General features: G+C 42.0%; 6 protein-coding genes and 3 pseudogenes across 6 annotated transcripts; all 9 read left to right on the top strand.

Annotated features, from left to right (window-relative positions):
- The first annotated feature begins 1,403 nt into the window (after nucleotides 1-1,403).
- Nucleotides 1,404-2,984, top strand: LOC117271139 (leukotriene B4 receptor 1-like). The gene has a single exon (XM_033649245.2). It carries the CDS (start codon nucleotides 1,460-1,462, stop codon nucleotides 2,366-2,368), a length of 909 nt encoding a protein of 302 aa, XP_033505136.2. The 5' UTR covers nucleotides 1,404-1,459; the 3' UTR covers nucleotides 2,369-2,984.
- A 2,772-nt stretch (nucleotides 2,985-5,756) lies between these two features.
- LOC144466471 (leukotriene B4 receptor 1-like) lies at nucleotides 5,757-7,058 on the top strand. The gene has a single exon (XM_078173532.1). It carries the CDS (start codon nucleotides 5,790-5,792, stop codon nucleotides 6,696-6,698), a length of 909 nt encoding a protein of 302 aa, XP_078029658.1. The 5' UTR covers nucleotides 5,757-5,789; the 3' UTR covers nucleotides 6,699-7,058.
- An 893-nt stretch (nucleotides 7,059-7,951) lies between these two features.
- Nucleotides 7,952-11,362, top strand: LOC117271140 (leukotriene B4 receptor 1-like). Its single transcript, XM_078173531.1, has 2 exons — nucleotides 7,952-8,078; nucleotides 10,246-11,362. The coding sequence occupies exon 2, from the start codon at nucleotides 10,305-10,307 to the stop codon at nucleotides 11,082-11,084; it is 780 nt and encodes a 259-aa protein (XP_078029657.1). The 5' UTR covers nucleotides 7,952-8,078; nucleotides 10,246-10,304; the 3' UTR covers nucleotides 11,085-11,362.
- Nucleotides 11,363-12,821: 1,459 nt separating this feature from the next.
- Nucleotides 12,822-13,827, top strand: LOC144466470 (C3a anaphylatoxin chemotactic receptor-like; annotated as a pseudogene).
- Nucleotides 13,828-15,851: 2,024 nt separating this feature from the next.
- On the top strand, nucleotides 15,852-17,784 carry LOC144466469 (C3a anaphylatoxin chemotactic receptor-like). The gene is made up of 2 exons (XM_078173530.1): nucleotides 15,852-16,147; nucleotides 16,489-17,784. Exon 2 carries the CDS (start codon nucleotides 16,548-16,550, stop codon nucleotides 17,454-17,456), a length of 909 nt encoding a protein of 302 aa, XP_078029656.1. The 5' UTR covers nucleotides 15,852-16,147; nucleotides 16,489-16,547; the 3' UTR covers nucleotides 17,457-17,784.
- Nucleotides 17,785-21,707: 3,923 nt separating this feature from the next.
- On the top strand, nucleotides 21,708-26,634 carry LOC144466587 (leukotriene B4 receptor 1-like; annotated as a pseudogene).
- A 4,029-nt stretch (nucleotides 26,635-30,663) lies between these two features.
- On the top strand, nucleotides 30,664-31,884 carry LOC117271138 (leukotriene B4 receptor 1-like). The gene has a single exon (XM_033649244.2). It carries the CDS (start codon nucleotides 30,718-30,720, stop codon nucleotides 31,624-31,626), a length of 909 nt encoding a protein of 302 aa, XP_033505135.2. The 5' UTR covers nucleotides 30,664-30,717; the 3' UTR covers nucleotides 31,627-31,884.
- Nucleotides 31,885-34,429: 2,545 nt separating this feature from the next.
- Nucleotides 34,430-36,840, top strand: LOC144466468 (uncharacterized; annotated as a pseudogene).
- Nucleotides 36,841-37,482: 642 nt separating this feature from the next.
- Nucleotides 37,483-44,881, top strand: LOC117271135 (leukotriene B4 receptor 1-like). Its single transcript, XM_078173733.1, has 3 exons — nucleotides 37,483-37,583; nucleotides 37,914-38,057; nucleotides 40,907-44,881. The coding sequence occupies exons 2-3, from the start codon at nucleotides 37,973-37,975 to the stop codon at nucleotides 41,728-41,730; spliced, it is 909 nt and encodes a 302-aa protein (XP_078029859.1). The 5' UTR covers nucleotides 37,483-37,583; nucleotides 37,914-37,972; the 3' UTR covers nucleotides 41,731-44,881.
- The last annotated feature ends 26,398 nt before the right edge of the window (nucleotides 44,882-71,279 follow it).

The raw sequence follows: 71,279 nt of genomic DNA, 5'->3' as shown, positions 1-71,279 counted from the left end.
GAGGCTGCACGCCAACATTTTCAGAACAAAACAATATTGAACGAACCCCAGGGCTACATTCTCCAAGACCGCAGTATTGATAAGCTCTGACCTTAACGGTTCTGCTATCGGTACTGGAGCAGTTGCGTTTTTTTTTTTTGTTTTTTTTTTTGCGAGATAAACCTTATCTTGCACATTTATCTCACCAACTCCGTCAATTATCCGTCATTGTATCATAATTTTCGCTATTCTCCCTGAAGACGAGAGATCTGTCTCGCTCACCCTGGCTGCCTGCTGTGTGTGAGTGGAGAGCAGGGGGGCGGGGCTGTTGTTACAGTGACACACACACACACACACACACACACACACACACAAGACAGCGCATACACCAACTCAAGCTCGTAGCCTACCTTTAGATAGATAACGATGGCGGAGAGAGCCAAAAGGTCAAAAGTGTACGTATTCCTGTCAAATATGGCGGCCATAGTGCTCCGCGGCGCAAGATAACGGCTTACCGGCGATGGAGAAGCCTGGCTCCAGGTCCAATAATTTCCTCTTTGTTGGTGTCATGACTGTCCAGCAGTACCTGAACAGCCTAGTCATGGCAGCACACAGGTATATGACGTGTCAGAGGGGAAACGAGCTGTTCATATTTCTCTCTCGCCGGTAACGGTCCACAAACCTCACCGCACTTTAAGGACTGTTCTTTACTTATGGAGGGACTTGTCAGGGGAGGAGGGTGTCTGGTTGATTTCTATTTTATTTATTTATTTATTTCATTTTGATCCCCCCTATGTTAATCACTTACAGATGCTGTTTTTGAAGTATGAATAGGTCAGTAAGTAATTTATTCCGTTGAAATATCATTGATGTATTATAGAAAAGTGATTTATCTTTTTATAAATGACAAAAGGCACATCTGCCTCATTTTTGCTGTGGTATCCTGATACTACTCAGAACCGTGATACTTTCACTGGTATCGTACCGTGGGTCCCAATTTTGGTACCCTGACAACACTATTATTTTATGTATTTTACATTTCAAGTTGTAAAAAGTAAAATGTTTTGTTAAAAAACTATTTTGTTGCATAATGAGAATTGAGAAAATAAAGCAATTTATGTTCTTGATTTGTTTTTTTTCTTTCTCAAAGTATCAATAAGAGTACCGTTAAAATACCGGATCGATAAGCAGTACCGATAAGAGTAGTAGTACCGTTAAAATCTTAACGATACCCATCTCTATTCTGTTGAAAGCTGTTCCCTGTGCAGGAAACAGAATGTGGAAACATGCGTAAGATTCTAAAGCCATGCAAACTATTCATGGAACATAATTTGCATATTTGAAATACTGTTTCTTTTTTATTTCCTCCTCTTTGAATGCATCGTGGGAAATCATCTTGCTCCTCTGACTGATTGACACAGTTGTCATCCTCACTGGCTCAGTGCACAACGTTCAGCTTCTCTGTCAGCAAGTTTGCAGCATGGAACAACTCAACTCCTCTGTGGTCACTTCTAACATCTCCTCCTCTCCTGGACATCCACCTCCTGCCTCCTGGGACTCCAGAGGTCTGGTCCCTGTGGTGGTGCTGTCTGTCTGCTTCCTGCTGGGAGTTCCTGGAAACATCGCTGTGATCATCCTCAGACCAAACTGGGAGAACATGTCCAGTCTGAGCCAGATTCTGATGCTGAATTTGGCCATATCAGACCTGCTCTGTCTGATCACCCTGCCTCTGTGGATTTACACTTTACTGTTCAGCTGGAAACTTGGCCTGGTGGCCTGTAAGCTCCTGATGTATCTCATGTACTGCAGCATTTATAGTAGCACGCTGACTGTGATGGTCCTGAGTGTCCAGCGCTACCTCCAGGTGGTGCGCCTACAGACGTTCTTAGATCAGCGAGGAAGGAGGAGGCTGGTGGTTCTGCTCTGGCTGGTTGCAATGATCCTGTCCATTTCTCGTTTAGTGGTTCTGCAGCTGACCACAGATAAGCACTGGACAAACTGTCAATCTAGCTTCTCTTCTGAGGCCCAGCAGGTGGCCGTGCAGCTGACAGAGACCCTGATAGGATTTATTTCAATTTCTGTTGTGGCATTTTCATACATCAGCCTTTACAGAACAGTGGACCAGGCAGCTTTCTTCAACAACCCACAGACGACCCGGCTGGTCACAAGTATCATCGTGACCTTTTTTGTCCTCTGGATGCCATATATTATCATAAATGTGCTCGGTGTGGCAGGTGTTTTACTCAAAAATGAGAGACTGATGAAGTTTTTTGTGGATAGCAGGGACATTGCTGCAGCACTGACATTTGTGAATAGCTGCCTGAATCCACTCCTTTATGCATTTGCTTCTAGAAACATGTGCACAGTGTGCCAACAAAGAGAACATTAATGCTGGTTTTAAAGCAGAAGCTCACCTTTCCTGGAAGTCTGATCATTTGATGTAGGATGACTGATGAAAAGCCAAAGAAAGACACCTGAAGGAGCTGAGGATGAGACTTTTCAGGAAACTTTGAACAGTTAACTGGAGCACTACATTGGAGGTGATTCACTGGACTGGAAAAAGATTTGGTCCTCGATTGTCTATGCCTCTAAAAACCCAGATCATCAACAGATCCATTTCAATTATGTCCACAGGACTTACATCACTCCAAGAAGAAACTTTCTCATGAAATGTTTAACATCTCTAAACTGCACCCTGTGCTCAGATGGACTTATAGGCTCATATATGCATATGTACTGGGAATGCAAAGACGTGAGGCTTTTTTGGAGTGAGGTCTGTACTACTCTATCTAATGTACTGGATGTCACTGTACCATGTTCTCCCACTGTGCTACTCTTGAATGATACCACCTCACTAAAGTTGACATGTTGGCAAAGACGTATCCACCTAACGGGCATCACTGCTGCCAAAAAGATGTTGGCTTTACGCTGGAAACCTCCACATACAGTTACTAAGCCCCAATGGATTAATACATACATTGACATAATGTATGGTCGGGGGGGGGGGGGGGGGGGGGGGTTGCCACTAAGTTTCTTTTTTTTTTTTTCTTCTCCTTCTTTCTTTTTCTATATTTTTGATTGCAATGTACCTGTAATGTTGTCTGACCACTGTACTTGTTTACATTTAAAAGCAATAAAACGTTGTTCACAAAAAAAAAGAAAAAAATGTGAACAGTTGTAGAAGTGAAGGTTCAGGTGAAAGAGGACAAAGTGAAGGAAACAAGATGCTGTGGGGAAAATTGATATCCTACATTACGTGTGAAAGCCTGTGTGTACATATGTACGGGCTATGTTGTTTTATTACCGACATAAACAAACATTATGAGTGAGGTCGAATGTGAAACAAATCATCATTGTGTGAAAAATGCTTTAACTTTGACATCATGTTTAATAAATACTGTTATTGAATGGAATTGACTGTATTTGAACATGTGGAGTCTTTATTGTTAGGTGTAAAAAAAAGTAGTGCTCAAGTTTTAAAGATTGTTTGATACGCATCAATGTTTCAGATGTGTCCCTTTGTATTTCCTGTTGGGGGAAATTTGCAGTGTATGTGAATGACATCAGCTAACAGGAAGTTAACATGGACGCAAGCTGTTCCCGAGCAAGTCAGTTCCAGTGAAATGGTCCCCAGCTTACATTAAGTATTTTTGGCTGGACCACCTCAAAGCAGGTTTTGTTGTTGCTGTTGTGCAAGAGTTTGTAATTCTACCCGCAAAGCTTCACACAGTTTGATGCAAATATGCTGTTTGTAATATGGTGTGATCACAGTGTGTGTGTGGTTGAGTGAGAGAGAAACAGTGATGGTAGATGTATAAATAGATTAGCAGGAAAGTTGTCATGTGGGACACAGTGTAGGTTTCAGCTTGTCTATGAAAAAATGTTGCAGCTCACCACAGTGAGCATCAACTTCGGCCCTGGAGACAAAACAAAGTCCTGAAGAAAGTTATCTTGCTCTGTTTTTGGTAAGAACAACACATGATGCTGTGTCAACGCTCATAACTGTCATGGGATGTAACCTAGATCTGGTATGACCTCTCATTTAATCAGTAGTGGTAATAGCAGTTGTATCAACATTTGCTTTTTTTTACTGGTAAAGCTGCGTTCACACCAAACGCGAATTCGCAAATTCGCACGTCAAGATTACATACAAAGTCAATGCAACGACGCGATTAGACACGAATTCGCGCTGGGCGACGCGATGGACACAATAGAGGCATCCAGCGCGGCGCGATAGATGCGAAATTCGCATCCAACTCCTCATTGCTCAAGTTGAAAATATTGAACTTTTGAGGCGAATTCGCGTGACGCTGTGCCGCGAAAGCCAATCAGCGTTGAGATTCTCCCGACGTCACTGGCGTGTGTCAACAACAATAAACTGCTACTCACTGGAGACAGATGGACAGACGCTCCGCAGCTAAAATGGAGCGGCTGTAGTTGGTGTCCTGCCTGGAGATCCTGGCGCCAACCCTTGCCAACAGGTCCTCAAACTGGGCCCCAGTCAGCCTGAAGTACTGCTGAAAGCGGCTATCATCCAGACGGAGTTCCTGGAGGAGTTGGTGAAACTCGCCAAGTTGGATGCACTTCTGCAGGATAAGGTGAACCCAAAAACGACGGCGTTTGGCCCACTGACGCATTTGTGACTTCCAGAGCAGGTAAACAACAAAGCAGCGATGGTGGTTATCTCAGCCATGGTCGTCAGTGACGTCTTGACGCCCCGACGTCCAGTTGTTGATGCTGAGATGGAGGAGAAACTTATCATTGCGGTGTGCGGCTACCTGGAGCTATATGATACTACCTGTCTACTCTGCAGAGACCGCAACAAAAAGGAGCAGGCTTGGGTGAAAGTTGCAGAGGAGACTGGTCTACTTGGTAAGTTCTGTAAATATGTGTCTTTTATTAGTTTGCAGAATGGTTGTACTATGAACGTTAGCACTAGCTTAGCTCCGGGTTAGCACAGCCGGCTTCCCCGCTTCTCGCGCGAATGACGCGATAGCGCGAATAAACAAAATGGTCCAGCGTCCAAACCCGCACGTTACGGGCGGCGCGTTACTCGCGTCACGTGCATGTAATTCGCTTCACTCGTGCCCGGTGTGAACGCAGCTTTAGAATTCCAAGCCAACATTTCCATGATGCAGCACATTTAAACCCCGTTTCCACCAAATACCTTCGTATGGTACCTTTGGAACCAACAGTAACCCTTCAGACATGGTACCTAGACCCTAGTGTTTCCACTGCAAACAGTCCTCTTAAATGAGGGCGGGGTTGTTGTCACTCACTGTTCTGTCCAGCACTCACTGTATTTCCTCATCACCGGTGACACAGATGGAAGTCTGCACCTTGTTTATCGTCCACAGAACGAGGCTGCACGCCAACATTTTCAGAACAAAATCAAACAGGCTGCAGTGAGAGTCTCTCTCCATGGGATATTTAAAAATAGCAGGTTTGTGCATTTAGTCCTTCTCAGGCAAGCTCAGGGGTTGAGTGTTGTCGTAGCCCAAAGCTACGTGACCGTTTTTTTTCTCTGAGTGAGGATTAGAATATATGCAGTTCGCATAACCCGGCGGAAATTAAAGTACTTCTGTTGTGATGAAAGCTGTTCCCTGTGCAGGAAACATGCATGAGATTCTAAAGCCATGCAAACTATTCATGGAATATAATTTGCATATGAAAAATACCTTTTGTTTTTTATTTGTTCCTCTTTGAATGCATCGTGGGAAATCACCTTGCTCCTCTGACTGACTGACACAGTTGCCATCCTCACTGGCTCAGTGCACAACGTTCAGCTTCTCTGTCAGCAAGTTTGCAGCATGGAACAACTCAACTCCTCTGCGGTCACTTCTAACATCTCCTCCTCTCCTGGACATCCACCTCCTGCCTCCTGGGACTCCAGAGGTCTGGTCCCTGCGGTGGTGCTGTCTGTCTGCTTCCTGCTGGGAGTTCCTGGAAACATTGCTGTGATCATCCTCAGACCAAACTGGGAGAACATGTCCAGTCTGAGCCAGATTCTGATGCTGAATTTGGCCATATCAGACCTGCTCTGCCTGATCACCCTGCCTCTGTGGATTTACACTCTACTGTACGACTGGAAACTTGGCCTGGTGGCCTGTAAGCTCCTGGTGCATCTCATGTACTGCAGTATTTATGGAAGCATGCTGACTGTGAGTGTGCTGAGTGTCCAGCGCTACCTCCAGGTGGTGCGCCTACAGACGTTCTTAGATCAGCGAGGAAGGAGGAGGCTGCTGGTTCTGCTCTGGCTGGTTGCGATGATCCTGTCCATCCCTGCTTTAGTGGTCCGGCAGCTGAAGACAGATCAGCACTGGACAAACTGCCAACCTCATTACTCTTCCGAGGCCCAGCAGGTGGCCGTGCAGCTGACAGAGACCCTGATAGGATTTATTTCAATTTCTGTTGTGGCATTTTCATACATCGGCCTTCACAGAACAGTGGACCAGGCAGCTTTCTTCAACAACCCACAGACGACCCGGCTGGTCACAATTATCATCGTGACCTTTTTTGTCCTCTGGATGCCATATTATATCATAAATGTGCTTGGTGTGGCAGGTGTTTTACTCAAAAGTGAGGGGCTGTTGAAGTTTTTTGGGGACAGCAGAAACATTGCTGCAGCACTGACATTTGTGAATAGCTGCCTGAATCCACTCCTTTATGCGTTTGCTTCTAGAAACATGTGCACAGTGTGCCAACAAAGAGAACATTAATGCTGGTTTTAAAGTAGAAGCTCACCTTTCCTGGAAGTCTGATCATTTGATGTAGTATGACTGATGAAAAGTCAAAGAAAGACACCTGAAGGAGCTGAGGATGAGACTTTACAGAAAACTTTGAACAGTTGTAGAAGTGAAGGTTCAGGTGAAAGAGGACAAAGTGAAGGAAACAAGATGCTGTGGGGAAAATTGATATCCTACATTACGTGTGAAAGCATGTGTGCACATATATACAGGCTATGTTGTTTTATTACCGACATAAACAAACATTATGAGTGAGGTCGAATGTGAAACAAATCATCATTGTGTGAAAAATGCTTTAACTTTGACATCATGTTTAATAAATACTGTTATTGAATGGAATTGACTGTATTTGAATATGTGGAGTCTTCATTGTTAGGTTTAAAAAAAAGTAGTGCTCTGGTTTTAAAGATTGTTTGATACGCATCAACGTTTCAGATGTGTCCCTTTGTATTTCCTGTTGGGGGCAATTTGCAGTGTATGTGAATGACATCAGCTAACAGGAAGTTAACATCAACGCAAGTTGTTTCTGAGCAAGTCAGTTCCAGTGAAATGGTCCCCAGCTTACATTAAGTATTTTTGGCTGGACCACCTCAAAGCAGTTTTTGTTGTTGCTGCTGTGCAAAGAGTTTGTTGTTCTACCTGCAAAGCTTCACACAGTTTGATGCAAATATGCTGTTTGTAATATGGTGTGATCACAGTGTGTGTGTGGTTGAGTGAGAGAGAAACCGTGATGATAGATGTATAAAAAGATTAGCAGGAAAGTTGTCATGTGGGACACAGTGTAGGTTTCAGCTTGTCTATGAAAAAATGTTGCAGCTCACCACAGTGAGCATCAACTTTGGCCCTGGAGACAAAACAAAGTCCTGAAGAAAGTTATCTTGCTCTGTTTTTGGAAAGAACAACACATGATGCTGTGTCAACGCTCATAACTGTCATGGGATGTAACCTAGGTCTGGTATGACCTCTTCACATTTAGGGCCCTATTTAGATGGTCTAAAACGTGAAGTGCCAGGCGTGCGGCGCATGGGTGTGTCCCAGTCACTTGCTAGTTAGACAGCACGTTTTTAGACTGTGTGCCATGGCGGAGAGTCTAAAAGGGTTGGACTTACTTTGTGAATTAGTCATGGGTGTGTTTTGGGTGAATCATTCAGTAAGCCAATCAGAGTGTCACCTCTTTCCCTTTAAAAGAGGCATGACTGGAGCGCATGGCAGAGAGCTAGTTAGATGGCGGACCTACCAACTGGAAAGAGTGAGCGTTTTACAGCTGAGGAGACAGATCTCCTTGTGCGGCAGGTGAAGGCCCGTCAGAACCAGATCTACGGGGACAGCAGACAGGCACCCAAGCTCCCCGAGGTAAAGCAGGTGTGGGATCACTAATACAAGAAAGATCTTACTAAATATCTGTGGAATATTATTCAAACCTGTTTTCATCATATAACAAAGCACAGCTGTCAGGACTGCCGCAGAGCTCCCCAAGGTGCTGATCCTGCAGCTAGGACCTGTTGAGCGTTTTCTCGCCCACCCACGTTTGTGAATTGTTTTCACATGTTTCCTAGAGCTGTGTTCTGCCTCTTATTTGCATGTGTGTCCTCTCTACACTCAGATAACAATATAATAATATAATATAATGTAGCCTAGTATAACATGTTAAAATAAATGCAATGTGTGGGCTTTGGTTTTCAATCAAAAAAATGATTGATTGGTCAGATAATTTCACAATTTTATTTGTCATTATTACAGATTATGATGATCATTATTACTGCGATTAGATCATTCTGATTAATGACTGACCATTAAGACATGTTTCTGATAAATATTTTAATGTGCACAATAATAACCTTTCACATTGCAATCATATTTTTATTTGTTAGCTTTTGCATATGTGTGGCTGCTCCGTGTGTGTCTGAGCAGAGTGCACGCGTGTTGTGCACCCGCCTAGAGACGCATATTACTAACTTGTTTAACAGCGAAATACTGCATCGTTGACTTTAGACCAGGTTTTTGTTGGTCACTGGCGCGTTTGCTTTTTACGTCATCTAACTAGCAACGTGCCATGACTGCGCCTGACCACTCCTCATTTTTAGACCACCACACCCAGAGAAGTGCAAGTTCATTTGCTAGTTAGACGACGAGGGTGCAGGGCGTGAAAATGACAACTGCGCCTGCATCTAAATAGCAATGACACTTGCGACATGGATTATGCGCCCTCCGTCGTCCGCTTTAGACCATCTAAATAGGACCCCATATCAGTAGTGGTAATAGCAGTTGTATCAACATTCGCTTTTTTACTGGTAAGAATTCCAAGCCAACATTTCCATGATGCAGCACATATAAACCCCGTTTCCACCAAATACCTTCGTATGGTACCTTTGGAACCAACAGTAACCCTTCAGACATGGTAGCTAGACCCTAGTGTTTCCACTGCAAACAGTACTCTTAAATGAGGACGGGGTTGTTGTCACTCACTGCTCCGTCCAGCACTCACTGTATTTCCTCATCACCGGTGACACAGATGAAAGTCTGCACCTTGTTTATCGTCGACAGAACGAGGCTGCACGCCGACATTTTCAGAACAAAATCAAACAGGCTGCAGTGAGAGTCTCTCTCCATGGGATATTTAAAAATAGCAGGTTTGTGCATTTAGTCCTTCTCAGGCAAGCTCAGGGGTTTAGTGTTGCTGTAGCCTGAAGCTACGTGACCGTTTTTTTTTCTTGGAGTGAGGATTAGAATATATGCAGTTCACATAACCCGGCCGAACTTAATATATAGTAACACTTGAAGATCCACTCATTAATAAAAGTGTATGTCATATAGAAACTAAAGGAATGGTCAGTGTTGTCATTTGGAATATTTAAGGTGTGCTGATGGATTCACGTCTTCATCTCATGCATTGTGTAACATTACAAGTTAACATTCCACCTTAAAAGTCACCGGCAGTCGGCCCAGTGAATTAAGTTATTTTCTCTCTGACTCCAGCTGCTGTGAGAGGCAACAAAACATGCTGTAATTTTATAGTTACCGTTTACTAATAAAACTCTCCACAGTATGAACAGTGGTTACATGAGCCTCAAAACCAGCCACAACTCAGCCCTGAGCAGAGTGACCGTCCTCTATTGATCAATCAACAGACTGCAGTGTTCACAGCTCCACCTTTTAGTACCAGATCTGTGTGCTAGGTACCCCAACAGAGGGGGGGCCAAAAATGGGGATGGCACGGAACAGTTCCATTGGTACCATCCACAACTTTTCACAGTGGAAACGGAAAAAAATGCGTACTGAACTGAACTGAACTGAACTGAACTACTCGGTGGAAACAGGGCTCTATTCTTGTTACTTCTGTTGTGATGAAAACTGTTCCCTGTGCAGGAAACAGAATGAGGGAACATGTGTAAGATACTGAAGCCATGCAAAGTATTCATGGAATATAGTTTGCATATTTTAAATACAGTTTCTTTTTTTACTTCCTTCTCTTTGAATGCATCGTGGGAAATCATCTTGCTCCTCTGACTGACTGACACAGTTGCCATCCTCACTGGCTCAGTGCACAACGTTCAGCTTCTCTGTCAGCAAGTTTGCAGCATGGAACAACTCAACTCCTCTGCGGTCACTTCTAACATCTCCTCCTCTCCTGGACATCCACCTCCTGCCTCCTGGGACTCCAGAGGTCTGGTCCCTGCGGTGGTGCTGTCTGTCTGCTTCCTGCTGGGAGTTCCTGGAAACATTGCTGTGATCATCCTCAGACCAAACTGGGAGAACATGGCGTATGTTGTGTTGTGCAGCATTTATTGTAGCATGCAGACTGTGACTGTGCTGAGCATTCAGCGCTACCTCCAGGTGGTGCGCCTACAGAAGTTCTTAGATCAGCGAGGAAGGAGGAGGCTGCTGGTTCTGCTCTGGCTGGTTGCAATAAGCCTGTCCATTTCTCGTTTAGTGGTTTTGCAGCTGACCACAGATAAGCACTGGACACACTGCCAATCTAGCTTCTCTTCTGAGGCCCAGCAGGTGGCCGTGCAGCTGACAGAGACCCTGATAGGATTTATTTCAATTTCTGTTGTGGCATTTTCATACATCGGCCTTCACAGAACAGTGGACCAGGCAGCTTTCTTCAACAACCCACAGACGACCCGGCTGGTCACAATTATCATCGTGACCTTTTTTGTCCTCTGGATGCCCTATCATATCATAAATGTGCTTGGTGTGGCAGGTGTTTTACTCAAAAGTGAGGGGCTGTTGAAGTTTTTTGGGGACAGCAGAAGCATTGCTGCAGCACTGACATTTGTGAATAGCTGCCTGAATCCACTCCTTTATGCGTTTGCTTCTAGAAACATGTGCACAGTGTGCCAACAAAGAGAACATTAATGCTGGTTTTAAAGTAGAAGCTCACCTTTCCTGGAAGTCTGATCATTTGATGTAGGATGACTGATGAAAAGTCAAAGAAAGACACCTGAAGAAGCTGAGGATGAGACTTTACAGAAAACTTTGAACAGTTGTAGAAGTGAAGGTTCAGGTGAAAGAGGACAAAGTGAAGGAAACAAGATGCTGTGGGGAAAATTGATATCCTACATTACGTGTGAAAGCATGTGTGCACATATATACAGGCTATGTTGTTTTATTACCGACATAAACAAACATTATGAGTGAGGTCAGATGTGAAACAAATTATTGTGTGAAAAATGCTTTAACTTTGACATCATGTTTAATAAATACTGTTATTGAATGGAATTGACTGTATTTGAATATGTGGAGTCTTTATTGTTAGGTGTAAAAAAAAGTAGCGCTCAGGTTTTAAAGATTGTTTGATACGCATCAACGTTTCAGATGTGTCCCTTTGTATTTCCTGTTGGGGGCAATTTGCAGTGTATGTGAATGACATCAGCTAACAGGAAGTTAACATGGACGCAAGTTGTTTCCGAGCAAGTCAGTTCCAGTGAAATGGTCCCCAACCTACATTAAGTATTTTTGGCTGGACCACCTCAAAGCAGTTTTTGTTGTTGCTGCTGCGCAAAGAGTTTGTTATTCTACCTGCAAAGCTTCACACAGTTTGATGCAAATATGCTGTTTGTAATATGGTGTGATCACAGTGTGTGTGTGTGGTTGAGTGAGAGAGAAACAGTGATGGTAGATGTATGAAGAGATTAGCAGGAAAGTTGTCATGTGGGACACAGTGTAGGTTTCAGCTTGTCTATGAAAAAATGTTGCAGCTCACCACAGTGAGCATCAACTTTGGCCCTGGAGACAAAACAAAGTCCTGAAGAAAGTTATCTTGCTCTGTTTTTGGTAAGAACAACACATGATGCTGTGTCAATGCTCATAACTGTCATGGGATGTAACCTAGGTCTGGTATGACCTCTTCACATTTAATCAGTAGTGGTAATAGTAGTTGTATCAACATTTGCTTTTTTATTGGTAAGAATTCCAAGCCAACATTTCCATGATGCAGCAAATATAAGCCCCGTTTTTTCCACCCAACACTTTCGTATGGTACCTTTGGAACCAACAGTAACCCTGCAGACATGGTACCTAGACCCTAGTGTTTCCACTGCAAACAGTCCTCTTAAATGAGGACGGGGTTGTTGTCACTCACTGTTCTGTCCAGCACTCACTGTATTTCCTCATCACCAGTGACACAGATGAAAGTCTGCACCTCATTTATCGTCCACAGAACGAGGCCGCACGTCAACATTTTCAGAACAAAATCAAACAGGCTGCAGTAAGAGTCTCTCTCCATGGGATATTTAAAAATAGCAAATTTGTGCATTTAGTCCTTCTCAGGCAAGCTCAGGGGTTTAGTGTTGCTGTAGCCCAAAGCTACGTGACCGTTTTTTTCTCTGAGTGAGGATTAGAATATATGCAGTTCACATAACCTGGCGGAAATTAAAGTATTTCTGTTGTGATGAAAGCTGTTCCCTGTGCAGGAAACAGAATGTGGAAAAGTGCATCAGATTCTAAAGCCATGCAAACTATTCATTGAATATAATTTGCATATGAAAATATCGTTTCTATTTTATTTCCTCCTCTTTGAATGCATTATGGGAAATCATCTTGTTCCTCTGACTGACTGACACAGTTGCCATCCTCACTGGCTCAGTGCACAACGTTCAGCTTCTCTGTCAGCAAGTTTGCAGCATGGAACAACTCAACTCCTCTGCGGTCACTTCTAACATCTCCTCCTCTCCTGATCATCCATCTCCTGCCTCCTGGGACTCCAGAGGTCTGGTCCCTGCGGTGGTGCTGTCTGTCTACTTCCTGCTGGGAGTTCCTGGAAACATTGCTGTGATCATTCTCAGACCAAACTGGGAGAACATGTCCAGTCTGAGCCAGATTCTGATGCTGAATTTGGCCATATCAGACCTGCTCTGTCTGATCACCCTGCCTCTGTGGATTTACTCTTTACTGTTCAGCTGGAACCTCGGCCTGGTGACCTGCAAGCTTCTGACCTATCTTGTATTGTGCAGTATTTATTGTAGCATGCTGACTGTGATGGTCCTAAGCCTTCAACGCTACCTACAGGTGGTGCGCCAGAGGCCCTTTGATCAGGTACTGGACACACTGCGATTGGAGCTTCTCTTCTGAGTCCCAACAGGTAGCCGTGCAACTTATGGAGACCCTGATAGGATTCATTTCAATTTCTGTTGTGACATTTTCATACATCAGCCTTTACAGAACAGTGGACCAGGCAGCTTTCTTCAACAACCCACAGACGACCCGGCTGGTCACAAGTATCATCGTGACCTTTTTTGTCCTCTGGATGCCCTATCATATCATAAATGTGCTTGGTGTGGCAGCTGTTTTACTCAAAAACGAGGGCCTGTTGAAGTTTTTTGTGGACAGCAGGGGCATTGCCTTATCGCTGACGTATGCAAATAGCTGCCTGAATCCACTCCTTTATGCTTTTGCTTCTAGAAACGTGCACAGTGTGCCAACAAAGGGAACATTAATGCTGGTTTTAAAGCAGAAGCTCACCTTTCCTGGAAGTCTGATCATTTGATGTAGTATGACTGATGAAAAGCCAAAGACAGACACCTGAAGGAGCTGAGGATGAGACTTTTCAGAAAACTTTGAACAGTTGTAGAAGTGAAGGTTCAGGTGAAAGAGGACAAAGTGAAGGAAAAAAGATGCTGTGGGGAAAATTGATATCCTTCTGTTGGGATTCACTGGACCACAGATGATTTGTCATTTGTTAAAATCTAAACTAGACATGTGAAAGCTCTTCTCTGGGTCTTGCCATCTGAAATGGTAAGAGACCGCATGTTCTTTGTTCTTCAAACAAAGGACAGTCATTTGGGATTCATCTCCACAGGGTGTCTCGTTGTGACACCTAAGTGAGAGACCAGTCGTCAAACTTGATTGGACAGTTCTTTCACAGTGACATATGACTCTGTGATGTCACCAAACAAAGTTTAGGAGAAGTTCTGCTCTCTTCACTCTCTCTGCCCTCTTTCTCCTGAGCTGCTGACAGGCTCTTGCTCCCAAGACTCTCTTGTTCTCTTTCTCCTGGACCACAACCCATTCATGCTCACAGCAGGAGCGGAACCTGGAGACCAATTAAGTTAATATGCCAGACACAAGTTTTGCAAATAACTTTCCAGCAACAAGGAGAACCAAGTTGAGTTAGCACCTCAGCATCTAGCCCTGCAAGGACACTGAGCTACCGGCCTCCTCAGATCTGCACCTTTGGAACAAGGACACAGCAAAGACTGCTTCTGGAACCGCAGCTCTTTCCAGCCTTCATCTGCCAGCTAACAAAAGCAGCACACCACCAAGTGACTCTTTCTTCCATCCATTCCAGGATCGGTATTGTAACGACTGGGCATAGCATCATTGCAGTTGTACAAGCTAAGCAAGACTTACTTTTTCAGTTGTAATCTATTGCTGTTATTAGGTTGGTGCTGTGATTGTTTGCAGTTATGTTATTGGGTAGTTGGCTCTACCAAAGCTAGGTGATGTTAGTTTGCTGTCAAAGACAGAGTTTTGCATGCAACTTAACAGCCTAACCAAGACCCTTTGCAACATGTTTTGCATACACATACTCACTCACAAGTTGGCTTTCAACAGAGCTACACCCAAAGAGGCAACACAAAGTTCCTGCTTCTTTTCCTTTGTCTTTGTCCAAAACCTCCCCCAATCTGAAGCCATCTTTGATTCCGCCATCTTGAAGTCCTCTGTTGTCAGCCATTTTGTTTTGTTGGCCAGACGGCCCTTTGTTTCACACACTCATCCTTTTGTCTCTTTCTCTCACACATACAGACACACACAGACACACAGACACACACACACACACACACACACACACACATATTTGTATATAGTTAGTTAGAATTTGTGTGTTTTGTTGCTTTGCTTTCTTTATGAATGAATATGTTTGGAAGTCATACCTGCTGCCTTTTCAGCGTTGCACAAAAGTGAATGAATAGTCAATCTCTGCTTTGTCAGGAACTCCGAAATCCTTCAACCAATATTATTAATATGGCAATTTTGGTGATAGTTATTAATTTAATTATTAATCAAATTTTCAAATTGATAGTTTAGTGAATTTATGAGACCTGTTTTATTTACCAGCTATTGATTTTCCCTCATGGTGCCCCATGAGGTGATTTAATGTAAATTAAGTCACACTATTAAACATAATTAATAATTGTTATTAATAATTATTAACTATTTCCGATAGCCATTTTGATACTCAAATTGAAGATCTGTTACGAGGTCAGGCTCGTGTTAAGGCTTAGATCCAAACTCTTCATTACGAGTGAAAGCATGTGTGCACATATGTACAGGCTATGTTGTTTTATTACCGACATAAACAAACATTATGAGTGAGGTCGAATGTGAAACAAATGATGATTGTGTGAAAAATGCTTTAAATTTGACATCATGTATAATAAATACTGTTATTTAATGGAATTGACTGTATTTGAATATGTGGAGTCTCCATTGTTAGGTGTAAAAAAAAGTAGTGCTCTGGTTTTAAAGATTGTTTGATACGCATTAACATTTCAGATGTGTCCCTTTGTATTTCCTGTTGGGGGCAATTTGCAGTGTATGTGAATGACATCAGCTAACAGGAAGTTAACATGAACGCAAGTTGGTCCCCAGCCTATATTATATATTTTTGGCTGGACCACCTCAAAGCAGTTTTTGTTGTTGCTGCTGCGCAATGAGTTTGTTATTCTACCTGCAAAGCTTCACACAGTTTGATGCATATATGCTGTTTGTAATATGGTGTGATCACAGTGTGTGTGTGGTTGAGTGAGAGAGAAAGAGTGATGGTAGATGTATGAAGAGATTAGCAGGAAAGTTGTGATGTGGGACACAGTGTAGGTTTCAGCTTGTTGAGTAAATGCTTCGGCTCATCACAGTGAGCATCAACTTTGGCCCTGGAGACAAAACAAAGTCCTGAAGAAAGTTATCTTGCTCTGTTTTTGGTAAGAACAACACATGATGCTGTGTCAATGCTCATAACTGTCATGGGATGTAACCTAGGTCTGGTATGACCTCTCATTTAATCAGTAGTGGTAGTAGCAGTTGTATCAACATTTGCTTTTTTGACGCATTTCCATGATGCAGCACATCTATTCTTGTTACTTCTATTGTGATGAAAGTTGCTCACTGTGTAGGAAATGTGGGAAAATGCATCAGATTCTAAAGCCATGCAATCTGTGCATGGAACATAATTTAGAATTTAATTCAGTTTCTTTTTTTTTTACTTCCTCCTCTTTGAATGCATCGTGGGAAATCATCTTGCTCCTCTGACTGATTGACACAGTTGCCATCCTCACTGGCTCAGTGCACAACGTTCAGCTTCTCTGTCAGCAAGTTTGCAGCATGGAACAACTCAACTCCTCTGCGGTCACTTCTAACATCTCCTCTTCTCCTGGACATCCACCTCCTGCCTCCTGGGACTCCAGCGATCTGGTCTCTGCGGTGGTGCTGTCTGTCTGCTTCCTGCTGGGAGTTCCTGGAAACATTGCTGTGATCATTCTCAGACCAAACTGGGAGAACATGTCCAGTCTGAGCCAGATTCTGATGCTGAATTTGGCCATATCAGACCTGCTCTGCCTGATCACCCTGCCTCTGTGGATTTACTCTCTACTGAATGGCTGGAAACTTGGCCTGGTGGCCTGTAAGCTCCTCACCTATCTTGTGTTGTGCAGCATTTATTGTAGCATGCTGACTGTGATGGTCCTGAGTGTCCAGCGCTACCTCCAGGTGGTGCGCCTACAGAGGTCCTTAGATCAGTTAGGAAAGAGGAGGCTGGTGGTTCTGCTCTGGCTGGTTGCCATGATCCTGTCCATCTCTCGTTTAGTGGTTCGGCAGCTGACCACAAGTCAGCACTGGACACACTGCGATTATAGCTTCTCTTCTGAGGCCCAGCAGGTGGCCGTGCAGCTGACAGAGACCCTGATAGGATTTGTTTCAATTTCTGTTGTGGTTTTTTCATACATCGGCCTTTGCAGAACAGTGGACCAGGCAGCTTTCTTCAACAACCCACAGACGACCCGGCTGGTCACAAGTATCATCGTGACCTTTTTTGTCCTCTGGATGCCATATATTATCATAAATGTGCTTGGTGTGGCAGGTGTTTTACTCAAAAGTGAGAGACTGATGAAGATTTTTGGGGACAGCAGGGACATTGCTACAGCACTGACATTTGTGAATAGCTGCCTGAATCCACTCCTTTATGCGTTTGCTTCTAGAAACATGTGCACAGTGTGCCAAAAAAGAGAACATTAATGCTGGTTTTAAAGCAGAAGCTCACCTTTCCTGGAAGTCTGATCATTTGATGTAGTATGACTGATGAAAAGTCAAAGAAAGACACCTGAAGAAGCTGAGGATGAGACTTTTCAGAAAACTTTGAACAGTTGTAGAAGTGAAGGTTCAGGTGAAAGAGGACAAAGTGAAGGAAACAAGATGCTGCAGGGAAAATTGATATCCTACATTACATGTGAAAGTATGTGTGCACATATATACAGGCTATGTTGTTTTATTACCGACATAAACAAACATTATGAGTGAGGTCGAATGTGACAAATCATCATTGTGTGAAAAATGCTTTAACTTTGACGTCATGTTTAATAAATACTGTTATTGAATGGAATTGACTGTATTTGAATATGTGGAGTCTTCATTGTTAGGTGTAAAAAAGTAGTGCTCTGGTTTTAAAGATTGTTTGATATGCATCAACGTTTCAGATGTGTCCCTTTGTATTTCCTGTTGGGGGCAATTTGCAGTGTATGTGAATGACATCAGCTAACAGGAAGTTAACATGGACGCAAGTTGTTTCCGAGCAATTCAGTTCCAGTGAAATGGTCCCCAGCCTACATTATACAGTCAGGTCCATAATTATTTGGACAGTGATACAGTTGTCGTCATTTTGGCTCTGTACACCACCACAATGGGTTTTAAATGAAACAATGAATACCTGCTTAAAGTGCAGACTCTCAGCTTTCATTTAAGGCTTTTTTCAAAAACGTAGTATGAACCGTGTAGGAATGACAACCATTTCTTCACACAGTCCCCCGACTTTAAGGGCTCATAAGTATTTGGACAAACTAACATAATCATCAATTAAACAGTCAGTTTTAATACTTGGTTGCAAATCCTTTACAGTCAATGACTGCCTGAAGTGTTGGACACATAGACATCATCAGATGCTGGGTTTCTTCCCTGGTGATGCTCTGCCAGCCCTTTACTGTAGCCGTCTGCACTTCCTGCTTGTGTTTTGGGTGTTTTGCCCTCAGTTTTGGCCTCAGCAAGAGAAACGCATGCTCAATTGGATTCAGGTCAGATGATATGACTTGGCCATTGCAGAACATTCCACTTCTTTGCCTTAAAAATGTCTTTGGTCGCTTTTGCAATATGCTTCAGGTCAATGTCCAACTGCACTGTGAAGCATCGTCCAATGAGTTTTGAAGCATTTTGTTGAATCTGAGCAGATAATGGTGCCCTAAACACTTCAGCTTTCACTAGACTTCACTAGAATAAATACAGAGGGTTTATCACAAGATGCAAACCATTGGTTAGCCTTAAAAATGGAAGGCCAGATTAGAGTTTGTCAAAAACCATCTAAAAAGCCTGTACAGTTGTGGAACAGCATACTATGGACAGATAAAACAAAGATCAACTACCAGAATGATGGGAAGACAAGAGAAGGAAGAAGGGAAGGAACTGCTCATGATCCAAAGCACACCACCTCATCAGTGAAGCATGGTGGAGGTACTGTTATGTCATGGCCATGTATGGCTGCCAGTGGAACTGGTTCTCTTGTATTTATTGATGATGTGACTGCTGACAAGAGCAGCAGGATGAAAGCTGAAGTGTTTGGGGCACCATTATCTGCTCAGATTCAACCAAATGCTTCAAAACTCATTGGACGATGCTTCACAGTGCAGTTGGACAATGACCTGAAGCATACTGCAAAAGCAACCAAAGACATTTTTAAGGCAAAGAAGTGGAATGTTCTGCAATGGCCAAGTCATATCATCTGACCTGAATCCAATTGAACATGCGTTTCTCTTGCTGAGGCCAAAACTGAGGGCAAAACACCCAAAACACAAGCAGGAAGTGCAGACGGCTGCAGTAAAGGGCTGGCAGAGCATCACCAGGGAAGAAACCCAGCATCTGATGATGTCTATGTGTCCAACACTTCAGGCAGTCATTGACTGTAAAGGATTTGCAACCAAGTATTAAAACTGACTGTTTAATTGATGATTATGTTAGTTTGTCCAAATACTTATGAGCCCTTAAAGTTGGGGGACTGTGTGAAGAAATGGTTGTAATTCCTACACGGTTCATACTACATTTTTGAAAAAAGCCTTAAATGAAAGCTGAGAGTCTGCACTTTAAGCAGGTATTCATTGTTTAATTTAAAACCCATTGTGGTGGTGTACAGAGCCAAAATGATGACAACTGTATCATTGTCCAAATAATTATGGACCTGACTGTATATTTTGGCTGGACCACCTCAAAGCAGTTTTTGTTGTTGCTGCTGCGCAAAGAGGTTGTTATTCTACCTGGAAAGCTTCACACAGTTTGATGCATATATGCTGTTTGTAATATGGTGGCACACAGTGTAGGTTTCAGCTTGTTGAGTAAATGCTTTGGCTCATCACAGTGAGCATTAACTTCGATCCTCGAGACAAAACAAAGTCCTGAAGAAAGTTATCTTGCTCTGTTTTTGTAAGAACAACACATGATGCTGTGTCAATGCTCATAACTGTCATGGGATGTAACCTAGGTCTGGTATGACCTCTTCACATTTAATCAGTAGTGGTAATAGCAGTTGTATCAACATTCGCTTTTTTACTGATAAGAATTCCAAGGCAACATTTCCACAATACAGCAATTATAAGCCTTGCTTTTTCCACCCAACACTTTTGGTATGGTACCTTTGGAACCAACAGTAACCCTTCAGACATGGTAGCTAGACCCTAGTGTTTCCACTGCAAACAGTCCTCTTAAATGAGGGCGGAGTTGTTGTCACTCACTGCTCTGTCCAGCACTCACTGTATTTCCTCATCACCGGTGACACAGATGGAAGTCTGCGCCTCTTTTATCGTCCACAGAACGAGGCTGCACGTCAACATTTTCAGAACAAAATCAAACAGGCTGCAGTGAGAGTCTCTCTCCATGGGATATTTAAAAATAGCAGGTTTGTGCATTTAGTCCTTCTAAGGCAAGCTCAGGGGTTGAGTGTTGTCGTAGCCCGAACCTACGTGACGGTTTTTTTCTCTGAGTGAGGATTAGAATATATTCAGTTAACAACATTAACAACGGAAATTAAAGTGCTTCTGTTGTGATGAAAGCTGTTCACAGTGCAGGAAACAGAATGTGGAAAAATCATAGACTGTATAAATAATGGACATAGTCACCGTGACGTCACCCATCCGTTTCTGAAGAGTGGATTTGAAGCTCAAAATACTTGGCTATGGATGTCGCCGTCTTGGCAGTGCCTGACTCCGCCCAACTCCCGGACAATCAAAAATGGGCAAAGAGGCGGGCCAAAGGAAGCCTGGTTGCCTAAACACGCCCACCTCGCTCGACGCTGCTAAGTTAGCTAAGGCTAACAAGCTAGGCTAAGAAGCTACGAGGCTAACAAGCTACGCTACTTGGCAAGCCCTGTGGTGTCAGCTTGGTGCCGCTTGGTGCCAGCTCCTTCACGAAACTTGAGGTAAGAGAGTCTACCTGAAACTAACATTATACAACAAATCTTGAAACAATGATTCAGCTGTTATTCAGATTACACAATCTTAAAAAACGCTTCAACATTTTTAAATATAGAACGCTAACGTTAATTATGGTAACGTGACATTGATAAAAGTCGAAGGGGACTGAAATGTATCTGTAACGTTAACGTTACTGTTATCAAAAGCGCATTGCGAGATTATCATCTAGAACGTGATAAAGAAATGTAGAAATTGTGAAAGAAAGGCAGTGTTATAGTCGTTACAAGATTCAGTACATCACCGGTGTTGAGGTCATGGCCACTTGTTAACGTTACGTCTCCACCACGCCTGCTACACACAGCAGAAACTCTAAGTACCAGTTTTGGCTACTTGACTTTAGACAGCTAATATTACATTGTCTTCCAAGGACAAAAAGAAAGCATTTAAAAGACTGTCATTTACATTTTGAGGTGTTGCTCCCTGTTTTATTTTATCCTACAGATGTGACATAATAGTATTGTCAACAAAAAGAAGTGATTCACCCTTTATAGTTTACTTTCTGTTTTTAATTACCTAAAGCATTTATTACACTCATTTTACTTTCATATGCACAGTGTGGATCATTGGTGACAACTATGTCCGGCGTGGTGTCCAGAGAGCTGCAGAGACCTTGGGAAGCACCCTCAGCATGCCGGGCGTCCGTGTCTGCTGGTTTGGCTGGGGTGGACTGCAGTGGAGAGGCCTTTTCTCCTTCTTTTCCCACTCCCTGCGAGGAAGAGCAGCACCAGATGTCCTCTTCATCCACTGTGGCGGCAATGACATGGGGAAGGTCAGCAGTGTCAAGCTGGTCAGCATGATGAAGGAGGACCTGCACCAGCTTCACCTCCAGCATCCTGGCATTAAGATAATATTTTATTCATTGGCCCAAAGGTGCAGGTGGGAGGCTGGTGGCAATCCAGCAAAGATTGATAAGGCCAGGAAATGTGTTTACAGTGTTATGGCTACATTTGTTCATAGCTTAAATGGTGCCATAATTGAGCACCCTCACATCAAACATATTCATCTCACACCTAGGAGAATTTATATGTTTTTAAGTAAATTAGTTAATTGTCTTAAAGACCACCTCCAAACGCCGTGAACTGCTTACAGTTGGCAGTGTCACTGCTTTTGAATTTGGCCTTTAGGACACATTTTGTTAGGCCTGAACATAGCCCAGGCTGTCATGGCTAATGTTGAGTTTTTGATATTCATCTATAACTTGTTTAAAGTTTCAATAAATTCTATTTATATTTGAACTCCTTTTGTCTTTGTTACTGCCTGAATGTTGTATTTCACAATCAAATCTGACTGTCAGTTGAAAGGACAAACAAATCATACACTACAGATAAAACATTAAGCATTAATGTTTAACATTGTCACTGACAAAAACTTAAGCAGTTCATTTCTGTGTGGGCCTGATTATTTTAACTTTGTACTTGAAGATAACTAAGCACCTTACACCCAGCAGCAGAGCCTGAGAAGATTTTGAAGAGTAACCTTTGTTTGCTGCTCTGTTAGAAGTCTAGTTTTAACACAGAAGAATGTGACTGGATAAAAGGGCTCAAAGTGAAAAACAAAGAATTAGCTGGACACAATAGTTTTGAAGCCCCCAAGGAGGTATCACTTGTTGCTATGTTGCCAACTCTGAGAGGGTCTTCCTCAGGCAAAGGTATTGTGACGTTTTTATAGTGAGGCAAACAGAAAGATAATCAGCCAATTATGTGTTACGTTTTTTTAGCCTCACTATATAAGCCTCAATACCGAGCAATACCCACAGAACCTTCTCATATGTCACAACATCACAAATAAATAATACCTCCTACAGGACTTAATTAATAACTATTATATTTTGTTAATGGTTTAAATCATCACTATATTTCCAATCATCACAGGAAACTGATGAATGACAGCTTTCAAAAAATTAGCTTTTACTCTAAAGTAAATTTTGTCTGATCCATTTTATATAGTAAAATTTATAAAAATTACACAAACAGTTTAACAAAATTAAGTCAAAGCTTCCATTTATGAAAACATCCATATTAAAAGGTTACAAAAAGTACACATGAAATAAATGAAAAGATTTATAACAGTAATTATAAAACCTATGAATTAGGACCCAGTGTCATAATTTGCAAAATCTTAATTTCTTGTGAAACAACCTCTTTACTGTGGAGTAAACATCACATTGGTTGAGGCGTTGTAACTTTCCTCAAGTGTCCTACATGAGGGAAAGATGACAGGTTAAAAACAAAGGTAGAAAACATAGACTGCAGCCTGTCTTGGTTAAAAGCCCATTCACCACCAAAATGATCTTAATGCTGAGTAAGTGGCTGTCATTCATAAAATAGTTTTGTGTTTAAGTTCTGTAGATATTTGACTTTATATCTGAATGTGATTTTAAATTTAACAGTGTACTACCAAGACAACTGGAGTATGAATGTACAGTATGCAATTCATCCATATTAAAATAACTGTTGCTATCAAAAGGAAACTGAACTGTTCTCAAAGCTCACTGCCACTGTGGAATCATGCTATGTTCGGCTGTCTCATTATGAGAATATTTTATTCCATTGGTTCTTCACAGACTGTGTGTGGGGAAAAAGGTAGTAGTTCTCACTTTGATAAAGGGTCTTTGCATAAAAGGCACTAAAATGTTGAAGTTGGTAAATACATGTCATGTTCCTTGAGTGATAAAATCTTCATTTGGCCTTTTGCATCAGGGGAACACTAAACTGCACTGGTGTGTCAGTAATTTCACCTTATCAGTAATGGTACAGAGCAAGCTGTGCCCTAATCAAGTACTTAGTAATGTATGACAATTAGTAATTTATGTAATGCATTTAAATGTATTATGGACAATAATTCATCATTTTAAACTAATAAGTTTCCTGACTCTTTGTGAGGTACTGTATAAAAAAAGGTGTCTTTATCCTGGAGTCAGTGCTGAAGTGATGACTCTCAAAGTGTTCACTGCACAGATGGGAAGTCTTGTTTGGAGTCCAGTTCTGTCTTCTCGTGTTGAGTGTCCACTGGTCCAGTCTGTCTGGGTCACCTAGAGGAAAACTTTACACAGACAAATAGATATTAAAAGTAATATATGTGTTAGGTTACCTACTTCACAGACACCTTTACATGCAAACAATACAACTTAAATTACTTCAATGTTCAACAGATCATAATCAATTTATTTTAGCAAAATAAAAAGGTGGTGGCCATCAGTCCTCATATTCTGTCTGTGCATTATCTATTGTTGTGTAACTACAGGCCTATATCATACACTAATCTTCTTAATATTTTATATGTGACAGTCAAATGTCACATTCGTTTTTTTTAATTACGTTACACACCTTATTGTAATTTCACACAGTTCGCCACTTTTTAATTTACTTACACAAGTATAGCCTTAATGTTACGTTAACGTTACACTGCTCATATGACAACGTTAACATTGCATCACGTTAGCTAACTAACGTGGTGGACCTTTATTTTCAAACCTCACACAGCCTCAGCCTTTTGTTCAAAATATTCTCTCCCTAAGTGCCTACATCCTAACACTTCTCTGTCAGGCTCTGACTTCGATGCATCCCCGGACTGGCGTCTTGCTCGAAGGCTAACCGTAAGCTAGCTGGTTAGCTAGTTAACAAGCTAAGCTTGTGTTGTATCGTATTGTCTGTGGCTCTGTAACTTGATGTGGATGTTGCTGCTGTGATACAGGTCGCACTTGAAAATGAGACCTCCGGTATCAACGTGATTTTACATGTATTAAATAAAGGCTTAATAATATAATAATAAGCTGACAAGCTAGGTGGTGACCGCAGACAACAATACACGCTGCTGACAAGCTAGGTGGTGACTGTGGTGACCGCAGACACCGATACCCGTTAATTAGTGCTAACATATAAACATAAATAAAATAATACTAGAATTTCCGAATTTCACTTACCGAAAAACCTGGAGCACATACTTCTTGGACGGTCTGTTGGTATAATTAATCTAACAGCAAGCCATATTACTCCAATATTTGCCTGAAAAAATATCCAAAAGACACAAACACGGCTGGGAGGACAGTTCAATGCCTTGAACATGGGCACGAATTGGCTGAGTTGACGCCGAGCAGACGGCCGAGTCTGAGCTCAGCTCCGCCGAGCTCCGCACAGCAAAGCCAGCGGCTAGTTAGCATGCTAGTTAGCCACCCGTGATGGTGCGACCTGTCACTCAAAGTGACCACGCCCTTAATTATGCGCAATTTCAAACCTTAATAACATTTAAACGGAAGAGTTAGAAAAAAATTCACCCCCCTCACAGTTGTCATGAAAGGGGAAATTAACTATAGAGACCAAAACCATTTTTTGTACCAGGCTGTAAACATGTTTATTTCTGCTCTAAAGTTGGACATTTTAACATGGGGGTCTATGGGAATTGACTCACTTCCGGAGCCAGCCTCAAGTGGACAGTCAATGAACTGCAGTTTTTGGCACTTCCGCATTGGTCTCACTCGTCTCCCTCGGAGGTTGGGGCTTGGGAAAAATGCGTCAGATTCTAAAGCCGTGCAAACTAGTCATTGAACATAATTTGCATATGAAAATATCTATTTTATTTCCTCCTCTTTGAATGCATCGTGGGAAATCATCTTGCTCCTCTGACTGACTGACACAGTTGCCATCCTCACTGTCTCAGCGCATAACGTTCAGCTTCTCTGTCAGCAAGTTTGCAGCATGGAACACCTCTCCTGGACATCCACCTCCTGCCTCCTGGGACTCCAGAGGCCTGGTCTCTGCGGTGGTGCTGTCTGTCTGCTTCCTGCTGGGAGTTCCTGGAAACATTGCTGTGATCATCCTCAGACCAAACTGGGAGAACATGTCCAGTCTGAGCCAGCTTCTGATGCTGAATTTGACCATATCAGACCTGCTCTGCCTGATCACCCTGCCTCTGTGGATTTACACTCTACTGTTCAGCTGGAAACTTGGCCTGGTGGCCTGTAACCTCCTGACCTATCTTGTGTTGTGCAGCATTTATGGAATCATGCTGACTGTGAGGTCAGAGGTCAGAGGACAGAGGACAGAGGTCCTTAGATCAGGTAGGAAAGAGGAGGCTGCTGGTTCTGCTGTGGCTGGTTGCCATGATCCTGTCTATCTCTCGTTTAGTGGTTCGGCAGCTGACCACAAATCAGCACTGGACACACTGCGATTGGAGCTTCTCTTCTGAGGCCCAGCAGGTGGCCGTGCAGCTGACAGCGACCCTGATAGGATTTATTTCAATTTCTGTTGTGGCATTTTCATACATCGGCCTTTACAGAACAGTGGACCAGGCAGCTTTCTTCAACAACCCACAGACGACCCGGCTGGTCACAAGTATCATCGTGACCTTTTTTGTCCTCTGGATGCCCTATCATATCATAAATGTGCTTGGTGTGGCAGGTGTTTTACTCAAAAGTGAGAGACTGATGAAGTTTTTTGGGGACAGTAAGGACATTGCTACAGCACTGACATTTGTGAATAGCTTCCTGAATCCACTCCTTTATGCGTTTGCTTCTAGAAACATGTGCACAGTGTGCCAACAAAGAGAACATTAATACTGGTTTTAAAGCAGAAGTTCACCTTTCCTGGAAGTCTGATCATTTGATGTAGTATGACTGATGAAAAGCCAAAGAAAGACACCTGAAGGAGCTGAGGATGAGACTTTACAGAAAACTTTGAACAGTTGTAGAAGTGAAGGTTCAGGTGAAAGAGGACAAAGTGAAGGAAACAAGATGCTGTGGGGAAATTTGATATTTTATATTACGTGTGAAAGCATGTGTGCACATATATACAGGCTATGTTGTTTTATTACCGACATAAACAAACATTATGAGTGAGGTCGAATGTGAAACAAATCATCATTGTGTGAAAAATGCTTTAACTTTGACATCATGTTTAATGAATACTGTTATTGAATGGAATTGACTGTATTTGAACATGTGGAGTCTTCATTGTTAGGTGTAAAAAAGTAGTGCTCTGGTTTTAAAGATTGTTTGATACGCATCAACGTTTCAGATGTGTCCCTTTGTATTTCCTGTTGGGGGGAATTTGCAGTGTATGTGACTGACATCAGTTAACAGGAACTTAACATGGACGCAAGCTGTTCCAGAGCAATTGACCTATGGCTAAGCCACGCCCCCCTCCACTCACTTGGACAAACTATCAATATTCAGTGACCGGCGCTATGGCAGGTGTCACAGTACACGGCATTTTGCAGCAGGAGGGAATTGATGGTTTTTGGGGACGTAACGATCAGATGTCATTGAGAAGTAACCAAAAGCGCCTAAACTATGCATTGGAGGGATATATTCATCATTTTATTGTTGAGAAGCTCGATGAAAAGCTTAAATTACAAGCCAAAATTTACAGGTCACAGTGTACGCTTGTGAACTGCATCTCGTTGCTGTCGCCATCAAAGACAACAAGTTAAAGTGCCACTGAAGTTAAGGTTTTGGCTCAGAATATGAGAAAAGGATAACAGCCTTTTTACCATCTTTACCAACAGTGTCTCTCCGTTAGTTCGGTGCTACAGTATTTACACTGAATCATTCAGCATAACGTTTGCCAACCTTTGTTATCTCTGGAATTACAGATAAATTAATGAAGCTAAGCTCCAGAAGTTAACGTTAGCTTAACTAGAGCCCTTTGGACAACAGCTAACAATGATGTACGATCAATCAATCAATCAATCAATCAATTTTATTTATAAAGCCCAATATCACAAATCACAGTTTGCCTCACAGGGCTTTACAGCATACGACATCCCTCTGTCCTTAGGACCCTTGCAGCGGATAAGGAAAAACTCCCCAAAAAACCTTTAAAAAAACGGTAGAAACCTCAGGAAGAGCAACTGAGGAGGGATCCCTCTTCCAGGACGGACAGACGTGCAATAGATGTCGTACAGAACAGATCAGCATAATAAATTAACAGTAATCCGTATGACACAATGACACAGAAAGAGAGAGAGAGAGAGACAGAGACAGACAGAGACAGAGAGAGATGCAGGACAGACGGTAATGACAGTAGCTTACAACAACATTAATGAAAGTATGAGTATCTATGAGTGTTAACTAAAGGTAAGGCTTCCTTAAGTAGCCTAGTTGGGATGGGGTCTAAGAGACACGTTGATGATTTAGATGAAGAAATCACTGCGGTCAATTCTTGAAGAGAAATCGGGGAGAAGCAATCTAAATACATATTAGGTCTTATAGCTGTGTTTGAGGTTAGATAGGTACTATCTGAGGACAGGAGGTCGTGGATTTTGCCTCTAATAGTTAGAATTTTGTCATTAAAAAAGCTCATAAAATCATTACTGCTAAGGGCTAAAGGAATACAAGGCTCAATAGAGCTGTGACTCTCAGTCAGCCTGGCTACAGTGCTGAAAAGAAACCTGGGGTTATTCTTATTTTCTTCTATTAATGCTGAGTAATAGTTTGCTCTGGCATTGCGGAGGCCCTCTTATACGTTTTGAGACTGTCTGCCCAGATTAAACGAGATTCTTCCAGTTTGGTTAATCGCCAATTCCTTTCAAATTTTTGCGATATTTGTTTTAACTTATGGGTTTGAGAGTTATACCAAGGAGTGAACTTTCTTTGCTTTGTTAACTTCTTTTTAAGAGGGGCTACAGAGTCGAGTGTTTTTCGCAGCGAGCCTACGGCGCTATCGACAAAATGATCAATTCGGGAGAGGTTAAAGTCAGTACGGGAAACCTCTGTTACTGAAGGACATGGTATTAAATTTAACGACGGAGGAATCATTTCCTTAAATTTTGCGACAGCACTATCTGATAAACATCTAGTATAGTAACTGTTGCTGAGTGGCATGATGATCACGAAAGTACAAAACTAGAACAAAATAGGCTAATGAACTCCCAGCAAACAAGGTGACATGATGAACAACGCAGCTAGGAGCTAACGTTAGGCTAACTTTAGCTAACGTTAGCTAGAGATGTTAAAGATAACTTTATATTTCTTTCCAGCAAAGTGACAATATGTTGCCTCAAACATGATGTTGACTTACCTTAGAACAGATGTAGACATCATTGTTAATCTTATTCACGTTGAGTTGATGTTGTGGTCTAACGTTACCACACAACTTTATCCAAAGGAGACACTTTTCTCGGTTGAGATGTGGTTTAAGGTGTAAAAAATACACCCCGTCGCCCAGCCTCTCAGGATACCTTGTGTCGGAGTTGCATGTACCCCATGCACACCGTTTGACCATTTTTAAACTTCAAATCCATATCGAAAAAGCTCATGAAACTGAACAAAACTGACTTTCTGTAATGCATTTCAATGAACATCCAGACAGAGAATGTCCGAGTGTATGGGAATGGCTATACGCACTGTGATTGGCTCATCGTGTTTGAGGGCGGGACTTAGCCATAGGTCAATTCAGTTCCAGTGAAATGGTCCCCAGCCTACATTATATATTTTTGGCTGGACCACCTCAAAGCAGTTTTTGTTGTTGCTGCTGCGCAAAGAGTTTGTTATTCTACCTGCAGAGCTTCACACAGTTTGATGCAAATATGCTGTTTGTAATATGGTGTGATCACAGTGTGTGTGTGGTTGAGTGAGAGAGAAACCGTGATGGTAGATGTATGAATGGCCTGCTCACTGGCCTCTTCAAACGGGCCGTAAGACAGCTGCAGTACATCCAGAATGCTGCTGCTCGAGCCCTGACCAGAACCAGGAAGTACGAGCACATTAGTCCTGTGCTCAGGTCTCTACACTGGCTTCCTGTGGCTCAGAGAATAGACATTAAAGCAGCTCTGCTTGTGTACAAGTCTCTCCACGGCCTAGCACTAAAGTACATCTCTGACATGTTAGTGCCATATGAACCATCTCGGACTCTGAGGACCTCAGGGACCGGCCTCCTGCTGGTGCCCAGAGTCAGGACTAAACATGGGGAATCAGGATTCCAGTTTTATGCAGCTAAAATCTGGAACAGTCTTTCTGAAGATGTGAGACAGGCCTCTACTCTGACAATGTTCAAATCTAGGCTCAAAACAGCTCCATTTCACTGTGCATATGACTGAAAGGATCTTATCTGCAGTCTTCTCTTTTAAAGTTCATTTTATAATGATTATTTATGTTTTTATTTTGTATTGTGATTTTAATGCATTTTCTTGTTCTGTAAAGCACTTTGAATTACTTTGTGTACGAATTGTGCTCTACAAATAAACTTGCCTTACCTTGCCTTGCCTATGAAGAGATCAGCAGGAAAGTTGTCATGTGGGACACAGTGTAGGTTTCAGCTTGTTGAGCAAATGCTTCTGCTCATCGCAGTGAGCATCAACTTTGGCCCTGGAGACAAAACAAAGTCCTGAAGAAAGTTATCTTGCTCTGTTTTTGGTAAGAACCACACGTGATGCTGTGTCAATGCTCATAACTGTCATGGGATGTAACCTAGGTCTGGTATGACCTCTCATTTAATCAGTAGTGGTAATAGCAGTTGTAGATATCAACATTTGCTTTTTACTGGCAAGAATTCCAAGCCAACATTTCCATGATGCAGCACATCTATTCTTGTTACTTCTGTTGTAATGAAAGCTGTTCCCTGTGTAGGAAATGTGGGAAAATGCATCAGATTATAAAGCCATAAAAACTATTCATGGAACATAGTTTGCATAATTGAAATACTGTTTATTTTTTTACTTCCTCCTCTTTGAATGCATCGTGGGAAATCATCTTGCTCCTCTGACTGATTGACACAGTTGCCATCATCACTGGCTCAGTGCACAACGTTCAGCTTCTCTGTCAGCAAGTTTGCAGCATGGAACAACTCAACTCCTCTGTGGTCACTTCTAACATCTCCTCCTCTCCTGGACATCCACCTCCTGCCTCCTGGGACTCCAGCGGTCTGGTCCCTGCAGTGGTGCTGTCTGTCTGTTTCCTGCTGGGAGTTCCTGGAAACATTGCTGTGATCATCCTCAGACCAAACTGGGAGAACATGTCCAGTCTGAGCCAGATTCTGATGCTGAATTTGGCCATATCAGACCTGCTCTGCCTGATCACCCTGCCTCTGTGGATTTACACTCGTCTGTATGGCTGGAACCTCGGCCTGGTGGCCTGTAAGCTCCTCACCTATCTTGCCTTGTGCAGCATTTATTGTAGCATGCTGACTGTGATGGTCCTGAGTGTCCAGCGCTACCTCCAGGTGGTGCGCCTACAGAAGTTCTTAGATCAGCGAGGAAGGAGGAGGCTGGTGGTTCTGCTCTGGCTGGTTGCGATGATCCTGTCCATCTCTCGTTTAGTGGTTCGGCAGCTGGCCACAAATCAGCACTGGACAAGCTGCCAATCTAGCTTCTCTTCTGAGGCTCAGCAGGTGGCCGTGCAGCTGACAGAGACCCTGATAGGATTTATTTCGATTTCTGTTGTGGCATTTTCATACATCGGCCTTTACAGAACAGTGGACCAGGCAGCTTTCTTCAACAACCCACAGACGACCCGGCTGGTCACAAGTATCATCGTGACCTTTTTTGTCCTCTGGATGCCATACTATATCGTAAATGTGCTCGGTGTGGCAGGTGTTTTACTCAAAAACGAGAGCCTGATGAAGTTTTTTGTGGACAATAGAAACATCGCTGCAGCACTGACATTTGTGAATAGCTGCCTGAATCCACTCCTTTATGCGTTTGCTTCTAGAAACATGTGCACAGTGTGCCAACAAAGAGAACATTAATGCTGGTTTTAAAGCAGAAGCTCACCTTTCCTGGAAGTCTGATCATTTGATGTAGGATGACTGATGAAAAGCCAAAGAAAGACACCTGAAGGAGCTGAGGATGAGACTTTTCAGGAAACTTTGAACAGTTGTAGAAGTGAAGGTTCAGGTGAAAGAGGACAAAGTGAAGGAAACAAGATGCTGTGGGGAAATTTGATATTTTATATTACGTGTGAAAGCATGTGTGCACATATATACAGGCTATGTTGTTTTATTACCGACATAAACAAACATTATGAGTGAGGTCGAATGTGAAACAAATCATCATTGTGTGAAAAATGCTTTAACTTTGACATCATGTTTAATAAATACTGTTACTGAATGGAATTGACTGTATTTGAATATGTGGAGTCTTCATTGTTAGGTGTAAAAAAAGTAGTGCTCTGGTTTTAAAGATTGTTTGATACGCATCAACGTTTCAGATGTGTCCCTTTGTATTTCCTGTTGGGGGCAATTTGCAGTGTATGTGAATGACATCAGCTAACAGGACGTTAACATGGACGCAAGCTGTTCCCGAGCAATTCAGTTCCAGTGAAATGGTCCCCAGCCTACATTATATACAATGGTGGAAAAAAGTTTTCGGACACCCTTAAAATTTTACACAATCTCAAATATTATCATGAAATATTTGTGGAAAAATCTTTTTTGTGTTTCAAAAGGTGTGGCTGCATTAGACAGATACAAACAAATACAAATTATAATTTTTTGTTTATTGTTTACAAGAAAAACTAACAAAACTAGATTCTTGACAGTTTCAATATGTCAGTTCTCAACATTGTCGGTATCAAAGTCAACAAATAACAGAGAATGTGTTCAAAACTGAACAAAAAATAAATAAACCATCACATCATCAAATTAATATTTAGTAGTCCTGCCATTGGCACGCAGTAGAGCTCTAATCCTGGCTGGCATGTTCCCCACGAGCCTTTCACACTGTTGAGGGGTAATCTTGTCCCATTCTTCTTGAATTACTGCTTTTAATTCTTCTAAATTCTTTGGTTTATGCTTTGAAACAGACCTTTTGATAATCCACCACAGATTTTCAATGGGGCTCATGTCCAGGGATTGAGCTGGCCACTCTAAGACCTGGATACTGTGCTCCTGCAGCCAAGTTCTACTGGCCTTGGATGTGTGGCAAGGGGCATTATCTTGTTGAAACATCCAGTTTTTACCTCGACGGAACAGTGCACGCGCAGAAGGGAGCATGTGGGTTTCGAGAATGGTACAATACTTGGTAGAGTTCAATGTGCCATCACAGACAGTGAGATGACCAACACCAGCAGCACTCATGCATCCCCAAACCATGATACTGCCTCCACCATGCTTGACAGTAGGTACTGTACATGCTGGAGATAATGCTTCGCCTGGCCTTCTGCATACCCTCACATTAGTAGGAGGAAGATAAAGCTGGAAACTGGACTCATCTGACCACAAAATCTTCCTCCAATTCCTGGCTGTCCAGTTCTTGTGTGCCTGGGCCCAACGACACTGGGCTAACCTCTGTCTCTCATTGATCAGGGGCTTCTTGATAGCCTTGTAGGACCTTAAGCCATGATCTAAAAGTCGGCCACGTACAGTGCGGGTGGAACACTGGACACCAGTTTGGTTTGACCACTGCTGCTGAAGCTCCTGTGATGTCATTCGGCGGTTTTGCCTGCACATGCAGATCAGGATGCGGTCATTTCTTGCTGAAGAAACCCTTGGACACCCAGATCTTGGTTTGTCTTCCAAGCTGTTGGTTCGTCTGTATTTCTGCAGAGTGTATCCAACTGCTGAAGGAATGCATCTGCACTTCCTGGCTATCTGGCGGCAGCTGTACCCTTCCTGGCTGAGAATCTTTATCTTCAGGCGTGTTTCCTGCGTTAGGTTCCTTGTTTTAGCCATTTTTGTGTCTGAAGAACTTTCAATTATGCTGGCTTTATGTAGACACGAAGCTTGGCAACAAAAATTGTGTCTTTTAATAAAAAGAACGACCTTCATCACTGGTACCAAAATTACCCAATACTCAAAATTTCTTATGTATTTTTATGGAACCAATCAATTTTAAGTTTTTAATGGCTTTTTTAGGATTTAATTAGTATTTTGGCTGTGACTGTACTAAAAGAAATTGCACTTGAAGACCTAAGAGTGATTCTTAATGCAATATTTCACAAATGCATGGGGTGTCCGCAAACGTTTTTCCACCACTGCATTTTTGGCTGGAGTTTGTAATATCGTGTGATCACAGTGTGTGTGTGTGTGTGGTTGAATGAGAGAGAAACAGTGATGGTAGATGTATGAAAAGATTAGCAGGAAAGTTGTCATGTGGGACACAGTGTAGGTTTCAGCTTGTTGAGTAAATGCTTCGGCTCATCACAGTGAGCATCAACTTTGGCCCTGGAGACAAAAAGTCCTGAAGAAAGTTATCTTGCTCTGTTTTTGGTAAGAACAACACATGATGCTGTGTTAATGGTCATAACTGGTCCGGTATGACCTCTAAACATTTAATCAGTAGCGGTAATAGCAGTTGTAGATATCATTTGCTTTTTTGACGCATTTCCATGATGCAGCACATCTATTCTTGTTACTTCTATTGTGATGAAAGCTGTTTCCTGTGTAGGAAATGTGGGAAAATGCATCAGATTCTAAAGCCATGCAATCTATGCATGGAACATAATTTACATATGCAAAATTCAGTTTCTTTTTTTTTTACTTCCTCCTCTTTGAATGCATCGTGGGAAATCACCTTGCTCCTCTGACTGACTGACACAGTTGCCATCCTCACTGGCTCAGTGCACAACGTTCAGCTTCTCTGTCAGCAAGTTTGCAGCATGGAACAACTCAACTCCTCTGTGGTCACTTCTAACATCTCCTCCTCTCCTGATCATCCACCTCCTGCCTCCTGGGACTCCAGAGGTCTGGTCCCTGCGGTGGTGCTGTCTGTCTGCTTCCTGCTGGGAGTTCCTGGAAACATTGCTGTGATCATCCTCAGACCAAACTGGGAGAACATGTCCAGTCTGAGCCAGATTCTGATGCTGAATTTGGCCATATCAGACCTGCTCTGTCTGATCACCCTGCCTCTGTGGATTTACTCTTTACTGTTCAGCTGGAACCTCGGCCTGGTGACCTGTAAGCTCCTGTGCTCTTGTGTTGTGCAGCATTTATAGTAGCATGCCTTCAACGCTACCTACAGGTGGTGCGCCAGAGGTGCTTTTGGCCTATCATATCATAAATGTGCTTGATTTGGCAGGTGTTTTACTCAAAAACGAGAGCCTGTTGAAGTTTTTTGTGGACAGCAGGGGCATTGCCTTATCACTGACATATGCAAATAGCTGCCTGAATCCACTCCTTTATGCGTTTGCTTCTAGAAACGTGCACAGTGTGCCAACAAAGGGAACATTAATGCTGGTTTTAAAGCAGAAGCTCACCTTTCCTGGAAGTCTGATCATTTGATGTAGTATGACTGATGAAAAGCCAAAGAAAGACACCTGAAGGAGCTGAGGATGAGACTTTTCAGAAAACTTTGAACAGTTGTAGAAGTGAAGGTTCAGGTGAAAGAGGACAAAGTGAAGGAAAAAAGATGCTGCAGGGAAAATTGATATCCTTCTGTTGGGATTCACTGGACCACAGATGATTTGTCATTAAATCTAAACTAGACATGTGAAAGCTCTTCTCTGGGTCTTGCCATCTGAAATGGTAAGAGACCGCACATTCTTTGTTCTTCAAACAAAGGACAGTCATTTGGGATTCATCTCCACAGGGTGTCTCGTTGTGACACCTAAGTGAGAGACCAGTCGTCAAACTTGATTGGACAGTTCTTTCACAGTGACATATGACTCTGTGATGTCACCAAACAAAGTTTAGGAGAAGTTCTGCTCTCTTCACTCTCTCTGCCCTCTTTCTCCTGAGCTGCTGACAGGCTCTTGCTCCCAAGACTCTCTTGTTCTCTTTCTCCTGGACCACAACCCATTCATGCTCACAGCAGGAGCGGAACCTGGAGACCAATTAAGTTAATATGCCAGACACAAGTTTTGCAAATAACTTTCCAGCAACAAGGAGAACCAAGTTGAGTTAGCACCTCAGCATCTAGCCCTGCAAGGACACTGAGCTACCGGCCTCCTCAGATCTGCACCTTTGGAACAAGGACACAGCAAAGACTGCTTCTGGAACCGCAGCTCTTTCCAGCCTTCATCTGCCAGCTAACAAAAGCAGCACACCACCAAGTGACTCTTTCTTCCATCCATTCCAGGATCGGTATTGTAACGACTGGGCATAGCATCATTGCAGTTGTACAAGCTAAGCAAGACTTACTTTTTCAGTTGTAATCTATTGCTGTTATTGAGTTGGTGCTGTGATTGTTTGCAGTTATGTTATTGGGTAGTTGGCTCTACCAAAGCTAGGTGATGTTAGTTTGCTGTCAAAGACAGAGTTTTGCATGCAACTTAACAGCCTAACCAAGACCCTTTGCAACATGTTTTGCATACACATACTCACTCACAAGTTGGCTTTCAACAGAGCTACACCCAAAGAGGCAACACAAAGTTCCTGCTTCTTTTCCTTTGTCTTTGTCCAAATCCTCCCCCAATCTGAAGCCATCTTTGATTCCGCCATCTTGAAGTCCTCTGTTGTCAGCCATTTTGTTTTGTTGGCCAGACGGCCCTTTGTTTCACACACTCATCCTTTTGTCTCTTTCTCTCACACATACAGACACACACAGACACACACAGACACACAGACACAGACACAGACACAGACACACACACACACACACACACATATTTGTATATAGTTAGTTAGAATTTGTGTGTTTTGTTGCTTTGCTTTCTTTATGAATGAATATGTTTGGAAGTCATACCTGCTGCCTTTTCAGCGTTGCACAAAAGTGAATGAATAGTCAATCTCTGCTTTGTCAGGAACTCCGAAATCCTTCAACCAATATTATTAATATGGCAATTTTAGTGATAGTTATTAATTTAATTATTAATCAAATTTTCAAATTGATAGTTTAGTGAATTTATGAGACCTGTTTTATTTACCAGCTATTGATTTTCCCTCATGGTGCCCCATGAGGTGATTTAATGTAAATTAAGTCACACTATTAAACATAATTAATAATTATTATTAATAATTATTAACTATTTCCGATAGCCATTTTGATACTCAAATTGAAGATCTGTTACGAGGTCAGGCTCGTGTTAAGGCTTAGATCCAAACTCTTCATTACGAGTGAAAGCATGTGTGCACATATGTACAGGCTATGTTGTTTTATTACTGACATAAACAAACATTATGAGTGAGGTCGAATGTGAAACAAATCATCATTGTGTGAAAAATGCTTTAACTTTGACATCATATTTAATAAATACTGTTATTGAATGGAATTGACTGTATTTGAATATGTGGAGTCTTTATTGTTAGGTGTAAAAAAGTAGTGCTCTGGTTTTAAAGATTGTTTGATACGCATCAATGTTTCAGATGTGTCCCTTTGTATTTCCTGTTGGGGGCAATTTGCAGTGTATGTGGATGACATCAGCTAACAGGACGTTAACATGGAAGCAAGCTGTTCCTGAGCAAGTCAGTTCCAGTGAAATGGTCCCCAGCTTACATTAAGTATTTTTGGCTGGACCACCTCAAAGCGGTTTTCTTGTTGCTGTTGTGCAAAGAGTTTGTAATTCTACCCGCAAAGCTTCACACAGTTTGATGCATATATGCTGTTTGTAATATGGTGTGATCAGTGTGTGTGTGTGTGTGTGTGTGTGGTTGAGTGAGAGAGAAAGAGTGGTGGTAGATGTCTGAAGAGATTAGCTGAAAGTTGTCATGTGGGACACAGTGTAGGTTTCAGCTTGTTGAGTAAATGCTTCGGCTCATCACAGTGAGCATCAACTTTGGCCCTGGAGACAAAACAAAGTCCTGAAGAAAGTTATCTTGCTCTGTTTTTGGTAAGAACAACACATGATGCTGTGTTAATGGTCATAACTGGTCCGGTATGACCTCTAAACATTTAATCAGTAGCGGTAATAGCAGTTGTAGATATCATTTGCTTTTTTGACGCATTTCCATGATGCAGCACATCTATTCTTGTTACTTCTATTGTGATGAAAGCTGTTCCCTGTGTAGGAAATGTGGGAAAATGCATCAGATTCTAAAGCCATGCAATCTATGCATGGAACATAATTTACGTATGAAAAATTCAGTTTCTTTTTTTTTTACTTCCTCCTCTTTGAATGCATCGTGGGAAATCACCTTGCTCCTCTGACTGACTGACACAGTTGCCATCCTCACTGTCTCAGTGCACAACGTTCAGCTTCTCTGTCAGCAAGTTTGCAGCATGGAACAACTCAACTCCTCTGTGGTCACTTCTAACATCTCCTCCTCTCCTGGACATCCACCTCCTGCCTCCTGGGACTCCAGAGGTCTGGTCCCTGCGGTGGTGCTGTCTGTCTGCTTCCTGCTGGGAGTTCCTGGAAACATTGCTGTGATCATCCTCAGACCAAACTGGGAGAACATGTCCAGTCTGAGCCAGATTCTGATGCTGAATTTGGCCATATCAGACGTGCTCTGCCTGATCACCCTGCCCCTGTGGATTTACACTAGACTGTACGGCTGGAAACTTGGCCTGGTGGCCTGTAAGCTCCTGACCTATCTCATGTACTGTTGTATTTCTCAATTGCCATTTTTCTACCCGAAAGTGATTGTTGTTGTTGTTGGCGCATTATCACGGTGACTCAGGGTGTAACATTTAGGTAGAAAGCATATGTTGTTTTAGATTCATTACTGTTTAATGATGAACAAACATGACTGAATTATGTTTGATGGGGAACAAATGTGAAGTCTTCACTGTTGCAGATATGAAAAGTAGTCATAGTTTTAGTCATACTGTAAGACTGTACTTCCCCTGCTGATACACAGTTTGAGGGTGTGGTTGTCTTATTTGTCATAGAGAGCTGCAGATGATGAAGAATTTTGAGGTTTAGCAATGTCTCACATCAAGTCAACTGTGTGCTGATTACAACTGGTCCTCAGCCAGAGCTGTAAAAGTAAAGTTAGTCAAGAATGAATCCGGTAAAGAGTCAAAGGACCAATGTTAAAGTGATACAGACACACATCAGTCAAAGACTCAATTATTACTGTTATCATACTGACATAGTGTTTGTGGATAGCAGGATTAATTACCTGAAAAGTTCTATTGCACACTAAATACTCAAGTCAAAGTTCATTCCTGGCTTTGGGAAAGCATTTAATCCTATAACATGATCTTCATCAGCAGGTGGAGTTTTCTCTGTTGCTGCTTCGTACTTCCCTGACCACTTTAAAGGGTTACTTTGCAGATTTTCAACCAGGTCTGTGTCACCATGGTGTGGGGAGTGTGTGCAGATGAACAGTGTTTGGCTTCTCCCCCTTGCTGGCAGCGGCGGAAACTCCCCCACCTGTGACGTGAGCAAAAATCCACCAGATTATGCATCATTAAGTGGAGTTTGGCCAGTGAATAGGCGGGAAGCTCTGAATGCTGGTGGCTCGGGGGCAGCCTTAACACTGTTCATCTGCACACACTCCCCACACCATGGTGACACAGACCTGGTTAAAAATCTGCAAAGTATCCCCTTAAGGGCTTCTCAAAGTCACAAGAAGTTGTTTGTCAACAGCTGTCAACAAGTCCTTTGGGTACCCCTCCCAAAATACAAGAAATTTGAACATCTGCAATTCTATGACAAGTAAGAAAGCTCCATCTGCTGATGAAGATCATGCGATATGATTGAAGGCTCTAGTACAGCTTAACAGCTACTAAATGGACCTTGTGGGGAGTTTATTTTGTCAAAATACACCAGGCTGTATTAAAATATATTTTTTAATTACAAAACTCAAGTTACTCATTACTTTCAAAAATAGATAGGCTACATAGACGGCATCACAATGTTCGTTTACAATAACCTCGAGGTAGAAAACCCCTGCGTCACATCAACACTGCCTCAATTTGTTAGTTTTTATCCACCTAGTAAAAGGCCCACCAGAACAAATTAGTTTAAGTGAATGCTATATTCAGAATATTGTCACCACTCTACCTTGCTGTCAGCCCTTTCTAATGGGGAACTGAAGCCGTTATCTCAAAGCCACCAGTCTCCATTGACAAAAAACGTAATTTAACTTCACAGAACACAAGAGTTGATGGGCTACTGCTGCCTTTATTGGTTTGTGTGCAAGGTAAAGCAAAGAAAATATTCCAAGTGTAATGTATAGTTAAACTGATATAGATGTTTTTTGGGTTTTTTTGATAGCTAAAAAGTGTTTTGCTGTGGCCTTGACCAGAGCGGTACATTGCTTAGCTTCCATGCTGGTAGATTTGGTTTATCAAAGACTAACAAAGAAACACAGTAGATAAAATAAACACAGCAGAAACATCAGTTAGGTTGGACCCCAGTGTTGTACTATATATCATTGAATGTTAAAATTACGTCTGAAAATGACAAAAGAATTGCCATTTTTCTCCCCGAAAATGTTGTTGGCGCATTATCATGGTGTCTCGGGGTGTAACATTTATGTAGAAAGCATATGTTGTTTTAGATTCCTTTCAGTTTAATGATGAACAAACATGACTGGATCATTTTTGATGGGGAACAAATTCATTATTCTTTATTCGGATCCCCATTAGCTTCCACCTTAGGAGTTGCTAATCTTCCTGTCAAATCATTACAAACACTAATATAAAAACATGCCAGTTATACAGACACTGACTGACACCTTGTCAGTCTAGACAAAGTTACACATTAAAACAGACTAATCCCCCCCCCCCAAAAAAAATTGAGATTATTGTTGTGGGAAATGCTTTACCTTTGCATCATGTTTGAATGTGTAAAGTCTTAACTGTTGCAGATATTATAAGTGGTCCTTAGGCTTTATTTTTACTTCCCTGAATGTGTTGTGCTGAAAACTGTCCCCTGTGCAGGAAACAGAATAAGGTGAAATGTAATCAGATAATGAAGCACCAGAAAAAGTACAGCCGTGACAGAATATGTGATATCCGGGTAAAAGTTCAATTCATTTGCACCAATCATTTCTTTTTTACCTCCTTCCTCTTTTTACACATCAAAGGGGAACATCTTGTTCCCCTGACTGACTGACACAGTTGTCATCATCACTGGCTCAGTGCACAACGCTCAGCTTCTCTGTCAGCAAGTTTGCAGCATGGAACAACTCAACTCCTCTATGGTCACTTCTAACGTCTCCTCTCCTGGACATCCACCTCTTGAATCCTGGGGCTCCAGAGGTCTGGTCCCTTCGTTGGTGCTGTCTTTCTGCTTCCTGCTGGGAGTTCCTGGAAACATTGCTGTGATCATCCTCAGACCAAACTGGGAGAACATGTCCAGCCTGAGCCAGATTCTGATGCTGAATTTGGCCATATCAGACGTGCTCTGCCTGATCACCCTGCCTCTGTGGGTTTACGCTCTACTGAATGGCTGGATCTTTGGCCTGGTGGCCTGTAAGCTCCTGTCATTTCTCATTTACTGCAGCATTTATGGAAGCATGCTGACTGTGAGTGTGCTGAGCATTCAGCGCTACCTCCAGGTGGTGCGCCTGCAGAAGTTCTTTGATCAGCGAGGAAGGAGGAGGCTGGTGGCTCTGCTCTGGCTGGTTGCAATGAGCCTGTCCATCTCTGCTTTAGTGGTCCGGCAGCTGAAGACAGATCAGAACTGGACAAGCTGCCTACCTCACTACTCTTCCGAGGCCCAGCAGGTGGCCGTGCAGCTGACAGAGACTGTGGTAGGATCTGTTTCAATAGCTGTTGTGGCACTGTCATACATCGGTCTTTACAGAAAAGTGAACCAGGCAGCTTTCTTCAACAACCCACAGACGACCCGGCTGGTCACAAGTATCATTTTGACCTATTTTGTCCTCTGGATGCCGCATCATATAATAAATGTGCTTGGTGTGGCAGCTTTTTCACTCAAAAACGAGAGGCTGATGAAGTTTTCTGAGGATGCTTCAAACATTGCTGGAGCACTGACATTTGTGAATAGCTGTGTGGATCCACTCCTTTATGCTTTTGCTTCTAGAAACTTGTGCACTTTGTGCCAAAAAAGGGAACATTAATGCTGTTGTTAATGCAGAAGCTTCCATTCCTGTAAGTTTAAACATTTAATGTTTCTGTGAAAAGCCACCGGATATCTAAAGAGATTGCAGAACCCTGACAACGCTTTGGGGAACTATTTTATTTCTTGCGAAAATGAAAAAAAGTTTGTGGTTCAATAATGAACTTTGAGGTTAAGCAACGCCTCCCCTCAAATGAGCTCTGTGCTGATTTCAACTGGTGCTGAGCCAGAGCTGTAGAAATAGAGGTTTGTTAAAGTGAATCAGGCAAAGAGTCAAAATATCAGCAAGTAAATGACAGATTCTATCACATTTACAAGACAATACCAATGAACTTGGGTTATAATCATATTTTTTATTTCAAAATGTATTTTTCTCTGTGTGTATGTTGACGTAGATGTGTAAAGCCTTAGCTGGCATTTTTTAACTGATAATGACAGTGTATGTCTTAGCATCTTAGCTTTTATGGGAGAGATCCTGGCAGAGGAAACAACAGTTAATGAAAAGACTGAATAGTGTTTGTATTGGAGAGCATCCAGTGAGAGGACTGACCATTTGTCTCCAGTATTTAGCAACAGACAGACAGAAACAGACGAAAATAGAGGTGAAGTGAGCTGTACTTATGATTCAAACAGATGTATAAACTCATTTAGTGATTGATTTATTCATTCATTCTTTTTTCTTCTGTTTAGGGCTGCTAAAAGCTAGACACATGTTCAAACGGCAGACTTTTCCAGCTCTCACTGGATTTTTTTTTTTTTTTTGTTATATATATATATTGTATATATTTTGTCTCAAGTAAACTGTGTTGATGTATTGTGCAACGCATTCTCATTCTGACCTCATCACATATCGGTATTTGTTCATGGACCTTCCATGTCCACATAATGTTAGAGATAACCTGGTTCTCTTTTTGTTGACGTTCAGGGATGCTGTGTCAATTACGCCTGTTACATACGTTGTCTTCTTTCAAAATACACTTCTGTTTTCACAAGAAATTTACTGTTTATATACAGTGTCTTTAAAATAAATGCACCACGTCAGTACAATAATGCGAATGAATGTTTTTGTTTTCCTCCAACAACCAATGCTTGTGGTTACGTTTAGCCAACAAATGCAGATGTTTGGGTTTAGGAAAAAAAGAACAGGGTTTGGCTTTATAATCTTATGGAACACAAACACCACTCTCCTGGGTGAAAATTGGTGTTTGTTGGACCCACACACCACCCCTCCCACCCGCCCTACTTGGATTTTAGCCACTTTAACTTATTTCTGGCTGTTAAAGGACAGCTTTTTTCATCAGTGTCTGACGCCACAAGTCACTGCCCAAGTACCGGATTTTGACAACTTCGGAGTGAGACCGGGTTGTATTGTGACGTTATTGTATCCCAAAGAGATTACAATACATTAATAGTATATATCAACGCGATCTCAGTCCCAACACGTCAAATATCGACACTTGGTTAGTAGCCTGTTACCAATGCACTGAGGTACCCTTTAGTGGTGGTATGACCGGGCGGCGCCATTTTTGACACTCCACATAACTGCCATAGTATAAAGAGTGAGAAAGTCAGTACAGGGTGGATGAGAGGGGAATATCAGTCAAACAAACTCAGGACTTTCACCTGGGAGTTCGCTGTTTGTGTCTCGTTTGCAACCAGAATTCCAATGAGTTGTTTTAATAACCGTGTAGTGTGCTAGCATGTGTAGCATGCTATGATAGTGACCTATGTCACATGATGTATGTGACGTGTATGTCGCATGATGTCACATTACATAAGTAACAGACGTACTCGTTTTAAGCCAAACCATGTTTTTTCTGAACAGAGCACGTACTTTTGTTGCCTAAACTTCAGGAAGCATGAAAACAAAGTTTGTTACCTACGTTTACTTAAAAAAATTAGTTAATATAATCTTTATTTATAAAGTGCTTTTCAGACAGAGTTACAAAGTGCTTTACATGTCAGTAAGTAAAACAGACAAGACATGAAAACAGCAACTTTTAAAAGAACTGATAAAAACACTTTAGTGCATATAAACTAAGGGAAATAAAAGACAGTCTAAATGAACTTAAAACTCAGGTAAAATCAGGAAAGGCTCTCCGATAAAAGTGTGTATAAAGAAGGGACCTAAAAGAGATCACTGATTCGGCCGACCAGATTTCCTCGTGCAAATTGTTCCAGAGCCTCGGGGCCCCTTTAGTTTCCAGCTGGGCCTCTGGAACAGACAAAAGAAATCAGCTGCCCGAGGACCTCAAAGTACATCCTGGCATCTACGGCACTAAGCGGTCGGAGATATAGCTGTGAGAGAGACCATGGGGAACCCTTAAAAGTAATCAGTAAAATCTTAAAATCGACTCTAAAACATACTGGGAGCCTAGAAGCTAAAACTGGAGTGATGTCATTTTGTCTCTGGCAGCTGAATTCTTAACAGTCTGGATTCGACTAATAGATCTTTGAATCAGGCAAGAAAAGAGGCTATGTAAATTGATACGCTGTACCTGAGCATCCAAAATTGATGCTGGAGGAGCGCCTAGAGCGTCATAGTTTGATGTGTCGGGCCTCTGACCATTTGACGAGTTGGGAATGAGAATGTGTTGTATATGTGCACCATCTTGCTTTGTTTTGAATGAACTTTTGTACTTTAATGTCAGAAAGTGTGAATATCAGCGACAATATCATACTGTAAATATATTACAGCTAAAACTTCTGCTTTGTAAATGTTACTTAAATGAAAAGCTCTGTCCAGTGAGAAGACTGATATCAGTCCAGACATGAGTCGTATCAATCCTCTCACCTAATTCTCAGCAAGAAAGTGAATACCCATATTAGTATTATTATTTCAGAAATATTATTAGCAAAATGCACTTAAAGTATCAAAGTAACTGATGTTAGTTGAGATGGATCTTAGTTTTAAATGGTCTACTGTTACTGTATTTTAATCTATGTTTTATATTCTTATATTGTGTTTGTATATAACTAACTGCTGTGAACGAATTGTAGTGTTATAAAAAATGCAATATTTTTTACTCAAATGAAGTAGAGTGTATAACAGGGTTTCTACAGCTTAATTAAGGCAAGCTAGATTTAAGACTTTTTTTTTTTTTTTTTTTTTTTTTACTTTTTTCATGCCACTTGCAATGAAATCAAATACCAATTTTACAATAAACAAATAAAAAAAAAAAAAACATGACCGGACATTAATTACTTGAGGTAAGGGAAAATTTTGCCCAAATGTTCAAGTAAAATAAAACATGACCAAGCTAGGTGAAGGGCTGGTTGTTCTGCATCATGAAAAATTGATTTAAGACATTTTAATTCCATTTAAGGCCTTATTTTTAGATTACTGAATTCAATGGCTTTTAAGACTTTAAGGACCTGCGACCCTGTGTAAATGGCATAAAATAGAAAAAGTCAAGTAAAGTACAAATATCTGACATTTGTTGTTATCTGTTGTACTTAAGTACATGCCACAATGTTTATTATCCACTTTTTTTCTGTGTGTCGGTCATTGCGGCATCTTCTTAATGATATGAACTAGGGATGCACAAATTATCGGCCGATGATGGGACTTTTTTATAATTATGCATTATTCAGATAATTAAAATGGTAGCCGATAAATAGCGCCGATAATAGGAAGCCAGACTGCTTTCATTGATTTAACACGGGCAGCTTCTACACACCTGACATAGTGGCTGGCAGTACGTGTACCTTTAAACTTGGTTTGTGAGCCGCAAATAAACACAGAGAAGAAGAAAAAGAAGAACTGCAGCTCGCTGTTGTGAGGGCAAAACATGTCGCATGTCGGGTGGACGTCTTTCACAGTTCCAGAGGAAGACAACAGGATTGCACCGAGGGTCTGATCTCCAACCGCCAAACAGGCACTGAAGGACCGTCTGTTGTTAAAGTTCGTAATAACTGATAGCCATGTGATGCTACAGTTAGCGATTATTTGTATAGCTATCTCTCTGGCTGCGTCTGTGTGTGAGACACAGTTGTTTGTTTGTCTGAGTTGAGTGTTACTTGGTAGTTGTAGGCTAGTCTATCATGGGACGATGTTTATAAAGATGCAACGTGACAACATAAACTTCACACACCAGATGTAATGTGGACCTGCCGATGTTCACGAGTCAGCTGTCAGTGTTTGTCTCTGTTAGTAGAGGCTCCACTCTGCAGTGTAGTTTATACACTTTACTGATACACCAGATAACTACACAGCAATACTTGGCTTCATCATTTCCTCTTTCTTACCGTTAACTATAAATTTAATACTGATTAAAAGTCATATTACTTTCACATCCTTGTATTTATCATGTTCATCTGTAGTGTAGGGTTATATGGGGGCAGGGGCGTTGATGGTAGGCTTAATGTTGGCAGGTTTGAAGAGTCACAACTGTTCTTTGTTTTTGTTGTGTTGGTAATAGTGATGTCAGTTTGATTTGGTTCAGTCAGAGCTATGGAATATTAAATCAGCCATATTTCTCACTACATCTCAGCCTTTCTTACCCTCATGTGACATAAACTACAGCTTATACAAACTGTGAAATATCGGTTATCGTGTCAGTTGAAAACATCCATACTGGTGCAGCCTAGTATGAACTGTTCCCCTGCACAGTGGCTGTGTCTTCCAAATTTAACTTAAGAGAATTTCTCTGTTGTCGTTTGATGTTTCACTTAATTTCCTTTATGGCCTGTGACTGTTTAGTCGCTGTACAAATAATTCTCAATAAAGCTTTTTGTTTTTCTTCAACTGGCTTGTCTCATGATAGTTGGCTACATCCCTCACTACATCTTTTTATTCTCCTTTACTTTACACTCTCTCTTCAGCCAGTTCACCTTATGTGCTCTCTTTTTATTAATTTCCGACGGGACTGTAACTGACACTTTGATATGTTTTGTAAACCAGGAGGTTCGGGGAGGTGTTCCCCTGTGTGTGGCTGAGAATAGGAGCTTTTTTCATGTAGTTACTCTGCTGGTCGTGCCATCAGAGGCAGAGGAAACACCTCCATTTACGTTTTCTCCTCAGGCTGTGTGGACAGCAGGCTGGGTCAGCTAGTAATCCTCTTTGTGCTGAACTCTGTCTAGACACCATTGTTAATAAAAACCAGTCCAACTAAAGGGTCAAGACTACTGCGGGGGAGTTTGTGTATGTGCCGTTTGTGACTCAGTGTTTCCCCCAGCTGCTCCTTTGGGCCCAGGCAGGGTTTTCTCTGGCCGGTTCTCAAAAAAGAAAGCATCCCTTTCCCATGCAAACATGACTTCTCCTCTAAATTCAGCACATGTACCGCTGCCAAGATGCTCGCTCACAATTTTTTCGTGATCTTTAACACACATTTCTGGTCATCAGAAGGGGGCTATCTTTACCCACAGAGGAAGAAATCATCTGAGACAGAATCACTTATAAACGTGCATGCTGAAAGGGTGGTGTAGTGGTGTGTTTGTGAGCATGAAAACAAAACTAAAACAACCTCTAAGCAAACTGTTTTATTATTTCTCTGTCGGTGCACTACATACAGTGTGGTGAAAAGATGTTGTTTAGTCATGCAAAGAATAAATTATGGTGTAATTATGGTTATGGAGCCTATAAATCACATCTCGTACTTTTCAAATTATAATTAGATTCTAGTCACTGATTGCACCATGATAAATTCCAACTCACTGCTAAATCCATCTAATCAGGGAGTATTTACAATAACACAAAACTTGTTCCTGTTTTTGCTCAAAAGTCTGATGTTAGATTTATTTTGAGAAATGCATTTATTTGCTTTTTTGCTGAGAGCTGGATGAGAAGATCGATACCACAATTAAGAATATGTCTCAAAGTGTTTCCTAGTCAGGCCTCGTGTGTGTCTGGGGAAATTAATTTGTGGTTTTAATTAAAGGAGCAGTGTGTTGGATTTAGTGGCATCTCGCGGTTGCAGATTGCAACCAACTGAATATCCCTCTGCTCATCCCGCCTGTAGGGAATAGAGGTATTCATGGGTCTAAAATGGGGACTGCCCATTCCATCTCGTGAAGGGCTCATTGCATGAGTGACGTATGTGTTCAATCAAAAAATATAAAATGCAAGTCCCCTTCAAAACAATCTGGCACACTGTAGGGTTTGTGCAAATATTAAAATGCCTTTATTTTGCATGGCAGTATAAATTAGAAAGACCAACGCGTTGCAACTCTCAGGTCTTCATCAGCGCCACTGTCTCTGTCGCCAGGGACTGCCTTTGTTTCTGATGGCTCAAAATTCTAAAGCCACGTTAGTCAGAAAAATGTCCCATTGGACCCCTGTTGGTTGGGAGAGAGTTTCTGCCTCAAGCGAGGGAGTGTGAGATGGATTGGCGGTTTGGTGCAGCTTCTGCAGTGATGCTCCAACCCTCACCTATGGTCATGAGCTCTGGCTAGTCACCGAAAGAATGAGGTTGCGGGTGCAAGTGGCCAAAATAGGTTTCCTCTGTGGGCTCAGCCTTAGAGATAGGGTAAGGAGCTCGGACATCCGGAGGGAGCTTGGAGTAGAGCCACTGCTCCTTTGTGTTGAAAGGGGTCAGTTGAGGTGGTCTGGGCATCTGATCAGGATCCTCCTGGGCGCCTCCTGTTGAAAGTGTTCTGAGCATGTCCCACTGGTAGGAGGCCCCGGGGCAGACCCAGAACACGCTGGAGGGATTACATATCTCATCTGGCCTGGGAACACCTTGGGGTCCCCCAGGAGGAGCTGGAAAGCGTTGCTGGGGAGAGGGATGTCTGGGTGCTTTGCTTGGCCTGCTGCCCCCACGACCTGATCCTGGATAAGTAGATGAAAATGGATGGATGGATGGACTGAAAGCCCATTTCTCCAACAGACCATAATCTGTTAACAACACTGTGGTGAATGTGTGATTACATTAGGGCACAAAAACCAGTTGGTTATCGTTGGAAGAGATCATTTTTTAGCTTAAAACACCCATGTTTGGTGGCACAAAGGTCACTAGAAAAGCAGGGACGGGTCAGTGGAAAAAAAAAACGGTTCGGTGACACACACCTTGCTGGGAAATGACGCAAAGGGTTGTTTAAAATAACCCTTCACTGGTTTGACTCAACAAACCCTTTTTTGGGTGGTTGCTGGGGAACTGAAACTAGCTGCAGGGAGTGTACAGACCCAACCAGATGCATGTTCGAGAGAGTAAAGTCTCCAGTCCATTTTATGGAACTGACCAACCCAGTAGTTATACTGGACCCTTGTCCTTTATTTTGTTGGTGTTGTGATGTCAGCTGCTGCAATCCCTTCATTTCCTTGGCTCTGACTTTTCCGCTACACACATAACCACACATAATATGCTTACCAGCATTCACTTTCTTTTCAAAGTTCATTTTTCTCATTTTTATCGCATCCTTCAAAAGCCCGTAGAGAGTTGCTTGTCACTGTGACCAAAAATACATCAAATAAATATATTAATGAAAAAGAATCAACTTATCATAAGGTGTACAAACTTATAATCAAAATGATCACAGTGAACAAAAAAGTGCGGGCAACATTAAACACGGCAACCCACTCATCCTTTCTCCCCAACCAAAAAAAAAACACACATAGGTGGACATGAGATGTTCATATAGATTATTAGTGTCACTGCCCATATACATGTGACCCAACTCTCCCAGTCACTGTATACGTTACGTAAATAATACGTAATAGATATCCCAAACACTAACCAAAAAATCATATAACAATACAAAACCATCCCAAAACATATCAATCTTACAAGATCCATTCCTTTCTAAATTAATTCAATTCAGTAGCATCATTTCCTAAGTCAGTCAAAATGTAAGTCGTGGGCGGAGAGTGGTGACAGCCAGGAAGATGACTCAAGGGAGAAAATGTGTCTTTACATTTTGCCTTGTACTGACATTTCGCTAAGCCCCGCCCCTTTGTGATGATCCGACAAGCTGTCAGAGTAAGCATGGAGCCCACACTGTAACTAACTGCACTCCCTGAAGAAATATTATCATATTTTTGTAAAAATGAAAGAGTGATTCCAGAGAGAAGCAGACAGAGGGGTCTACAGTGTGTGTTTGAAGGATATATCCAGGATGTCAAACTGACTCAGCAGCAACAACAGGTTAAAAAGACAAAGATAGTTAGAAGCTAAAGCTGAACTATAGGCTACAGATCACAGTGTGAAAGTGAACCACCACATCACTGCTGATCGCCACACAAGACAATGAATATAAAGGGAAACTTTGCTGATACTGAACCAGCTGTGTGACATCACAGTGTGTGCAGATGAACCGTGTTTGGCTTCACCCCCGTGCTGCTGCCAGCACCTGGACCTCCACCAATGGATGGGCAGGGATCTCCAGGGGAAGTCAAACAGCGTTCATCTGCGCACACTGTGATGACACTCAGCTGGTTGAATATCAGCAAAGTTTCCCTGCTTCCCTACCCTTCGCAACAACTTTCTTTCTGCATGTTCTGCACACAGGATATTTGTCCTCCACCAGCTGTCCCTTGGCATTCTTCAGAAACCCAAAGTACGCCTAGACCTCAGATTTTGTGCATTTAGTTGGGAGGAAATGTCCTGAGTGCCGCTATCACCACCTTCCGCCATGTTTTCATTCTTTGTGTTTACACAAGCTACGCATTCATGCAGCGCCTGCATCGCGAGACTTAGATGAGGCTGTTATTACATATCCTCATAATCCACCGCAATAATGCAATTAATTTAAACATAAACGGTGATTCTTACCGTGTAAAAATTAACCGAGATTTACCGTAATATCGGTAATCGTTACATCCCTATTCCCTTCACTGGTTCCTGTACAGCAGGGTCGGTCTTTGTTTTACTGTTATAATCATTAAAGAGCAAAAGCAGCATGTGTATACATTCAGTAGGCTATATCTTCAGTAGCTAGCTAGCTAACCCTACACTTTTCAGGGCTTGATTTTGGTTTTGGAACAGGGAAGAAACGTATATCTTTTTCCAACCTCTCCAGGTAACGAGTATCATTAATACACAACGTGCCCCAGGCACAACATTTAGCTCCAAATCCACAAAACCAGCCTGAAAATGAAGGAAATCTGAGACGACTGCATTAGAGTCAATGGAGCACAGCTGTGTTGTTGTCGGACCCTGGTCTGAGCCGGCCCAGTGCTACGTTATGATTGGCCAGTCTGCGTCCGTGTGAAGGGTCAGTTGTGAGTTTTCCCAACCAGTAGAATAAAACACAATGGACTCAGTGTGCATGGTTTCTGTGCATAATAATTTTTATCAGATGACTGATTTAAAATACACAAAAACTACAAACGTGGTGTGTGACGGCCTTCACTCAGTGAAATTAAAACATGCTTTTATTATTCCAGATAATTTAATAACTGAAAATGTGGGAAGGAAGCAGAAGCTGATACTGTGACGCAATGAGAAGTTTTAAAATAAGTCAGGTCAAGTCTGTGGAGGACTAGTGATAACATTTAGCGTTAACTGCCCTGGGATGGTGGATGACTCACTGTTGCCTGCTCATTCCTCTCTTCTCACGCATCTAGGATTTGCTGTCCTTTTTCCCTTCTCTTCGTCCTTCAGTTTCTAATCTATCCTGCCCTTTCTTTCACTCTCTCTACCTTCTTTCTGTTAAGGTTTATTAAAAGACATCGGGAATGTTTGTCTTTCCTTCTTTCTCTCTCTCGACTCTCCAGCTGGCAGTGTTAACAGAAGCCAGGTGCTGGAGAGAGTGAGGAGAAAGCAGGGGAGGAGAAGAGGAGCTGGTTTATCTTGGCCCTCCACACCTCCCTGTGTCTTCTTGTAATAGAGCTTTACTGGCTCATGTCCAACCCTAATTCTTAGTTAGAGTGGGATTTTGCAGCTAAGTGGAAAGTTTCCCCCTCAGCACCAGTCTAAGAAGAATATTCAGGCTCGTGTGACCTGCTGAGTCGGGGGATGTGATATTTCAGATAACGTGGCCTTGGGATGCTCCGATATCTCCAGCTGCAAAGATAAATCAACAGAGCTATGTAAATATAGTGACTTGTGATAAATCCACAGTGTTTAGCTCCTTTATTTGCTAAAGTTCATCGGAGGAGAAAAGCTTGTGAGATGAAACAATCTGAGGAATATTTTTTAGATGACTGTGTGGGTGTGTGTGTGTGTGTGTTTGGTTAATTCTTCGTGTGGATACATGTTGTTGGATGAGTTGTTTTTATACAGATGGATCATTCCTAGTGATTTGTTTCAGGGTCATAGAGACAGACAGGTATTATAGTTCATGCACTCAAAGCTGTAATTATGCAACAGCATTAAGTACCTTTCAGAATGCAGCTCGTTATTGGTTGAAACACAATTACAACATAACATAATATTGCTCTGATAGCTTGTAGAAAAGCCTGCAGGATGTGTGGCTTCTAACTTGTTTATTTTACAGGCCATGCAGGATGTAAAGTCACATGATCGGTCCTGCTTAAATGATCTATAGAGCATGGTCGCAAGTGAATCCAGGGAGCGTACAACTCCACTTTTGCTCGCTAAACAGCGCATAATCTGGGTGCAATGAGTCCCTTGATCGCTACTGCTTATTATTTGTCAGTCAAATTTTTTAGGCAGTTGGCAGTTAAAATGCTTCTTTTCGTGAATCTTCTCTACGTACACAGCACACACGTGCACCAAGGGGGTAGCACAGGGTCAGTGGAGCAGTTTGGAAGTTTGGTACCTTGCTATCGCCAAAGAGGCACAGTTCCAGCTGCCAGTCCACACACAACCAATGACCCTCTGGTTCGAGCAAGTCACCACAGACTGAGCTACTGCCTCTAATAAGTGTGAGCAGCTACAATTCACTTTAAAAGCCAGCTGCGCCTGCACCTGCGAATTAGGCGAATTGGAGAAGGGAGCCGTTTTCTGCTCAGAGTAGTGCAGTAAGTTTCACCAGTTTTTTTGTTGGTCAATTGCACAATCACTTCCTGCTGCCTTAAAATAGCAATGTACCAGTAATGTACTTGAGCACACCTCATTTTAGGCCCATGAGCACAGATAACCGCAAGTATTTGCCACTCAACTTGGCTGTGCTAAGCTGGCCGTGAGAAAGACAACTGCATTGATCTGAAAGTAGTAATGACTGTTAGGCTGCGCTGTGTGCCGCTTTGTACTGTGTGATAAGATAAGGCCTTAAACACCTGAACACTGTCTGGCATTTAAAAAAAAAGCAAATGCAGACATAATGCCAGTGGTGAAAGTATTTAGATCATGAAAAAATTGAGTTTTGTTTCAGAAAGGGAACTTTTTTGGTGGCTGAATTACCTTGCAAGGCCTGGGATAGGAGGCAGAGTATTCTGTTTCTGGACTGAAAAGTTAAATAACATAACATACATAGATACTCAAAGGAAGTACAAGTACCTTGAATTTGTATTATAGTATTGTGTTTAAGTAAATATACAAAGTTACGTTCCACCACTGCACAATAGACACAGTTGTTGAAGCACCCATCAGTGCAGCACACATTGGTCTCATGCAGGTGTCAGTGCATGTGACTGAAGTAACAGTAAACCAAAATGCTCTGGATGCACAATGACATCACAGCTCATATTACATGCAAACACACAGATTAAACTAAACCATGGATTCTATCACACAGACTTTCAATGAGTTCTGCAAGGCTTTGTGTGCTTGCACTGAGAAAATACATTTAATGCACAAATAAAAAACACTGCATACACATGTGCATCCACTTATATACGAGCATGTGCACTGCAATTAACCTCACATGCACAAACATTTACACACACACGCCACTGTACAGCTGTGAATTCCTACTTTAAACCATAAACTTGAGGCATGATCAACGCCTGCTTCTGTTAGTAAAGTGAAAGAGAAAAAACTGGGCATCAGCCAGTAGCTCAGATACAGTCTGTGTTGAGCAATCAAGTTGGTTACCCAACCCACAGGCTTTTTATAATGGCACGTTTAACACGTGAGCCTAAATTAGCTAAGTAACTGTGACATTAGTACACAGTCAACTCTGCAGTGTGAATATGTACATCTGCAACCATTTCACTGGCTGATATTAAGTAACGTCTCAGATGAAAAACAAGCATGCATTAGCCTGAAATAATCCAGACGGCAGAGCAGTGTACTCAAACACAGCTTTCCAGAAACTCTCTGTTTTCATCTAAATGAGATCTGATATGTTTCGTTTTTTCAGCATCAGTTCAGGGACATTCATCTTGACTTCCTCCATAACTCACAACAGGGACTTTACCACTGCTGCCTATAGTTTCCTCCACGAACATTTTTAAGTAAGAGATAACAAATCACCCACAGCTCTGAAATGAATGGAGAGCATCGATGTTATGGGCAATTTGAGCTCACTGTGTTTTTCGGCTTTCTGCAGCCTCAGTGGAGAATTTATGTTGCATGCCAGGGGAAGGGCTGTAATGAAGAAATAGGTGTGTATTTTCTTGGCCAGTGTTTTCAGCTAACAGAAAACAATGTGGACTAAATTAGAGGGGATACAGACAGCAGACACTGGAAATCCTTAACAATACTGTCAATATGAGTCATTTTTGTGGACATTTGGACAATGAGTAATGTTTCTAACAGATCATGGACAAAGAAGTATATTTACTGATCTAATTATGTTGCAATTCCCGACAATAACACTGTTATTAATAATTATCTAAAAGAGCTTTATTCACTGCCCACAACATGCCACAAGTATTACAAGTATCCCACGAGTAGATGCCAGTCATTTCAGCTGGTTATGTAGGCGTCAGCTTTTGCTGCATTTGATTACACCAGTATTCAGGGAGGTTTTAATGTACAACTGCAATTCCAAAAAACCTGGGACGCTGCATAAAATGTAAATTAAAAAAGAATGCGATGATATGCAAATTCTTTCTCCCCTGTTTTCAGTTGAACATAGTACAAAGACAAGATATTTAAAGTTCACTGTGATAAACTTTACTGTTTTTGTAAATATAAAGTCATTCTGAATTTTTTTGCTTGCAACACATTTTAATCAGGAGAGACATTAGAATGAAGTAAAGATAATATTTAATACAGAACATGAGTGCACAAACTATATAAACACATTATCTATTAAGGGTACACTACTGATAAAATCTGAAGGTGCTTAGGTGACATTTACCCACCTGAAAGAATAAATGAAAACAAACGGTGATTTTGCTGGTCTTCAGTAGCTTCACTCCAGGTGTAACTGCCAACTGAAGAACCAACTGTTTATATACCCAGATTTGCTCTCGTGCCTTTACTTAAATCAGTTATGCTTTAAATTGAATGGGGGGTATCTGTATGGTATCTGTAAACAAAATTGATATCATATGCATAAAATACAACCACGAAAGCAGTGACGGGCCTGCCAATGGAGGTTCTGGATCTGGCCGGGTCGGACCTCCGTTGGCAGGCCCATCGCTGCTTTCGTGGTAATGTAGTTGGTTGTTCAGGCGCCTCTGCTGTTGAATTAGGTCGCGCTATTTTTGTGGATCGGGTTGTTTATATTTTCCACACTTACCTATTCCGGTATTGACTCTGAGTTCTGATTGGTTAAAATGACCTTTCCATTAGAAGTAACATCGCCACCTACTGCTTTGGCATGTGTATTACATCACTTGGTAGCCGATTTTGCGGTTTTGTGTGGATATCATATTTTTTATCACACCATTCCTGTGGATGAATTTTTTTTGAAAACCGGAGCCCGAAAAACTTCGGTTTCAGAAGTACACGGGTCCGTGTGGACTAGGCCTTATATGACTGGGCCCAAAACGGCATCAGCGTTTAAATTGTTGCAGCTTAAAGGGCCAGTGTGTAATATTTGGCAATGGTTTATTGTCAGTCTGAATATTCTACCCATTAATATGTTTATACAAGTGTATAATCGCTATAAAATAAAATTTGTTTGGTTTTCGTAGCCTTATAATTATGCTTTTATATATATACTGTATATAGCAAGGGCCTTGCTTTAGAGAGGTCGCCATCTTGCGCAGCCATGTATGTACGGCAGCCCAAGCGGACAATCCAGCCAGAGAACGTGTTTCGCGTGTATAAATGAACCAACGAAGACAGCGGAAGGAAGGAAGAAGGAGGAGGAAACAGCAGAGAGTGTTAGTAGTTCGTCGATAGAGAGTAGTGAAAAGTTTTTTTAGTTATAAAGTTTGGGAATGGACCACACTTACCACGCAACAGGAGAGAATGAACCCGAACCGTCATCTGCGAGGAAAAGAAGACGCAACTTCACTCCTTGTGATGCACTCTCTGCGGTGCTTTTCCTCCTGATGATATATCTCCCCAACAATGGTAGCAGTAGCACCAAATCCCGTTCTGTGCATTCAGCCTCTCTTCTCACCCACTCAGCATCCAACACATGGAGTTCCTCATCTGTGTACTCCGGCTCTGGGTCTGTGTCCGCTACAAGAAACTCTTCAAAATTGCGTTCAAAGTCGTCCATTGTAGCTTGTGATGGAAAATTATGGGTACCTGACAAGTTATGGGCGTCTGACCCTCTTTTCACCCCTTAGGGTGTCCTGCAAGACTTACTTTATTGAAGCTTACAAATCATTCCATGCTCTGTAATCCCTCACTTGATAACATCAGATATATGGAGGCCTGGTCGGAGGCCTGGTCGCAAAACAGGCCAAAGGTGAACCTTCAGAGAGGCCTTCAGAGTTATGACCCTGTTATTGTGTCCGGAGATGATACGGCTTAGGACAACAGGTTCTCTGGCGCCATGTGTTGTGACTATGGATGAGCATGTGTTTGGGTAACTATAAAGATAGAGGACTGGAGAACACTCGCCAGTTCTCACTTTGACTGTTCTTGCGGTTTGTACTGTTTGTGAGACTCCATTCATGAATGCTTATTAAAACTCAAGAAAGACAGCCGACGTGTGAAGACTTTTCTTTGAATTGTTTATTGAATAGTAATTTTGCCACCACAAAATTGGCGACCACGAAGGGACCTCATCTGTGAGCGGATTCTGGAATTCTGGACTGAAGGTTAAAGACTGTGCACAGCAAGAGCCGAGACTCTTACACCTCAGACTCCCCCACAAAGGAAGGTTGAGAGGAGGGCCTGACGTCTGGAGAACCGGGATTCCCTTCACCGTTGGGGTCCAACAAGCTCGGTGGCTGTCAACACCTCGCTGTCTTTTTCTGGTGAGTTTTGAGGACTGCGCAGGAAAAGTCTTTTCCACCTATTGTGATAGGTTGGCAGACGTGCCAGGCACCGTTTCTGGGAAACTGAGTGCAGGAAAAGTGTGAGCTCAGTTTAGGTCAGGGACCTAAGATAGTGTAGGTTGGGAACCTAACACGACACCTGATTTCTCAGCTGTCAAGACAGAGGGAAAGGGTGGTGAGTAGCGAAGGGGAGATATACATACACCTGCTATCAGAACAGAACAGACACAGTGGTAAACTGTCCTTAATTATTTGTAAGTTTGGTTTTCACTTAAAGGTAAAAGAATTTCGTTCCACAAATTTGGCTTATTTCCTGCTAAAGAAAAAAACCCTGAGAATTTGATTGCGATGGGATCTGGTCAGAGCAAGACCTCAGAGAGGAGAATTGAGCCTGATTATGACTATAGTCCGGAGATATTGCTAGGCTAAATAAACAGCTGAGCTCTGTTTACAGGCTACGTTGTCAGTCAGTGTGCGGGCTAGAGATTGGCGGAGCAGAGAGGGGAGGGGGGTCCCCACTCGGTATGGTAAACGAGTATGTGTGTATGAAGTGCGTCTGTTACGCTAGAAGAGTCAGAGTTTGGGACGGAGTCTTTTACCCCCTGGAATGTTACCGGAGTTTTTGGAGTGCTCAAATAAACGGGCCTTTTTCCCGAACGCTCCTCTGGTCTCCTGCGCATGAGGGATTCATTACAATATCGTAACATGGTTTAGATTTCTAAATAAATATTCACCTCGTCACTAGATAGACCTTCTCCTGAAAAACTCGTGCGCAAGGCTTTTTGTCCCTACGAGGCCACCGTCATTTACCCGATGGGAGGGGTGAGTGAGTGAGCCCTGCAATCTAGAATTTGACCACTGATGTCACTGTTTTCAACCCATTTTACACACTGGCCCTTTAAAATAGTCTGTAACATCGTTAAAAGGTCACAGTTCTGCTCCAAATATGTTTAGGCAACAAAATCACATGGTTATGTTCAGGAAAAACATCATGAACATGAACATCATCACCAAGATGTAATGTGATATATGTCACGTAACATACATCAGATACAACACTACCATAGTATGCTACACGTGCTAGCATACTAGGCTATAGGGCCTTTTTGATATTTGTACATCATGCACAGTTCGTCACTTTTTATGCTACGTCCCATCACTTCCTGCTCTGCTTCTATAATAATTACTATGGCCACTGGAGGGCGCTGATGTATAATTAATGTAAAGTCTTTTGGCTGTAATAAGCTGCTTGCATAGTTGACCTGTGTGATTGTTTTTCGGTGAGAATGGGCTATATAAGAATAATTTTAAAGGTGATTTTGCACAACACTCATCAGCTAGCATAGAGGGCTTCTGCCACTGTGAGCATGTTGGTCATACACACTTAGAGGGTCTAATAATAAGGAACATATTAGGGTTGCCCCCTCATGGTCGACCAAATGGTCATTAGTCGGCAAGATTTCATTGGTCGCTTAGTCTCAGAAAAAAACAAACAAACATGAAACTCTATTAGGAGTCAAAATAAATCAAACCCTATATGAATGGACCATGTGGGAATTTAATTTGAAAGGACAGACACAGGAAGTGGCCACACTCAGCAGTCAGACAGGAGTCACGTTTCAAACCAGTCAGAGCCGACAGATATCTTTCTCTTCTTCCGTAAATATTCTGTCTGATAAATACGGAAAAGTTGATCATGTGAGTGCAGGGCTACCCAGAGCTTTACATCTGTCCCACAGATGATAGGTCTACACACTTATGAACAGCATTTAGAAGAAGATAAGCTCTGCACTAACTACACAGGTAAATAGGCTATATGATGCTTGTCAAGGTTGCTTAGCAAACTCAGACGCAACTTGCCACCATGCTCTTGAAAGCTGGCACAGAAAAGGCACAAGAGTAGCACCCAGCGCCCGACCTTGTGTTTCCAGGTGGTTAAATGGTACATAATGTGTACGGTCCCTAATTTCCAGGGCTGGTACCTGTGGTTATTCCACAGGCTAGTTAATAACATGTCGGGCAGGAAATCCAAAGTGTGGGATCATTTTGAGAAGGTGAAGGATGAACCCAAGGTGATATGTAAACTCGTCTTCATTGGTCGACTACAAACATGACGTATCATCTGAAATGTGGAAGTAGCTACATGCCCATTAGCCCACAGCGTCATTAACAGGCGGCTCGCTCAGTGTGTGACGTGAACTTGTAGATAAAATATAGGCCTATATTAATGAAGGTTCATTAGTACGGTTTTGTATTTCTCTGTAATGTAGCACAGTGTTAACAATGTTACTGATACTATTCGTTCTCACACCTTCAACTCAAACCATTGTGTTGCCCCGCCCAAAATATATAATTTAACATTTAAATTAAATTAATATTGTAAACATGTGGGCGACTAGACGACTAATGGCCCTATATGACGACTATTGGTCGACTAGGAAAATTCTTAGTCTGAGGCAGCCCTAGCAAAAACAGGGACAGTTTACGAGAAATAATGCAAGACTTTGTCCCCAGACAACATGAAACATGCTGACATGAAGGAACAATTCAAACTTTCCCAAATGAAAAAATCCCAGGAGACCGATCTATGTTTTTCTTTTGTAGATGGGTCACATGGGCCAAAGAGACCTTGTTTGTTTGTGGTTTGCAACCTCCTCTTCTTCTACTCTGTTTACTGGCGGATTACAGCCATGTGTAAAACGTAGCCTATACTGCCAACTTCTGACGAAACTCGTTTATTCGGCACGTGAATGGAAACACTGCAGTTGAAACTCACTTTCTTTTGTCTTCTCACACATGAAGTTGGTCTAGTGTCAGATTAACTAACAAAGGTGATGACTTTTCATTCAGAAAACATCTGTGAAGCCTTCATGTCACTTTGTGCTCTAATAAGCAAAGTTCTGATAAACAAGCTGACATGTGCGCTGACTGTCACCATATTATCACTCCAACAGGAGGACGTTTTGTTGTTCTGTTATTCCAAACCAAAACAGATGTGCGCATCTTTGTTTGTGGGACTTGGACGTCCATACTGCTGTTGGTATGTTTGTTGGAGTGTGAGCGTTTCTATCGGTCTGTGTGTTCAAGTACAAGTGTGTGTGGTCCATAGTTTCTGTTTATACACTCTCTGCCATCATAAGGGTCACTTGTTTGTGCTGTTGTTGTATTTACTGTCTGTTATCACTGAGCGTTACACATCTCAAATCTGATCACCATATGTTTAGCAGTTAGAACAATCTAAAGACATGTAATCCTCAGATAAACTTGAACACTGATCCTTGGTAAGACAGTCCTTACACAGAAGTAAAGTGACTGCCTTGATGTTGTATTCCTCTGCAAACCAGTCAAGTTTACAGTTACAGTTTACCTCCATGTCTATGAAAACAAATGCTTCACACACATCTTCCCCCTGGCAGCACAGAAGATCTATACAATCAGCACTGTTCCTGAGATATCCTCCAGAGACCCTGTGTCCTCATATGAGGACATCACATTTTGGGTTTACTTGACCTTACACTCCATTCTACTTAACTCAGACCTGTTGTCCTCATTTGTGGACACTTTTTTGTGCCATCTAGTGGCAATAAGAGCACAATACACTAATCCATGTAAAAACAAGATGGCAGCCATCTCTGGCAAGTCACTCTGATCACATTGTATGGTTGAAACTTTATTTTACTGTTGTCCCATTTGAGGACATTGGGACTTAAATACTGTTGACAGTGTTTACTTTTTTATACCTATCAGGTCCTACTGATCTCACAAGGCTAGGAGAAATTAAAAATGCTTCCCAAACATAGAAGTTTGGGTCTCAGGAGGATATGACGCTGAGTAATGGCCAGATAAATGCCTTTGCAGCACATTATGTCACAGTGAAGCTGACCTTTGACCTTTTGGATATAATGTCATCACTTTATAATTTTATCCTTTCAGACATTTGTGTGAAATTTTGTCATAATTGATGTATGAATTCTTGACAATGGCCAAAATCATGGTTTGTGAGGTCACAGTAACCTTGACCTTTGACCGCCACATTCTCTGAAGACCGTCAAGACAGTCTTGATATTGTGTTTACAAGAATGAGACGGATGCAAGGTCACAGTCACCTTGTCCTTTGACCAAAAAATCTAATCAGTTCAATGTTGAGTCCAAGTGGACATTTGTGCCAAATTTGAGGATTCTCCCTCAAGGTGTTCATGAAATACCATGTTCACAAGAATGAGACAGACGATGTCAAAGTGACCTTGATCTTTGACTATGACCACCAAAATTTTGTCACTTCATCGTTGAGTCCAAGTGGATGTTTGTGCCAAATTTAAAGGAAATCCCATGATATCACGTTTACGAGAACAGGATGGCCAAACAGACAGACAACCCGAAAACATGGGATACGTTCCAAATCACATACTTTTTCTTGTTATGTTTAGTATGTACTGCAGCATTTTTTCTTTGATTAATTAATCTAAATTAATGTGTTATTTTGACAGCCCTAATTATTACTATTCACCTGGTCATCAGTCACTTGGATGTGCTTTCTTTTCTTTTTTTTGGGCGTTTTGCCTTTAATGGGCAGGACAGTGTGAGAAATGGGGGAGGGAGAGAGAGTGGGGGGATGACATGCAGCAAAGGGTTGCAAGCCAGAGTCGAACTCGCAACTGCTGCAGCGAGGCATCACCTCTATACATGGGGCGCCGGCACTATCCACTACACTACCGATGCCTCCGACATGGCTGTCGCTGACGCAGAAGCATAAAAGCATGTTTTGCCTTGTTTCAACAATATCCAGGTGTCCACATACTTCTGACCATGTAATGTTTATCTCTCCTCCTTCTTGCTGAGTAACAGCTCTGTGTGTGTCTTTTCTAAAAGGTGAAAAAGTTGACTAAGCCCCCCATGGCTGTAATAAATGTGGACTTAAGTCATGGGTAATTTACTTACTTCTCCCCATTAAAACAGGAAGTTAATTGGATCCGTATTTGTCTGCAGCAAGAAGTCACCAGCTGGGAGCTGTAGTCTTGGTGCAATTACAGCATCTGACATCTTGGAAAATGAAATCAGTGCATTATATTGATAGCACATGCACTGACTTTATGCCATGAGTGGAATTTTGAGGAAAGAAAGTTGTCTGTCTGGAGCTTTCCTAAGAAACTAAACTGGGATGAGAACTGGTTCCTTTTGGTTACGGTTTAATTCGAAGACACAGGCCAATATTTTTCTTGGATGTATACTTTGTAGGAGACAGACATTTTGCTAAACTGCATTTTGTCTCGGGGTGCGGTGCTAAATAACATGTGTCTTTAGCACAATTATGAGGATTTAGTACCTTGAAAAGTTACACTACAAGCTTGCATGAATGTAATTTAAGGGCAATTTTGCTGCATGGTAATCTGGCCTCAGACACGACGCCCTCTAGCTGGTGAAGCTCTCCGATTAGGAAGTGATTAAGCAGAAGATGCACACACCCACTCAGATTTCCAGAGATGTTACTTGTTACTTCTGCTTTAGCTCCAAGAAAAAGAAATATTTCGAGATGATGGCAGACATTTCCAACTTCTGTGGAAACCTTGCAGCTCAGATTTGATTTTTAAATGTTTAAATCACGGCCACATGTGTCTTTTTATGCGTCTATTACCAATGCATGCTTTTAAACTGTGCTGGATGAAGACCTGGCACATGTAGTGGTTACTATGAGCTGTGTTTACCAGCACACAGCCTGTGCATGTTGAATCCATGGCACTGACTGAACAAACAAAGAGTCTTGACAGCTGGCACACTGTCTGAAAATATTTGAGTGTAACCTGCCAGGCTTGAAATATGAACACTGACATCCTGGTTAATTTATGTCACCAGATTTTCTCTTATTTACTTCTTTCTTTGTGTCTTTGTGCAGCAACCATGTGCTATATCATGCTATATGCTCTGACACCCATCCAGCTTGTTTAAGCAGTGGGTTCACTTTTGGGAGTGAAGCAGAAAGCTCCACTCAGTCATGTGAGATAGCGGGAGACAGTTTGGCAAAGTTACTGCATACATAATGACACATGGATAAATCATTCACCTCTCCACTGTGTGTTTTAGGCGTCTTTGTCTCTGTCTGTATGAAGTAGATGGTTAGCTTTCTTGCCAAGTTTCACAGCACAAAAACAACTGGAGTTACAGCCACAAACGTCTCTGTCCTTGTATGACCTCTGTATGTCCTTCCCTCATTTTCTCAGTCGTTTCACAATCCATTAATTTTCTGACTGCCAAACACCTGTAGGCTGCAGATACCAACATGATGCTACAGATAACCAAGCTGAGACCCCACACTTGGAGAAACTAAAAAAACTACCCAGTGTTTTTTTTTTTTTCAACAGAGGAACTTAAATAACGACACGCATAGAGGGAGTGCTTTATTCTGCTCAGGATGCTATTACATCACAATAAAGAGGTGAAGTCCATCCCCTTCTTGTGTCCCCTACAAGACCTTATTTTGTAAAAAGTATGTACGTTAGTCAGCGACAAGTGATAAATAGTTTTTTGATCCGTTTGAATTGTTTCAATGGGCCAAAATTCCAAAGCACTGTTTGTTCAAAAAATGTCCCATTGCCATTTCTCAACAACACTGAGAATGTGTGGTTAGGTTTAGGCATAAAAAACCCACATGGTTATGGTTAGAAAAAGATCATGTTTTTCATTGTTTTGGCTTAAAACAATGTTTGGCGGCACAAAAGTCGCTGGAAAAGCAGGGCGGGTCAGTGAAAAACACCAGGATGTAGTGGTTTAAACACAGCTGGGAAACGCAGCGAAGAATCGATAGAAACACCCAGGATTGTTGGCTGAAATACTGTGATAAGTTGGCATAAACAGCAGGGATTGTTGGCTGAAACACAGCAGGGAAACACAGCAAAGAGTTGGTAAAAACACCCAGGACTGTTGGCTGAAATGCTGTGATAAGTCATTAATACCAGCAGGGATTGTTGGCTGAAACACCGCAGGGAATCACTGCAAAGGGATGAGTAAGTACACCCGTGATCGTTGGGTCAATGCCACTGGGAAACTTCAACTAACTGCAGCAATGTGTATTTTCAGAGCAATGAGACTTGGGAGCAATATGCATATGTTTTTTGGATAACAGGCTGTTGGAGAAATGGGCCTCCAGTCTGATGGAACTTTTTGGGACTAATGGGGTTTAAGAATTTTGGCCGTTGTAACGGTGACATGGCACTATTATTCATTAGTCAGAGTACCATTTAATTTTATGTGAAACTGCTGAACTTCATCTCTCGTCTTGCACGATAACACCAGCTAGCTAGTTAACTTGGTTAACTTGGTGGCTAGTTAACACTTTACTGGAAGGTATCTACATAAGGGTGACATGAACTTGTCATAAACATTATGTACATGTCATAAATGTTTGACTGCTGTCATTCGGTTTTTGTAATGACAAGTTGACATTGTTTGGGTTGTCTTGATTATGACAACTTGACATTAATTAAAGTGACATTACCAGAAGTTGTGTTTGTCATGACAAGTTGACATTAAATTTGTTTGGGATGTCCTTATAATGACAACTTGACATTAACCAGGATGACATTACCAGAAGATTTCTTTGTCATAACAATAATAATCATTATGTCAACTTGTCATAAACACAAAAAAGATGCATTTCCTGTTAATGTCAAATTGTCATGACAAAGACATCATCTGGTAATGTCATCCCGGTTAATGTCAAGTTGTCATTATAAGGACATCCCAAACAAATTTAATGTCAAGTTGTCATGACAAAGACAACTTCCGGTAATGTCACATTGATAAATGTCAAGTTGTCATAATCGAGACAACCCAAACAATGTCAACTCGTTACAAAAACCGAATAACACTTAATGACAGCAGTCATAAACGTTTATGACATGTACATAATGTTCATGACAGGTTCATGACAGTGTCATGTCATAGTTATGACAATGTCATGTCACTCTTATGTAGATACCTTCAAGTAAAGTGTTACCGTTAACTTTAGCCATGTTCCAGACATATATGTAACACTGTGGCATTTCAGCCAACGATACCCCGTGTTATTACCGACTCCTTGCCATGTTTTCCAGCGGCGTTTCAGCCATCAATCCTGAGTGTTGTTCCCAACTCTTCGCTGCATTTTCCAGGGGTGTTCAAACCACCGATCCAGGTGTTTTTCTCTGACACGCCCTGCTTTTCCAGTGACATTTGTGCTTTTTTTTTCTTTTTTTTTTTCTTTTTATCAGCTGTGAAGTGAAAGAACAAGCAAGACCAGGTACTCGTCTGCATACATCCGGGTACAAAACACACAGACATCATAGCTTCAGTGAAATGGATAGCTATGACGTCACTTACACAACTTATGTAGTCGTTGTAGTTGCATATTTTCACAGTCTTATACAGTTTTACAACAAACTGCGACTTTCTTGACTTGCAAAATGATCTTTTAAAGCAGCTGTGCGGAACTTTTTACCATTAATAAAACTGCCCCTAGTTTGTATCACCTCCCCTTGAAGATCTGCATATTTATTTGAACCCAACAGCGACAAAAAAGCCTTTCTCTATATGGCTATTTAGCGTAGCCTCGCTCGGGTTGGACACACAGCGGAAGTCAGCAAACCAGAATACGGCACCCGAGGCGGAAGTGATTCTGCTCACCCACAGCAGCCCGCAGCGATTAAACCACAAAAGAAGAAGGAGCCGTGTTTACAGTGTTCTTCGAGTAAGCAGTATACAACGAGCATTGCTGAACACATAACACCTAACAGTTTTACCAGAGATGTATCTATGAGGACTTGGTTGTACTTTTGATGTCATGGCGGATAACGAAGGAGCATCATGTAAAATTATCTGTGACTGTGACCATGAACACAAATATACAGCAGGCAGTTGTCCTCAGTTTATAAGAAATTAAGAGCTACACCAGAACATTTATGAATAGGTCTTACTTTACTACTAATTTGTGTGTAACGTTAGCATATTAGCATGTTTCCACTAATTACTTGGACTGACCTAACGTTAGTAACGTTAGCTTTGCAAGCGAAGGCTGCAGGTAACAGCTTTGCTGTGTTAGGATTATGTTATGTCTTCACTTTGTATCTTCACATAAAAGAATACTCCGACGATTTGGGAGGTATGCCCCTTCTCTATCATTTTCATAATGAGACAACATGATCGATATCTTTTTTGTGTCTGTACGCCCAGTGGCTGGGTCTCAGCGGTTAGCATTGCGCTTATAGGGGGTCAGTATGTCCTGCGCTGTGATCCGCGGAGGGATACACCGGTGAGCAGGCACAGGCATAGACGTAGCTTGTAAACAAAACTCAGCTGTTTATTTAGCCTGGCGATATCTCCGGACTATAGTAGCTGCAATGGATGACTTTGAACACGATTTTGAAGAGTTTCTTGTAGCGGACACAGACCCAGAGCCATACCTGTTTGAGCCGGAGTACTCAGATGAGGAACTCCATGTGTTGGATGCTGAGTGGGCAAGAAGAGAGGCTGAATCCTCTGCTCCCATTTTGCTGCACAGAATGGGACTCGGTGCTGCCATCGTTGGGGAGATATATCATCAGGAGGAAAACCGCCACAGAGAGTGCATCACAAGGAAAACTTTGCAGCAATCACTAATCCTGGCGTGATTGAAACTTTTTTTCATGTTCCTAAGATGAATTGGAAAAAACGCCCAGGCCTGCAGGAGCTGATGGACAGCTTTCAGTTGGGTGAGTAATATCGTCCGTGTCGTCTCTTTGTTTGCTTTTACCGAGTGACCTAGCGTACCTAGGTCATCATACCGAGATCATATTTCTCCTGTTTTAGCTTCTCTGCACTGGCTCCCTGTAAAATCCAGAATTGAATTTAAAATCGTACTGTTAACTTATAAAGCTCTAAATGGTCAAGCTCCGTCATATCTTAGAGAGCTCATAGTGCCATATTATCCCACCAGAACACTGCGCTCTGAGAACGCAGGGTTACTCGTGGTCCCTAAAGTCTCCAAAAGCAGATCAGGAGCCAGAGCCTTCAGCTATCAGGCTCCTCTCCTGTGGAATCATCTTCCTGTTACGGTCCGGGAGGCAGACACCGTCTCTACATTTAAGACTAGACTTAAGACTTTCCTCTTTGATAAAGCTTATAGTTAGGGCTGGCTCAGGCTTGCCCTGTACCAGCCCCTAGTTAGGCTGACTTAGGCCTAGTCTGCCGGAGGACCCCCTATAATACACCGGGCTCCCTCTCTCTCTCTCCCTCTCTCTCTCTCTCTCTCACTCTCATCCTATTACTGCATCTTGCTAACTCGGCCATTCTGGATGTCACTAACTCGGCTTCTTCTCCGGAGCCTTTGTGCTCCACTGTCTCTCAGAATAACTCATACCGCAGCGGTGCCTGGACAGTGTGACGTGTGTGGTTGTGCTGCTGCCGTGGTCCTGCCAGATGCCTCCTGCTGCTGCTGCCATCATTAGTCATTAGTCATACTTCTACTGTTATTATACACATATGACTATTGTCACACAAGTATACTGTCAGATATTAATACATACTTTCAACATATTGTACCACAGTAGCCAGAACTATAACTATAATATTATTACTTTCATTAATGTTGTTGTAAGCTACTGTCATTACCTGCATCTCTCTCTCTCTCTCTCTCTCTCTCTCTCTCTGTCTCATTGTGTCATATGGATTACTGTTAATTTATTATGCTGATCTGTTCTGTACGACATCTATTGCACGTCTGTCCGTCCTGGAAGAGGGATCCCTCCTCAGTTGCTCTTCCTGAGGTTTCTACCGTTTTTTTTCCCCGTTTTTTTTGGGGAGTTTTTCCTTATCCGCTGTGAGGGTCTTAAGGACAGAGGGATGTCGTATGCTGTAAAGCCCTGTGAGGCAAATTGTGATTTGTGATATTGGGCTTTATAAATAAAATTGAAAAATTGAAATTGAACCTGTCCCAGAGCAAGCTGCAGCTGTTGCTCACCGGTGTATCCCTCTGCGCAAGATGTACTGGCCCCCTACAAGTGCCATGCTAACCGCTGAGACCCAGCCACTGGATGTACAGACACAAAAAAGATATCCATCATGTTGTCTCAATATGAAAATGATAGAGAAAGGGCATAACTCCCAAATCATCAGAGTTTTCTTTTCACGTAATAATGCGGACTCAGCAGATGACTTGTTAACTGTTTATTCCTCCTTACACCGAACGTACAGGGCTGCTTCTCATTGTTTTCAGTAGCACAACAACGGTTACTACATTACCCAGAATAACTTGAGGCTCACACTACTACGGTAGCCTTAGTAGCTCAAAATACACAACAGATTAGATCAGAACAGAAAGACGACAGGAGAATTTACTGAGTAATTTTGCTGTTTCCACTAATTACTTGGACTGACCTGACGTTAGTTAATCCTCTCGCTCTGCATGCGGTAATTGCCGGTTGCAGTTGAGATTTTATGACACCAGGCTGTGGGTGTCATACCGCTTCGACCAAAGGGGCGCTATAATCAACGAAAATGAAAAGTTCCGCACAGCTGCTTTAAATTAACAGATATGTGTAATTCATGGCACAATTCAAACACTTTAAATAACTAGAGCACTCGGAGAGCGCAGACCTCCGCAAAGCAGCTTGGATTTCCCGCCATTTTATTATTTTATCCACTTCGCTTCAACTGATCACCACCAAAATTTTATCATCTGTTCCTTGTCCCATTATCAACCTTTCCTGAAAATTTCATCAAAATCCGTTAAGAACTTTTCGAGTTATTTTGCAGACAAACAGATCAACGCCGGGGAAAACATAACCTCTTTGGCGGAGGTTATTTGTTTCTCACCATTAAATACTGTTCATATTTTTTTCCCAAGATAAAGTCACATGGTGGTCCATCAGAAGGGGAGAGACTTTGCCTTTCAATATTTTTTTATAGCAAATAGCTGTGTGCTGCTGTATCTATGTTCTGAATGTCTGTTGTACTTTCAACATTGTGCGATTGGGCCTTTGGTCCTGTCTGTGCTCTCTGAGTGCCCTTCTTATGTTTCTGTTCAGCACTGCACAACCAATGGCCCTCCAGGGGCAAATAAAGTGATTGACTGAAGTGCTGATAAGTATATGGACTGATGTAACGGCAAATGCCAACTGCAGTATCAGTCTTACTTAAAGAGGAAGGACAAAGAATGAAATTAGGAAGAAAAACAGTAACAGAGAGAACAAAACAGCATGTGTCTTTACACTGCTGACACAGATACTTGAACTGGCTGGCTGAGACTTTTTAGGAAGAATAATAATGAAGTGAAATAACACACAGCTGTTGATCTTAATCTGGCTTTTAACATACCGTCTGTTGCACGTTCCCATGATTGGGTTTCACAGAAACACCGTCAGCCTGCTGGCAGGAAGTTTTGATTGATCTTTAAACATTGATATGCATTGAAATGTGCTGTCCACTGCCTGAAGCTTCATTGTATCGCAGGCGTGATGACCTAATTACTTAAAAAATAACAGGATGGATCACTGAGTTGCATTTAAATCAGCTGTTTGGACAATGAGTGGAGGTGCTGGTCCAACTCAGCATGAACAGGCTACATGGCAAAGTCATCCACGAATTATTTTTGATGAAATATTTTCCTCTGGTGTAATTCTTGCCCATTTTTATCCACGATGCACACACACACACACAGACACACTTTTCAGTGACCACAGCTGACCCTTCAGTGTCTTTTCCTCCCTGCTCCAAACAGGAAAGACTCTGATTATAAACACACAGCAATTATTTATGAGGCAACAGCGATGAACCCAGTCCAATAAATACTTTTCGTGAAACGCAGTCCAAGAATCATACAAATGTTTGAAGAGTTGATGAAGTACAAATGATTTCTGAAAGATGTTGATGGTCCCTTGGCCATATCAAATTTTGATGCAGAGTTGAATTAAAAAAAAGGTATATTTTGACATTTACAATTACAATCTACATTCATACACTGAGAGAAACACACACACACTTCATGATGAAAATGACTGATATACAAAGCCTGTCAATACCTCCAGTTTGTGCATGTCGTCATTGCAGTTGAGTCACAGAGCTAAGCATCTGATTTTCTGATATGTACCCAGCGATATTTGAAAAATTTGTGAGATAGTTTGACAACACGTACTGCTGTTCCAAAAGGAATATCCACAAACACTTTTGTAACAAATTACCCCGGGTGCGCTGGTTCTTGATGTTCTGATGTTCATCTCAAGTGTGTCTTCTTTTAAAATACACCTTTGTTTTCACAGGAAATTAACCATTTAAATACAGTCTCTTTCAAAATAAACGCACTACAGAAACAGAGAACAGGATTTGGCTTTAGAATCTTACGGGACACAGACACAGCAGTTTATAATGCAGCCCGCAGCTACTATGGTATAAAGAGCAAGAAAGTCTGTATAGGGCAGGCGGGAGGCGAGGTGGATGGCTCAAACAAACTCCGGACCTTTACCCATGAACCTGCTGTTCATTTCCTATGTAAAACCAAAGGTCAGTGGAGTTATTTCAATAACAACGCAGTGTGCTAGTATATGTAGCATGCTACAGAAGTGACATTGTGTAACTATAGCAACAGTTGTAGTTATTTTAAGCCAAACTGTGCTGTCTATTCTAAACCAAACACATGTGTTTGTTACCTAAACTTTAAGCAAATAAACATAAAAACTAAGTATTTACCTTACGTAGTAAGTTTATTCTGAAGTGTTGTGAAGGAATTTTGCTATGTTCCAGCCGTTAGCCTTAGTCAGTAAAGGAAATGAATGACAGTTGTCCTGAAGGTAACAGTCGGGTCAGCAGAAGGCCAAAAGAGGCCTCAAGGTCAGGCTACTTGACCATAGTTATTAACGCACTCCATCTATCATCTCTGCCCAGTTGTGGTTGAGGGAGTACAGCTGCCCAGATAAGGGTGCCTAGCCGGTATTGTTGCCATAACCCCCAAGATGTCGGTGAAGATTCTCATTCATTCAGGTCATGGTAATCATAAGAGCTATATCATAGCAACTAGGGTGGACAAGCTTCTGTCTCAGTGAGTTGCTGGGTTAAATTACACAGGGATGTGATGTTTGTTAAAGAACCTCCTGAGTTTATCAGATACTCCTGTGACATAAGGAATGACGACGTTGTTTCGTTTTTGTGTCTCTTGTGTGCTCTGGGACTTTTTGAGGTTTTTGCATTTAGCCCCAGTTGGGGTAGCCGCAGATTTTTAGTGCTTCCCCTATGTGTTCCTTCACCTTCCCCTTGCAAAAACCTCAAAAAGACCCAGAGCAGACAAAGAGGAAGAGACACGAAAACGAAACAACATTGTCATTCCTTATGTCACAGGAGTATTTAAGAAACTCCGGAGGATCTTCAACAAACACCACATCCCTGTGCACTTTAACCAGTAACACACTGAGACAGAAGCT

Source organism: Epinephelus lanceolatus, chromosome 13, assembly GCF_041903045.1.
Source record: "Epinephelus lanceolatus isolate andai-2023 chromosome 13, ASM4190304v1, whole genome shotgun sequence".
Lineage (NCBI taxonomy): Eukaryota > Metazoa > Chordata > Actinopteri > Perciformes > Serranidae > Epinephelus > Epinephelus lanceolatus.
The sequence above is the reverse complement of the archived record's forward strand: the minus strand, read 5'-3'. Positions and strand labels throughout refer to the sequence as shown.

What these genes read in the sequence shown, in the direction of transcription:
- LOC117271139 (XM_033649245.2), top strand. Translation starts at nt 1,460, where the DNA reads ATGGAACAACTCAACTCCTCTGTGGTCACTTCTAACATCTCCTCCTCT.
- LOC144466471 (XM_078173532.1), top strand. Translation starts at nt 5,790, where the DNA reads ATGGAACAACTCAACTCCTCTGCGGTCACTTCTAACATCTCCTCCTCT.
- LOC117271140 (XM_078173531.1), top strand. Translation starts at nt 10,305, where the DNA reads ATGGAACAACTCAACTCCTCTGCGGTCACTTCTAACATCTCCTCCTCT.
- LOC144466469 (XM_078173530.1), top strand. Translation starts at nt 16,548, where the DNA reads ATGGAACAACTCAACTCCTCTGCGGTCACTTCTAACATCTCCTCTTCT.
- LOC117271138 (XM_033649244.2), top strand. Translation starts at nt 30,718, where the DNA reads ATGGAACAACTCAACTCCTCTGTGGTCACTTCTAACATCTCCTCCTCT.
- LOC117271135 (XM_078173733.1), top strand. Translation starts at nt 37,973, where the DNA reads ATGGAACAACTCAACTCCTCTGTGGTCACTTCTAACATCTCCTCCTCT. An exon ending in TGCCTCCTGGGACTCCAGAG is followed by an intron (nt 38,058 to 40,906) that starts GTCTGGTCCCTG and finishes GGGGCTCCAGAG; the next exon opens with GTCTGGTCCCTTCGTTGGTG.